This window comes from Macrotis lagotis, chromosome 1 (assembly GCF_037893015.1).
Source record: "Macrotis lagotis isolate mMagLag1 chromosome 1, bilby.v1.9.chrom.fasta, whole genome shotgun sequence".
NCBI lineage: Eukaryota > Metazoa > Chordata > Mammalia > Peramelemorphia > Peramelidae > Macrotis > Macrotis lagotis.
In genome coordinates this window covers 554,490,724-554,562,812 of record NC_133658.1, presented here as the reverse complement: position 1 = coordinate 554,562,812, position 72,089 = coordinate 554,490,724, and the positions used below count along the sequence as shown (strand labels likewise).

The window sequence follows — 72,089 nt, the reverse complement described above, 5'->3', positions numbered from 1 at the left end:
CAGAAAGAACATGTCTCCACTTGATCTTATCTCGGATAATCAAATTTCAACAATCTGGTAGAAAAATCACTGAACAAGTCAAGAGATCCAATTCTGTGTCTCTATTTCCTCTTCTATTATGAGGAAGATAGAAGACAGTAGTTGCAAAGATCTATGACACTTGGGATTTATTTAATATACCTCAGTTAATCTTCATTTTCAAAGAGAATAAATTGAACCTTCCTCTTTGATTTGGATAAATTATTATTCCTACCAGGGGTCACCTTTCCTCTTATGTACAGTATAGAAGTTGGACTAGATAAACCTCTTGTTAACATTCTGTCATGATACCTTGAAGAGTGGGGACGGGGCATTGTCTCCATCTTCTTTTCCAAACTCCTTCCCAGAAGGCAACCCCTCAAACTTTAAAGTAATGGATTTCTTGGAGTTCTAAATAACTGATCTTATTCAGTATCTACTTATTAAAATAGCTAATTGAAATAGGATTCTGTCTATAGAGAATGCATTTCTTCTTCCTGGTCCCATGGCCTCTACACAGTTGGGTTTCTTATCTTACTGATAATTTATTTGATGGAAGGGTCTTCTTCTAGTCTCTTAATCACAAAACTCCTTAATAGAGGTAGCCCTTCTCCTTATCAAGCCTAATTACTCTACTTGTATTTTACAGTTCCTCCACTCCTGTCTTCTCCAGCAGATTGCATATTCAATCAATTCATCCCTTCTATGCCTCAAATTTTCAAATATGGCCTCAAATCCTTACTAGCTGTGTGACCCTGGGCATGTCACTTAACCTTCATTACCTTAGTTTCCTCATCAGTAAAATGAACTGGAAAAGGAAATGGCAAATCACTCCAGTGTCTTTGCCAAGAAATGGAACTGCAGAGGGTTGGACAGGACTTAAACTAACTCAACAAAAAGGAAACCCTACCACCATCTCCTCAAGTTATTGGACTACATCTCTCTTTCCTGTCTTAGGAAGGCTGTTTACAATTCCTGTTTATCTTTCCTGTCCTCTCACTTATTCATTTCTTTACAATCTACCTTCAGAGTTTATTATTCAACTGAAACTTTCTCTCTGAAGTTACCAGAGATCTGTTAATTGTTAAATCTGATGGTTTTTTTTTTTATCAAAAACTCCTCTTCCCTGCTGGCATAGTATTGTATACTTCTTCTTTCTGTTTTTTCCTCTACTTGTATGATCTCTTTCCTTAGTCCACCTATCATCCTCATGATGCTTCCTAATTGTAACTGTCCCAGGGCAACTAGGTGGCACAAAGGTTAGACCACTAGCCCTGGAGTCTGGTGGACCTGAGTTCAAATTCAGCATCAGATACCTGATACGTGCTAGCTGTGTGGCCCTGGGCAACTCATTTCCTGATTGCCTCATCAAAAACAAAAATTGTGAAGGTCCCCAAGATTCAATCCTAGGTCTTCTTCTCTTCTATCACTTCATATTATCCTGAACTCATGTCATCTCTAAATCAAGTTCCACATATCCAGTTGCTTATTGGACACTTATACTTAAAACATCTCAAACTCCAAATCTAAAATTGAACTCATTATCTTTCCCCTCCTGTTCCAGACTTTACTGTGATTTCTTTTTTTTAATTATATAAATATTTTGTTTTCCAATTACATATAATGATAATTTCTACCAATCTTTTTTTACAAGGTTTTAAATTTTATAATTTTTTTCTCCCTCCTTCCCTTTCCCCTTCCCCTAATAGAAGGCACTCTAATATAGTCTTTACATTTGCTTCCATGATACACCTGGATCCAAATCGAATGTATTGAGAGAAGAAACAAATCCAACAGGAAGAAGGAAAACATTAGAGACAGCAAAATTACATAATACATATGACAACTTTCAAAAATTGAAGATAATATTCTTTGTTTTCATTTAAACTCCACAGTTCCTTCTTTGGATACAGATGGTATTCTCCATCACAGATCCCCTAAAATTGTCCCTGATTATTGCACTGATGGAGTGAGAAAAATACAATAGTGTTGATCATCACCTCATGTTTTATTAAGGTGTATAATATTCTTCTGGTTCTTCTCATCTCACTCAGCATCAATTCATGCAAGTCTTTCCAGGCTTTTCTGAAATCATGGCCCTCATGATTTCTTATAGCCATATATTATATCACAAAATTTTCAGCCAATCCCCAAATGTTGGACATCCCCTCAACTTCCAGTTCTTTGTCACTACAAAAGAGCTACTATGAATATTTTTGTACATGAGGAGTTTTTAACCCTTTTTCACAATCTCTTCAGGATACAGACCCAGTAGTAGAATTGCTGAATCAAAGGGTGTGCACATTTTTATTGATTTTGGGGCATAATTCCAAATTGCTCTCTAGAAAGATTGGATTAATTCACAACTCTACAAGCAATACATTAGTGTCTCAGATTTCCCACATCCCCTCCAACACTGATCATTATCCATTCTGGTCATATTGGCCAATCTGAGAGGTGTGAGATGGTACCCAGAGATGCTTTAATTTGCTCTAATCAATAATGAATTAGAGCAATTTTTCATATGACTTTCATATAACTTTGATTTCCTTGTCCAAGAATTGCCTTTGCATAGCCTTTGACCATTTGTCAGTTGGGGAAATGACTTTTTTTACAAATTTGTCTCAATTCCCTCTATATATTTTAGAAATGAATCCTTTGGCAGAAATACTAGTTGTAAAAAATTGTTTCCCAATTTACTACATTCCTTATAATCTTGGTTACAGTAGTTTTGTGTGTGCAAAAGCTTTTGAATTTAATGTAATCAAAAACATCCAGTTTGCTTTTTTATAATGTTCTCCATCTCTTCTTTGGTCATAAACTGCTTCCCTTTCCATAGATCAGACAGGTAAACTATTCTTTGTTCTCTTGATTTCCTTATAATATTTTCTATTATGTCTAAATCCTGAACACCATTTGACTTTATCCTGGTATCGGGGTATGTGAGATGTTGCTCTAAATTCTAGTTTCTGCCATACTAACTTCCAATTTTCCCAGCAGTTTTCATTGGAGTGAGTTCTAATCCCAGAAGCTGGACTTTTGGAGTTTATCAAACAGTAGATTACTATAATCATTTTCTGTTGTCTCTTTTGCATCTAATCTATTCCACTGATCCACCACTCTATTTTTTAGCCAGTACCATATGGTTTTTGATAACTAATGCTTTATAATTTTAGATCTGGTATGATTAAACTGACTTCTTTTGCATTTTTTTCATTAAATCCATTGATTTTTTTTAAGGTTTTTTTGCAAGGCAAAAGGGGTTAAGTGGCTTGCCCAAGGCCACACAGCTAGGTAATTAATTATTAAGTGTCTGAGGCGGGATTTGAACTCAGGTACTCCTGACTCCAAGGTCAGTACTCTATCCACTATACCACTAAGCTGCCTCCATCCCTTGATATTCTTGTCTTTTTGTTCATCCATATGCTTTAAGTTACTATTCTTTCTAGCTCACTAAAGTAATTTTTTGTAAGTTTGATTGGTAATGGCACTAAGTAAGTAGTTTAATTTAAGCAGAATTTTCATTATTAGCCAGACCTATCTATGAGCGGGTGATATTTGCCCAGTTATTTAGATCTGATTTTATTTGTGTGAAAAGTGTTTTATAGTTGTTTTCATACAGTTTCTGAGTCTGCCTTGGTAGTTAGACTCCCAAGTATTTTATGGTGCCTGAAGTTATTTTAAATGTGATTTCTCTTTCTCTCTTGCTCCTATATCTTGTTAGTAATATATAGAAATGCTGAGACTTATGTAGGTTAATTTTATATCCTGTGACTTTTGAAAATTAATTGTTTCCAGTAATTTTTTAAATGATTTTTTTGGGTTCTCTAAATATGCCATCATATTATCTACAGAGTGATAGTTTTGTTTCTTCATTTCCGATTCCAATTCCTTCAATTTCTTTTTCTTCTCTTATTACTAAAGCTAACATTTCTAATACAATATTGAATAATAGTTGTCATAATGGGCATCCTTGGTTCACCCCGATCTTATTGGGAATGCTTTTAACTTATCCCCATTGCATATAATGTTTGTTGATGGTTTCAGATAGATACCGCTTATCATTTTAAGGAATAATTCATTTATTTCTATGCTCTCTAGTGTTTTTAGTAGGAATGGGTGCTGTATTTTGTCAAAGGCTTTTTCAGCATTTATTGAGATAATCCTATGATTTTAGGTTTGTTATTCATATAGTCAATTATGCTGATAGTTTTTCTAATATTAAGCCAATCCTGCATTCCTGGAATAAATCCTACTTGGTCATAGTATAATATCCTATTAAAAACTTGCTGTAATCACTTTGCTAATATTTAAAATTTTTGAATCCATATTCATTATGGAAATTGGTCTATAATTTTCTTTCTGTTTTGATTCTTTCTGGTGTAGGTATCAGTGCCATATTGGTGTCATAGAAGGACTTAGGATAGGAATAGAATCCTGTCTTCACCTATTTTTTCAAATAGTTTATATAGAAATGGAACTAGTTGTTTCTTGAATGATTGATAAAATTCACTCCTGAATCCATCTGGTCCTGGAGGTTTTTTCCTAAGGTTTTTTTCCATTGATGGTTTGTTGAATTTCTTTTTCTAAGATAGGATTATTTAGATATTCAATTTCTTCTTTTAACTTGGGCAATTTATAATTTTGTAAATATTAATTTCACTTAGATTATCAAACTAATTGGCATATAGTTGGGCAAAATTTCCAAATTATTACTTCAATTTCCTCCTCATTGGTGATGACTTCACCTTTTTTTGATACTAGTATCATTTTTTGAGACAGTAATTTGACTTTCTTCTTTTTTATAAATCAGATTATCCAAAGGTTTATCTGTTTTATTGGCTTTTTCATAAAACCAACTCCTGGTTTTATTAGTTCAATAGTTCTCTTGCTTTTGATTTTATTAATTTCTGTTTTAATTTTCAGATTTTTAAATTTGGTATTAATTGGGGGGTTTTAATTTGTTCTTTCTCTAACATTTTTAGTTGTATGCTCAGTTCATTGATTTCCTCTTTCTCTATTTTAGTCTTATAAGCATTTAGAAATGTAATATATCCCTTAATAACTATTTTGACTGTACCCCATAAGTTTTGGTATGTTGTCTAGTTATTGTCATTGTCTTAGATGAAATTATCAATTCTATGATTTGTTGTTGATTCACTCATTCTTTAAAATAAGGTTATTTAGTTTTCAATTCATTTTAGCTATAACTTGCCATGGCCCTTTATTACATGTGATTTTTATTGCATCATGGTTAGAAAAGGATACATTCCATATTTCTGCCTTTCTGCATTTGATTATGAGTTTTTTATGCCATAGTACATGGTCAATTTTTGTGTAAATGCCATGTACTGCAGAAAAAAAGATACATTCTTTTCTATCCCCATTTAATTTTCTCCAAAGGTCTATCATGTCTAAGTTTTCTAACATTCTATTTACCTCCTTCACTTCCTTCTTGTTATTTTAAGGTTAGATTTATCTAATTGTGAGAGGAGGTTGAGGTCTCCTACCAGTAGAGTTTTGCTGCAGGTGTCTTCCTGTAACTCATTCAGCTTCTCCTCTAAGAATTTGGATACTATACCACTTGGTGCATACAAATTTGGTAGAGAAATTATTTCATTATCTATGGTACTTTTAATGAGATCTATTTTTGCATCTGCTTTATCTGAGATAAAGATTGCTACCCTTGCCTTTTTTACTTCAGCTGAAGTATAACATTCTGCTCCATCCTTTTATGTTTACTCTGGATGAATATCTCTGCTTGAAATGTGTTTCTTATAAGCAGTATATTGTAGGATTCTGGTTTTTAATTCACTCTGCCATCGGCTCCATTTGTGGGAGAGTTCATTCCATTCAAATTTAAAGTTATAAATACTAATTCTCTATTGTTATCTTCCATCTGTTTGTATTCCCCCCCTCCCCCGTTTTTAACCTTATCCTTATTTTCCAGTATTTTGCTTCTGAATACCACCTCCTTCTGTGTGTTTACACCCTCTTATCTAACTCCTCCCTTTTCTTTCCTCTTTCCCTTTCCCCCTATTTCCTTCCCTTCCTTCTGTAGGGCCTTTCTTCCCCCTCTCTTCTCTTAATAATTGAAAATTAAGATAAGTTGAGCCAAATCTGATGAGAGTAAGTTTCAGGTAGTTCTCTTCTTCTCCTCTATTGCAAGATGTCCTTCACAACTATTCATGTGATGTAATTTGTTCCATTTAATCTCCCCCTTCCTTCCTTCCTTCCTTCTTTCTCTTTTCTGGTCTACCCTTTTTAATGAGTTATTATTTATAAATCATTCCATCAAAGTGAGAGAAATGTCATGGATGCCCATTCCTTCTGGCTAAGTATATTCCCTCTAATAGAGTTAAAATTCTCAAGAGTTATGAGAATCTTCCTCCCATGAGGGGATAGAACCAGTTTAATCTTATTGGATAACAGTTTTTTTCCCACCCTTATTTATCTTTTCATTTATCTCTTGAGTCTCCTGTTTGAAGACCAAATTTTCTGTTTAGCTTCAGTCTTTTCATTAGGAAAAGTTGAGTCTCCTATTTTATTAAATGTCCATCTTTTCCCTTGGAAGAGAAGGCTCAGTTTTTCTGGATAGTGAATTCTTGGCTGAAATCCAAGCTCTCTTGCTCTACAGAATATACTATTCCAGGCCCTTCAAACCCTTAATGTGGATGCAGCCAGGTCCTGTGTAATCCTGACTATGGTACCATTGTATTTGAATTTTTTTTTTTCTTTCTAGTCACTTGTGGGATTTTCTCCTTGATCTGATAGCTCCGGAGTTTGGTCATAATATTCACTGGTGTTTTCATTTTGGGATTCCTCTCCGGGTGATCAGGTTCCTTTCAATGACTATTGTGCCCTCTGGTTCCAGGAGATCAGGGCAGTTTTCCTTCACTATATCCTGAAACATGGACTAGGCTTTTTTTCCAAAGTTTTCTGAAAGTTCTATGATTCTTAAATTGTTTCTCAATTTTCCAGGTCAGTTGTTTTGCCAATGAGGTATTTTACATTTTCTTCAACTTTTTTGTTTTTTTGATTTTGTTTCAGCAAATTCTTGATGCCTCATGAAGTCATTTGTTTCCACAGACTCCAATTTTTTTAGAGAAGAGTTTTTTCCTTTACCTTTTGCATCTCCTTTTTCAATAGATCAATTCTATTTTTGAAGGAATGTGTATCTTTTTCCATTTGCCCAGTTGTATTTTTAAAGGATTTGTTTTCTTGCAAGATGTTAATTTTTTCTTGCATAGTGTTCATTTTCTCTTGCATTTCTTTTTCTCAATTTTTCCATTTGGTGTTTAAACTCCATTTCATATTCTCCCCTGAACGAGTATCCCTTTCTTCAAGATAACATTCTATGGACCCTACTTTGCACTGGCCTTTCTTCATTTTGGGCCCTTTCCCTATGGTCTTGTGTTGGAGGAGGGCTGGTTTCCAGATCTTTGGTGTTGAGATCCCTAGAGGCCTTGCACACTTGGCTTAGGAATTCCTGGGTGGTTTAGCAAGTAGGGGATGCCAGAAGCTTTGTCTGGATTGTCTGGATTGTCTGTTAGTGGCCCACTCCCTAAACCTGGGGCAGGATCTGTGAAGTCCTCCCTCAGTCTTTAGGGGCTGGGCCCTCAGGCTAGAGAATTAATCAACTTAATCAGTAATCAGCTGGGAGAGATCTGCTGCCTATACTCAGGCCTAGGGTCAAGATCGGACACCTGGTCTGTTCCTGTGTTTGTTCTGGAAAAAGTCACATCCTCCCTCAGGAGCAGGGGTTGCTGGGCCTCTACTGGAAACACAGTGGCTCATCCCCAGGGGTCTTCCAGACCAGCTGAACTGATTGAGTAGGTGTCTGGCTGACTGGTCAGTTCCCTAGACTCAGCCCAGAGCCCCTGCACTGGCTCTCTGCTCTCACCCCCAGCAAGCCCAGGCTTCCCTTGCTGCAGGATGCTCTCCTAAGTTCTTCTGTGGATTCTGTGGATCAAAATTCTGTTAAGAGGCTTGAATCATGTTAGTTCTGAAGGAAAGCCAGGAAAGCTTAAGACAGTGCCTTGCTTCTCTCTACCATCTTGGCAGGAAATGGCCCAGATTTTACTAGTTCTGTGAATGACACCATCAAGTTTCTAGTTTCCAGGTCCATAACTTTAGCATTCCTAACCTTTGACTTCCTTATCTTGTATACTTAATAAGTTGCCAAATACTACTGTTTGTACCTCCTCCCAATTTGAGAAATTCTCTCTTCACACAGCCACCACTTTACTTCAAATCTTTATCACCTCTCACCTAGATTGCTTCTACAGCCTCCTAGGAAGTTTCTTATAACTCCAGTCTAAAATTGCATGCCACCAAAGTAATTTTCCTTAAATGTACATCTGACCACATGACTCTCTGCAATCAACTCTAGAGTGGCTTTCTTTTGTTTCCAGGATAAAATAAAAACTATTCTGTTTAGTTCTCAAAACACTACATAACCTGGTCCTTACCTAATTTTCCAACCTTATTGGAGGTTACTTTCCCCATCTTGCACTTGTATCCAACAAATTGTCCTTCTTTACATATAACATTCCATTCTCTACCCCCATATTTTGTACAGGATATTCCCCCCCAAATGGATTCTCTCCTCACTGCTCCTTTAGAATCTCACTCTTAAAGACTTGCTTCTCAAGCATTATCTTCCACATGGAGCCTTCCTTATCCCTAAAGCACTAGTACCATCTATTCCAAATGACGTTGTATTTATTTACTTTGCATTTATTTTTGTTCACTTTTTTTTTGTTTTTGCTAGGTAATGGGGTTAAAGTGGCTTGCCTAAGGCTACACAGCTAGGTAATTATTAAGTGTTGGGGGCCAGATTTGAACTCAGGTACTCCTGACTCCAGGGCCCGTGCTCTATCCACTGCACCACCTAGCCACCCCATGTTTGTTCACTTTATATTGATCTGGAATATATTTATATATGGAATCACTCTTTCTTTGATTAGAATAGAAGTCTCTTATGAGGAGAGATTTTTTTATTCTTTGCACTTACATACTTAGCATCAAGCCCATTGCCTGGTGAATAGTATATATTAAATTTTGATTGAATTTTTTGCAGAGGTTGGTGTTTTGACTTCTCTGTTTTCTCTTTTGGAGTTTTCTCCTTAGAATCCACACTTAAAGGCTCTTTTCCAGCCTTTGCCACTGGGACATCTCTGGTCCCAGCTTCACATATAATAATCCCTAAATATGACTCTGAGGATAAATACCTAAAAGCTATATAGATACAGAAACCAACTCTGTTCGATTAGGGAGACATCTTGTTTAGAGAGCCTCTTCATTCTAGATCCTTTCATTGAGTTAACCAACCCACCTCCAGCCTGTTTCTGCTCCAGGTCCTTCACTCTCACAAAGGTTTCTTTCTTTTTTTTTTTTTCCTGGTACCTGATGATTTTACTCCAGTTTTCTCAATACCCCTCAAGCCAGGACAGGAAACAGTAGCTCATTCAGATCCTTCAGTTCTTTCCTCAATATGGACAGAGTTTTGGTCTTGCTCTGATTTCAGCCACCCTCACTTTCAGAGGACTATTTGTCCATTCAGATGAACTAAAATTTCTGTCTCCATTAGATGCCTAGGAATCACATTTGTTCTATTATCCAAACTAAAATAGCCTGAAGCACCAGGGACTTTTCTTGCTTTACCCAATTACCATAGAAACATAGAATGTTAGAGTTGGATAGGACATTAGAGGTTATCTTATCCAAGCAACCTCCATTTTACAAATGAGGAAAGCTCCAAAGAGATTAAGAGACTTGCCTAAAGTCACAAAGGTAACTCTGCCACAGATATCTGGATTTCCAATTTATTCCTCTTTGCACTATGCTTAGCTGCATCCCTTTTAACAATTTACTCTAGTTAATGACTCCATAATTTCAAATAAATCAATTAATAAACATTTTTATGAAGTACTTAGCATGAGCCAGGCACTATTCTTAGGTGAAATGGAAATACAGAGGTAGTAAATAACATAATCTCTACACCTAAGGAGTTTATATCCTAACAGGAAAGACATGGAAATTTTTAAAAATGGCAGGTAGGTAGAGAAATAGAGATAGAGATTAAATATAAATAAAAGCAGACATAAAAGTATATGTCTATATTGATATATTATTATATACAGAATAAATATAAAGAAGAGATAAAAATAATTAATTTCAAGGAGGTTTGAGAGGAAAAACAACAGAGGAGGGGATTGAGACAGAGTTTTATACAAATTAGGTGTTTAAAAAATATTCATTGAATAAAAAACAGCCCATGTCTTCTTTATCTTGGCCATTTCTGAGTGTCTCGCACACAGTAGGTACTTTATTAAATCTCACAAATACACACACACAGATCATAGCCAAGTAATGATTAAAGGTAGGCTCAAACAATGGGGACAATTTGTCATAAAGAAGGATAACTCTGTTACTTCAGCCAGAGGAACAAAGGTGGTTAAAGAAAGGAGAAATAATTAGATCTAAATAAATAAAGGTAATTAGATTTAAATAAATAAAGACTTGCTGATAATTGGATTTCTGATTGAAGCCCTCTCACTGATTATATTTAAGGACAATTTCTGTTTGCATTAGGGCTTGGCAGGAATCTGCTGATTGCCAAGAGCTATAAATATGGGCTATAAATAAAGCCTTTATCAAGCCTCTAGAAATCCCAATAGGAGAGAAAACAGGGAGTTTGCCATAAGAGTTGGTCCTGACTGAAAGCAGAGCTTGCTAGGGATAATGCAACAATGGAGGACAAAGTGCATCTTACAGTATAGAATAGAGTGTCGCTGTTTATGTTTCTGCCAATGCTAATGACAGCTAAACATGCGCAATTCAGGTTAGCCTTGCTGTTAAGAGATTAAAGGAGAGAAGAAAAGACATACCAGTATTAAAGTTGTCAGTAATAATAAATGAAGTATTTTTTTGGAAAGTTGGAAGAAATTTCAAGAAAAAATATAGGAATAAACTCAATCTGAAAAGACAGAGAAACCACCCTAACCAATTCAGGAGATTGGAAAATAAAAGAATGTAACACCGAGTAAAAAGGCAAGACCCCCTTACAACATGTACTGTTAAATAAAAATGAATCTCTCCCCCTAAAACATGGAAACTGAACCTTCTGGGACCAAAGTAACTACTTGGTCCAAGGAATGAGGATGTCCACTTAGAGGTGTTATATGAAGAGAGGTTATCCAGCAACACTGAGAGGAAAGAGATGAATAGCAGTGCTAAATGAGATTCCTAGCTAAATGGTACTCTTCTGGCTATATTTATCATTGTGACAAATAATAGAGAGAGGTCTGCTGTCTTCCCAAGACTTAGGTCTGGAACATGACAGTAAGCCAGTAGGGACTTGTCAAATCTGACAACCACCATCTACTCCCATGTGGGTACAAATGATATTTACTACCAAAGGAAATCTAGAAAGCATTGTGAGGGATTATATAGTTTGGGCCAAGACTTTAGAGATGGCAGTGGAATTCCCATCATAGCAGATTGAAGGCAGTTCTAAGACGAGGCAGATTTGCAAAGGGAGCAAGTGGCTAAAAAATTATTTTCTGGAAGACAGGATTAGGATTCTTAGACCAAAGTTGAAAATGTTAAAATGATGGGTTCTTTGACAAGCATACTTAATGAGAGTTGATAAAATATATATTTGCCTGGAGTCTTGTGAATATGATCAAGAAAGTTTTTTAACAGAATAAGTTAGAGGGAAGGCATAAACTGCCCATGTATAACTGCCAAATTAGATACCATAGGGACTAGTAGGTGCAGAAAAGGAAGAGAAGTATCAGGAAAAATGAATAATAATTCACAGGAGACAGCATCCAAGAAAAGAACCATCATACAATCTATGCTTCAGCTATCTATACACGAAAGTACAAAAATGTTAGCAATAAAAAATGGAACTAGGTACTCTAATTGAAGAAGGCAAATCTGACCTCATAAGCATCACTGAGACTTGGAATTATTGAATTAATGAATGGAGGAATATAAAGGAATATGCCTCATTTAAAAGGCAAAAAAGAGAGCAACAGAGTGGTGGAATAGTAGCTTTGTATATTAAGAAGACACAAAGAAAATCCAGAAACAGAGGGTAAAGACATAAACGAAAGCATATTGTTTAGGAAGGATGCAAGGAGAAACAGAAGAATATTGTTATAGGAATATGCAAAACAAAACAACCCTGGAAAAAGGAGAAATAGACTAGAAGTTCATTAAACAGATTACCAAATGGGAATATGATAACATAGTAATAAAGGATTATAAATGTCTCCCTAGCATTTCTCCTTTTCTCTCTTGGTCTCTGTCTCTCTGTCCCTGTCTCTCTGACTCTCTCTTTTTCTGAAAAATAAAGCAGTTCACTTGCTCAGTAGAATATAAGTTCATTGAGAACTAGGAATACTTTCATTTTTTTGTCTTTGAATTAACTGAATCTGATCAAAAGTAATTGATATATAAGTTGAACTAATGACAATTTTATTCTCAAAAAGTTGAGGGGGATGTGCTAAGGGAAACTGTTATTTTAACCATTAAAGTGATACTGATAACCATTCTATCTTGGAATTCATGAGAGAAGAGAGGAAAGCCAAGCATGGTTTGTCATGTAACCTAGATTGTGGGAGAATACAATTGAGGGGTGAGACACTTCACATAATTCAAAGAAAGGATAAATAAGGTTTCATGTCAAAAAATTCAATAAGAGAAACAAGCCCAAAAGGGATGAGAAATTATTCAGGATGAAATTTTAACAAATGCAAATGGTTTTGAGGAGTAGGAAAGGCTTTTTTCAAAAGAAAGAATATTGACAAATATGAGAAGACAATGTTAAAATGTAACAGGATTAAGGTCAGGGTTTGAAGGAATAATGACCACACAAATATACTGTTGATGGAATTGTAAATGTTGAATCAACCATTCTGGATAATCTGTATTAATTCAAGAAAAGCAACTAAACTGCTTATATATTGGTCCAGTTAATTAAAAGAGAGAAGCAAAGTTTTGTTACCAATAATAATCGACAATAAATGGAGGGGAATGCCTGAACAAATTATAGCAGAGAGAAATTCAAAGAAACAGAATGATTTGTACAGATTGATGAAATAAGCAGAAGCAGAAAAACAGTGACTACAAAAATGTAAAGGAAATTAATACTAAAAGAAGCAAAACTGAATAAATAGAAAACCAATAATGGTCTGGAGATGATACAATGGCTTCCTTTATCCTGGATATATTCCATACCAAATATGACCCTCACAAGACCAGAATTTTGAATCTTAGTAATATATTTTTGCAGGTAGGTGACATAGTAGAGTGGAATCATCGTCCTGAGTTCAAATCCAGCCTCAGATACTTAGCAGTTATGTTGACCTTGTACAAATCACTTAACCCTGGTTGTCTCAGTTTCCTCATCTGTAAAATGAACTGGAGCTGGAAATGGTAAACTATTCTAGTACCTTTGCCAAGAAAACCCCTAATGGGATCATGTAGAGTTGGACATGACTGAAAATGACTGACAAAAAGCAATTGGTGTTTTATGACTAAAATAGCTTTAAGAAATTTGTATGTGGGGCATGTCACATTCTGACACATTGTACTTCTCTCTGTAGAAATACATAAGGACATTGGATAAATCTATATGGAAGTAGTTCTTGAAAGAGCAACCTTAGAAGTTGCCTATTATTACACTTGAATTGGATTTCCATCTACAACATAACTCAGAAGAAGTCATTATTTATTTCTTCTATTGAAGACTTCTAGGGTTTGGGATGATTATAGTGTCCATCATCTGCCTTGGTCAAACCAAATCTATGACATTTCCTTCAGTGCTTTGTGACATTTTGTTTAATTTACAAGGCAGTGGTGTTAAGTGACTTGCCCAAGGTCACACGGCTAAGTAATTATTATGTGTCTGAGATCGAATTTAAACTAAGGTACTCCTGACTCCAAGGCCAGTGCTCTATCCACTGCCCCACCTAGCTACTCCTTCTTTGTGACATTTTGTAGGAAAAGGATTAATCAGATGAAAAAAGATTTATGGAAATGGAAACAGGCTAATGAAGGGTCTCAGATTTGATATTAGAAAACTAGTTGAAGGAATTACAGATTTGTAAAGAAAGAAGTAGAAAGGAGAAGACTTGGTCATGACCAGGGATAATATCTGTGTTCAAGTATTTGAGGAACTATTTTGTGGAAGAAAAATAGAGTAATAACTGACTTCTTGGCCCAAAAGGAAAAAAATGAAGTTGACATGAATTTATTAAGCACTTATACCTAGTTCTGTAAGCTTGAGGTGGGGGTGGGGTATCTTGGAATCTCTTTCCGAAAAGGTGTCCATTCCTCTTATTATCCTTGTACTTTGGCATACTTGGTACCACTACTATTGCTATCACCATTGCTGCAGTGGCTTCTACCATTGCTTCCGCTGTCACCTCTAAGAGTCACAATTGTAATGATACCAGTCAGTCCAATGTCTGCAGTTCTCTACTTCTATCTAGGCCACCTTGGGCTATAAAAAATCATTCACTGGTTTTTCTGCACACAATTTGATTTGGTGTTTTCTATGGTTATTTTGCAGGAAAAGTTTGGGGGTCAGTTTGACAGTTGTGACCCTTTATTTCACCATCTTGACTCAGCCCTTAGAGGTAATGTCTTATATGAAGAACACCAAGGCCAGAGAGTCATTGCTTGTAGGTTGTATGAGACTGGAAAAATAATGGAAGTCTGGGTGTGACAGATTTTAAAAGTTAAACAGTGGATTTTATATTAGATACTGGAGGCAATAGGAAGCCATGGTAGTTTATTGAATAGGAGAATAACATGGTGCTATCTGTGCTTTAGAAAGATTATTTTAATAGCTATAGCCAAGTAAAAGAAGATGCAAAGAGAAAAAAATTAGTATTGAAGTAAACAAAAAGTTCCTTATGACTAGAGTTGTCCAAAAACTGAATGGGTAAGGGCAACTAGGAAGACCAGTAGATAGAGCATTGACCCTGGAGTCAGGAGGACCTGAGTTCAAATGCAGCCTCAGACACTTGATAATTGCCTGTGTTAGCTTTTATAAGTCACTCAACCCCATTGTCTTACAACAACAACAAAAACCCAACTCCCCCTCAAAAAACAACCCCAAAACAAATGGGAGACCTTGGAAAGGCATGGGTTCCTCCTTGCTTAAGGTTTTCAAGCCAAAACTGGATGACTACTTGTTTGACACATTATTGAGGAGATTCTCGTTCATTTATAGGACATTCAAGTTCTAAGTTTCTTTGGTGCCATTTCCTCAAAGGCTACTCATTACTGTTAGAATTATTAGCATTATTGTTAGAAAGTTTTCCCAACAGTAAAATCTATCTTCAACTTTTATCATTGCTACTAAATTTTCCCTTTATAAATAAGAATGAATCTAATTTATTTTTCCTAAAAGATAGCTTTTAAGTCCTTGAAGACAGCTGTCATTCTCCTCTACCTCAATCTTCTCTTCTCTAGTTAAAAATATCCCTAGTTCTTTCAAAAGATCCTTTCCTGTTCTATAATTCCTCTCGCTTTCCTCTGGACATTTTCCAACTTATCAACATTTTTCCTATACTAAATATAAAATTCTAACTGTGGTCTGACTAGGACAGAATATAAGAAGACTGACCCTTCTATTATTCTAGACATTATTCTTTTATTAATACAGTTTAATATTTCATTTACATTTTTTGGCTGCCATGTTACACTGCTTATTTATTAAGCAAATAAACTACAAAAATAAAATCAATCTTGTTGCTCCCATCCTTGATAGCTAGACTTGACCAAAACCTATAGAACTATATTATAAATTTTAGTCATAATAGTTATAATAATTCTCATATATTCTTTTGCTCAAAGTGCTCAGAATATATTCTATCTTAAAATGGTTCAATTCATTTTTACAAAGGCCCAGTGAATGAAGTGGCAGGCAGACTTATGAAATTCATTTTATAGTTGGAAAAAATCACAATAAAAAAGGGCTAATTCATTTTCTATCATTATCCTATTTAGAAATACCTTATCATTCACTTAATATTTTTGTGCAATTTGTTGCATAAAGAAGATGTTTAAATTATTTTGGTGTGAAGTGATTTAAATGATTTCTCCAAAGTTACAAAACTAACTAATCAAAGATAATTTGGCCACCCAGTTGAAATCCATCCAATGAAACTGCTAGATATCATGATATAGTAAATTGAGTACTGGAGTGGAAGTCAAGATGATCTAGGTTGAAAACTTGTTTCTGATTTATAAGAGTTATATAACTGGACAAATTAGTTAACCTCTCAATGCTCAAGGCATATATTACCAATAACCATAGGAACTACGTAGGTAAATGACTTACTTGCAGTCAGATTTTTTCAACTATAAAGTAAAATAGTTGAACCAGATCATTTCCAAATTTCTTTGCATTTATAATGATCAATGGCTTTATACAGCCATAGAGAGATAATTCATATATAAAATTTAAAATACTAGATACTTAAGTATTGGGCTATGAATACCTGGGAAAATAGAAAATATAATTTTTTTCCCTGTGAGCCAAAAGTGATGGAATTGTATATGTTATATGGGGGTAGAGACTCTGGGGGGAAGCATAGAAGTGGTAGAGAGTAGAGAAGGGGGAAATTCAACAAGAAAAAAGCAAGATTTCTTCAGAAACTTTCACTCTTTCTAGTCATAATAATAATCTTTCACATTTATGTATAATGGGGTTTTCCAATTATGGAGGCAGGGGACCACCATATTCTGTGATCTGAACATACTCTAAAGGAAAGTCCCCATTTCATATGAAATGCTACTTTATTTAGAGAGCACTCTGACCCATATTATCTCATTTAGCTCTTACAATTGTCCTGTGAGGTAGGTAGGGCAGTCTTCATTATTATCACTCCCATTTCATAATGGGAAAAACTATGACACCAGTAGATTAAATCACCTGCACTGGGTCACATGCCTAATAAGTAGCAATGTGTGACTAGAATCTCTAGGTTTTCAGCTGTGGCCCATTCTTCATGGCCTCATTTGGAGTTTTCTTGGCAGATATAATGGAATGGTTTGCCATTTCTTTTCTAGCTCATTTTACAAATGAGGGATTCAGGCAAACAGGTTAAATTGATATGCCCAGGGTCACACAGCTTGGAGGTGTCTAAGGTCAGATTTGAACTCAGGAAGATGAATCTTCATGACTTGAGCCCTGGCACTCTATCCACTGTGCCTCCTAATTTTCAATATTTCTAGCATAACACTCTCTTTCTACTCATGAAATCTGGCATCAAAGATTAGAGATCCAGTACTCATCAGAATGCTTAGAGTCTTTCAGATTAGAAAGACATTTAAATACTTGACAAATATGGCTTTGTTAATAAAGTCTACTATTCTAAATCAGTCACTCCTCAAAGATTTCACTTTAAATCTATCAAGATTCCTAAATTTAAAACTTTCTATGGTATTGGTTGAGCTCTGTCTCAATAAATAACTTCACAGCTCAATTTGGCATTTGAATTAAAATGAGGAAATGATTCACTTTAAAAAAAAAATAAACTGGCCTGTAACTTTGTTATATATCACCGAAGTTATTTATGGATCTTAGGACAGTGCTGAACATGCCCAGTCATTCTGTAAATATTACAAGAAAAGGAATGATGATCTTTTTAAAAAAGACATCTGAAGTCTCCTTAAGAATCCTGGCTCTGTAAATCTTTGTTCCTTTCCCCAAGTTTAGTGTGAGGTATTTTGGATTATGAGTAAAATAAATCAGGTTCTAGTCTTACCACTTTTCAGGCATGTTGCATGAACCTGGTAAGTAGAAAAAAGTCATGAAGGGACTCTCACAGCGGGGTCAGAAGTGTGGAAGTGTCAAGGAACATGCCAACTCCTCTTTACTCTATGTTCAGGTGAAAGAGTGCTTTCCAAAGGAAAATATGTGATAAAATGCTTTCAGGGAAGATTCAGGTTTTTATTAAAGCAAGAAAAGGGAAAGAATGTTGAGTGACATCTTTGAGCAAGAGTGTGTTGATAGTAGATATCATTCTCAACTCTTCACTCTCTCTCTCTCACACCCTTTATATCCAATCAGTTACAAGTCTTACTAATTTTACCTTCATAATATCTCTCATAACTTCCTCCTTCTCTCTTCTGACATCATCACCACTCTTGTACAGGTCTCTCATGCGAAGAATAACAATCCAAAATACTTTTTTATGGGTCAAGGACATATGGTGTCAGTTATGCGGTGTGATGGAGCTACATTTATTAGTGATAGGGACATGACCTAGAAAACGGGCTGAACACTTCCATAGTGTTCTTAACAGACCATCATCAATCAATACAGAAGTCATTTACCTCAAGTTGAAGTCAATCCGCCAATTAGACCCTTTCATGAGGCAAAACACCTGGTGCTGATTCTATTCCAGCTGAGATCCACTGTTCATCCAAAAGCTTATGAATATTCTAGCTTATATGGCATGAAGAGATTATCCCTCAGAAATTCAAGGATGTCTCCATTATTCATTTTTATAAAGGTAAAGGAAGATTCTTGACAGAGATCATTCTCAATAGACTGATTCTTCACCTGGAAGATGGTCACCTCCCTGAGTCACTATGGTGTTTGCTGCCTGACAACTCCAGGAGCAGAACAGAGGTCTGTATACAACATTGGTAGATCTGACCAAGGTCTTTGATATCATCAATCATGAGGGTTTATGGAAAATTGTCAAAATTTGGTTGCCCAGAGAACTTCACCATTATTGTATGTCAATTTCATGCTTACCTAGGTTCTGGATAGTGGATGCTGCTCTCGAAGTTTTCCAGTCACCAGTGGAGTAAAAAAGGCTGTGTCCTTGCTCCCATTCTTTTTAGCATGATATTTTCAGAAATGTTATTAAATGCCTTCACTGTGGATGAACGTGGCATCCAGGTCAATACAACACTGATGGCAAATTCTTCAATTTAAAAAGACTACAAGCCAAGACCAAAGTGGAGGGAATGTGGCTGCATGATCTTCTCTTTGGAGAGGATTGATTGTGCACTCAATGCAGCTCAACCTTGGATCTTGAAATATGTGTCGAAGCGCACTTAGTTTCTCATTTCACTATAGAGATCTAAGTCATCTTCTCCCTCCATTTTTCTACACTCCTTTTCATTGTATTGGTAATGGAAAATACAGTCTAGTAGTAGAATATATCTCATTATAATAGGGACTCCTTGAGGATAGGGGATATTTTTAAGTTTTGCATATTTCCTGATATATTAAGTACCCAATAAATCCTTAAGGACTGATATTGGAAATGACTTGAGCTATAATCCTAACTTTGTCACTAATAATCTACATAGTTTTGGACACATCATTTAACTCTCTTGTGACTTTATTGCCTCCTTTGTCAGATGAGGTGGTTGAACCAGATTACCTTTGAGAGAACTTTAGCATTCTTTCTATTATCTGTTTAGAATAGAAATTATTTGCATTTAAGAAAAGGAATAACTATTTTAGAAAGACTACAAGAAGAAAATAAAGAGGCAAAGTCCAATAATTTGCAGAAACAGATGTCCTCATAAACTAGGTTGAGAAATTATCATTTGAGTGGAAGAGGGGCACTGAAGGTTTTTGATCAGGGGAGTGACATGATGAAATTGATGTTTGAGAGATTAATAATGCTGCATAGACTATTCAGGATATAGTATATAGGAGAGAGTAAACAAAAGACTAGGAAGGAGACTATTGAAAATCTAAGAATGAAATGATAAGTCTCTGGCAGTACTTATCTTGGCAGTGCTACTGGAGGGAGAGGACAAAGACATGAAGAAAGAATCAATAAGACAAAGTTACTGATAGTATATAGGTGATAGATGAGGACAAGGGATGAAGTGAAAAGTAAGTATGATGTTTTGAGATGGAGAGATTGGGAGGAGAATTCTTGAATTCTTCAACTTCCTCAGCAAGGGAAAGGCAGTTCATCTGGTCCTATTCCTTCTGGGCCTCTTCCTTGATATGGAAGCAGCCACAAGGCAGGAGGTTGAGCTCTGTTTAGACACATCTAAAAAGCCTGGATGTAACTGGAAATAGTTTATTAACATTATAATGATGATGATATTAGTCCTTAATTCTCAAAGGAAACCATTGACATCAGGGAGGTGATACCATGACAAGCACATGAATTGGATTTGAGTGAGGAGGTTCTGTGCTAAGTCACCAGCCTCACTTTCTCCTCCAGAGCCAGTGGGCTCTGGGTCCAGTGGCCAGATATGAATCAGGAAAACTGGAGATGACTCTGAATGTGAGGTAGTCAGGGTTAAGTGACTTGTCCAAGGTCACACAGCTAGTAACTGTCAAATGTCTTAGTCCAGATTTGAACTTAGGTCCTCCTGACTCCAGGACTGATGTCTATCCTCAGCTGCCCATTGTAGCATTATAGAAGAGAGGCTGGATCTAAAGAGATTTATTTAAATTAACCAGCCTTGTTCATCTAGATAGTGAAAGCTTTTAGAATTAAGTCATTGGGGGACAAAAGGACTGAGAATTGGTCTGAGGATTCAGAATCAGGGAATGCCAACAGTAAAAGAGTTCCTTGAGGATAGCAAATCAGGAAATGAGATGGAGAAGGATCCTTCAGTCAAGAAAAGAGAGAACTAGAAAAGTAAATTATCATGGATGCTAAAGGGAAAGAAAGTTGAAGGCAGATTTAAACAGTGTGAAATGATATGGAGGGGAAAATGTCATAAGCTCTGATAATTATCTTTAATCATATTTGAAGTATAACTATTTGAGAATGGAACAGTGAATGCAGAATAGATTCCAAAGATTAAGAAGTGAATGAATTGTTAAGAAGTAGAGGCATTAGGAGTGAATGATGAATTTATTCAAGAACAGTTCCAGTGTAGGAACAAAAGAAATGGGCTGGTAGCAGCAGGTTTCTTCAATATAGTGAAATCATATGTATGCTTGAAGGTAGAGGAAAAGGGGCAATTAAATGTGCTTTTTTTTAGCTGTATCAAATTTTCAAATGCTGGAAAATGATAAGAGCTAGGTGATAATAGTCATATGGGGAAGGAAAGGGTAGAGGGATATTGGAGATTAAGAGGAGGGAATATAAGGTAAATGGTGGTGGCAAGGAAAAAATTTGGAGATGTAAGGATCACAGAAAAAAATTTCAAATGGTCAGTGTTGAAAGTGGGCTTCAAAAAATAAGAAAATATGCTTCAGAATGAACAAAGGAAAATTTAAAAAATTAGTAACTATCAAGAAACTCCCAAATGAAAGTGAAACATAATTTTGTGACAAAATATGTATGGCTTATCTCCTGTCAGTCAAGAATTATTTATTTATTTTTCTTCTATTTTTTATTATAAGAGAATGGGATTAAAAGTGATTTACCCAAGGTCACATAGCTAGGCAATTATTAAGTGTCTGAGGCTGGATCTGAACCCAGATCCTCCTTACTCCAGCTCAGTGCTCCATCCACTGTGCCACCTAGCTGCCCCCTAAGAAATATTTATTATAGTGACAGTTAGGTGGTGCAGTGGATGGAGCACTGGCCCTGGACTCAGGAGGACCTGAGTGAGACCTCAGACACTTAATTACCTAGCTGTCACTTAAACCTATTGCCTTGCAAAAACCAAAAAAAAAAAAAAAAGAGAAAAGAAATATTTATTAAACATTGACTACGTACTAAAGCATTGTGCTCAGATTTGAGGTGGTACAAAGAAAGGCAAAAATGTGGTTTCTACCCTTAAGGAGTACATACTCTAATGGAGGACAAAACATGTAAACAATTATGTGTTTGGGAGCTATTTTCAGAAAACAAAAACAAAAGCAAAAAAACTTTATTCAAGTATTTTCTATGTCTCAAGCCCTAGAGTGAAAAAAAAAAGGGAAGAAAAACAGACCGTGGGACTTTCGATATAAAGTTGGTAATTGGTACCACCGCTGATCAAATAACTGAGGGATTGTGAGACTGGTAAAGATAGGTTTGATGTAGCTGGCCATATAGAAAATCAGAGGTGTTATGAATTATGCTTTCAGTTAATGCATTTTTTTTAAAAAAGAAACAAATAATGCCCAGTCTAGAATTAGTTTACTTTCCAATAATAGAAGCATTGTAGGTTTATTTTCATTGTTGTGGTTATTTCTTATTATTAGATTTTAGTAAAAAAAATAATGTATTTGAATTCTAATGGGAAAAGTAACAATAGGGTTCCAATAGGGTTCTGGTAAATAAGGTGAAGTCTAACCCTACTCTGACCCCTGTAGCTCCTCCCAACCCATCAAACTTAGATTTGGCAAGGGAGGGAGTTGAACTTGTTTTGGCTTTTTGGCAAGGCAGAAATCTGACCAATTGCACCTGCTTCCTGTAGCTCTACTGCTCCCAGGAGCACTATGTTAGTTTAAATTAGGTGGGAACTAATGGGACATGAATTACACGTGGGATGGAAATATGTGGATGGGGAACTAAGGAAAGCCAATCAACCAACCAGGCATGGATCAACCCTGCCAAGCAATAAGGAAATTCTGGCAGGACAAGGTTAAGCACCAAATAGTAGCAAGGATGATGAATGTACTGGAGGAAAAGAAGCAGACAAGTTTATGGGCCTGGAAAAAACCTCCATCTGCCTTTTCAAGTGGTTCCAGCTTCTCATTCATATTAAAGATAATTTTGAACTGTGCTCCAGCAGCATTGCTAAAACAAATTGCTTCAGGGAGCAGGCATCCATTCTGCTAACCTCTGCTGATGACTTGCATTGCATAATGAGTGGTTTGTTACCCTCAGAAAAGCAGAATTTGGATTTCAGAATTAGAGGTATAAAAGAAATGAGTTTGAGAGTGAAGAACTTCTAAAACTTCCTTCTACTGCCCCAACCGGACTTAAAGCTTTAAATAACAATGACTGGAACAATCTAAATCCAATTATCTTTTGCTTTTCTTTATCCCTTTAGTTCATTTCTAAATATCTTATCCATTAGATTTAATTCTGTGAATACTTTATCATCCCACCAAAATACATTTCCTTAGTTCTGAGGTCATGTCAGCAACCTCATGATAATTTTGGTCTTGGCACTGAAATATTTGATCTTTTCTATGGAAGCAACAGGGGAAATGTGTAGGTATGTAGTTTGTATGTATTTTGATTTAAACCTGAGATTCCAATAGAATAGGAATTTAAACTTGTGATTCCAATAGAATAGGGAACTCCTGATAAGGACCTATCAACTTGTCTAAAACTGAAAATATTTACATATATGTGCATATGTATGTATAAGTGAATAAAAAGTATGTAACCTTTGATAAATTTCCACAAAGGAAAAAAAAGAGTAGTTAACATATGTAGAGTTATTTACTTTTTACAAAGACTTTTAAAATATATTATAAGGCAGTATGCTGGCAGTCAGCAATATATAAGCTTACATTACATTTCAGACTCTTTATTAGTTGCGTAACCTTGGACAGGTCATCTTTGTCTGTAAAATGATAATAATATTACTTATCTTACAAGGTTATTTTATTCATCAAATGAAGAAATGTAAATAAGGTACTTTGTAAACCTTCCCAGGCCACCTACACATAAGCTGTAGTCTTACTTGATCCCAATAACGATCTTATGAGGTAGCTAATACAGTTATTATTTTTAAAATAGTTCTATTGATTTGTTTGTAAAAATCATGATTTTAAAAATCATAGATTCTTCCTCTTGTCCCCCCTTCTGCTCCCAGAGAACCATCTCTTATAACAAATACTTTTTAAAAAGAAAAAAAATTAAAATTATAAGAAAATAAAATATTCAGCAAGCTAGATCAGTTTGTTGAAAAAAATCTTACATAATATAAAATGTTGAAAACCTGTACAGCTCACCTCCTCTGCAAAGAAGAGGAGGAAGTATATTTTCCTGCCTCTTCTTTTGTGGCAAAGTTTGATTTTTATAATTTTGTATCATTCTTTGTGGATTTTTTTTTTAAATCTACCATTCTGTATCCATTGGTCCATTGCTTTCTTGGGTTTCACTAGTCTACTTGCATTACTTCATGTACATCTTCCAGTTTTTTGCATTCATCATGTTCATTATTTCTTACAGCACAGTACTATTCCTTTATATTCACAATTCAGTTTGTATAGCTATTCCCCTAGTTGATGGGCATCCACTTTGTTTCCAGTTCTTTGCTATCACGCATGCATACACACACACACACACACACACCCCATAGTGCAATCATTGTTATATAAGGTTTGCGAAAGAAAATAGTTCTCAGAGAAGGTGTGATTTAGGATTATAGAATTTTAAATTTAGATTGAATTAAAAATATAGTTATGTAATCTAACCTCATAATTTTTCAGATAAGGAAACTGAGGCCCCAAAAGACTGATTTACCCAACTTCACATATATAGTAAGTAGCAGAGTTAAGATCTGAAACCAAGCTTTCTAAATATAAAGCAAGTGATTTTCTTCACTGTATTACATTGTCCTTGCCCAAAGTTGCCTGGATAGCTTATGGTAGAGCTGGAATTGTAAATGTATACCAGTCTTTCCATGACCTCATATTGCTTTTCACATAGTACAAGGGAAAAAACTGTAAAAGATGCTTACCCTGGAAATTAATCATGAAAACTAATGAAAAATAGAGGGTTGTGGCATTGATGACTTCCCCAAAATTTCAATCCCATAATGTCAATGTATGTAAGCACTTCATGACTGAACAAGTCATAGAAAGCTGCTGCCTGCGCCTCTCAGAGTGGTGTCTGAAAATTATTATTAATAAAAATGCCACTGAGACAGGGAAGGATGAACCTTTCAAATAAACTGAGGAGGGTTCATTATTGACAACCTTAATATCTCATGTTCCTTGACTGATTCTGCTGTCTTGTGGTTGTCAAGGAAGCATATGGAAGTCTAGAAAATATATAAACAGATTCTAAGAGGAGGAGCTCAGATTTAGCCAAGACTCAGAATTCTCCCCATTTTCAGGAGAATAAAAAATTCTATCATAAAACATTTATTTAATAAGTTATTTATAAATTTGGGTTCTGATCAAAATTGAATCTACCAGTGCATGAGAAATACTTTGAACTTGGTCAAGGAAAAATTGTCTTTTAAAAATAAATGTGAAGGACTGAGGTGGGATGTTGATGATTGTGTGTCCATCTTTCACATCATTTTATAGCATTTCCCATCTTCAGCCCTAAGAAAAGCTATTTGTCTGTCACCACTGTTTATTATAAAGCACAGTCAGGGAAACCAACTAAGAGGCACACAGTGGTTTTCTCAGCATGATTTTGAGATACATAGAATTTGGTGCTTCTATATGAGTTACTACATTTTGTCCATTGGGGGCAAAAACAGAAACTGTTAAAAGAAATGAGAATCACTAACAATTATTTTCTTCTGTCTTCATGTATCTTCTACCCATAAATCACTTTTCCCATCTTCACTTATAGCCTCTTTGAAATTCTGTGTTTATATACACTCAATTGGGCATAGAAATCTATCTTACCCTACAGGAAAGTAGGAGGGAAGGGGATAAAAGAAGGAAGTGTGCTGAAAGAAAGGAAGAAAGACTGGGGGAGGTAGTAGTCAAGAGCAAAATACTTTTGAGGAGAGACAAGATAATGGGAAAAGAGGAAACAATAAATACGGTAAAATAGGATGGAGAGATATTCAGTTAGCAATCATAACTGGAAAAATTTGAAGCACTTTTTACTATTAAAAGCTTAATTTCTCAAACATATAGAGAACTGAACAAAATTTATAAAAATTACTCATTCCCTAATTGATAAAAATGATCAAAAGATATGAATAGGCAGTTTTCAGATGATGTATTCAAAGCTGTGTAAAGTCATATAAAAATGCTCTAAATTGCTATTGATTGGAGTAATTTCAAAAACAATTCTGATGTACTATTTCATACCTATTGAATCGGCTAATAGGACAGAAAAAGGAAAATGTTGGAGCAGATGAGGGAAAATTGAGACACTATTGCAGTGTTGGTAGAGTTTTGAACTGATACAACTATTTTTGCAGAGCAATTTGGAATTATGCCCAAAGGACTTAAAAACCAATTTGATTCAGGAATACCACTACTAGGTCTATATCCCCATAAAAAGATAAAAGAAAAAGGACATATTTGTACAAGAACACTTACAGCATTTCTTTTCTTGTGGCAAAGAACTGGAAATCGAGAGGTTGTCCATCAATTAAGCAAAGACTGAACAATTTGTGTTATATGATTGTGATGAAATACTATAGTGCTATAGGAAGTCATGAGCAGTATGGTCTCAAAAAACCTGGAAAGACTTACATAAAGTGACGCACAGTGAAATAAATAGAATCAGAACATCGTTCACTGTGACAGCAATATTATAAGATATTCAACTGATAGTAACTTTAACGATTCTTGGAAACATAATGATCCAAGACTACTCTGAAGGACTTATCATGAAAAATGCAATTTATCCCCAGAGAGAAAACTGATGCTGTCTGAATATAGATTGAAGCATACTTTTAAAAAATTTTCTTATTGTTGGGCAAGCCACTTAACCCCATTGCCTTGAAAATAAAATAAAATGAAAAATTTTCTTGTTGGTATTTTTTGTTTATGTTTTCTTTTGCAACATGACTAATATGGAAATATACTTTGGTTGACTACACATGTATAACCTATATCAAATTATGAGAGAGAGAGAGAGAGAGAGAGAGAGAGAGAGAGAATTTGTAACTTAATATTTTAAACATGAACATTAAATTTTTTTTACATGTAATTTGAGGAAATATAAAATAACATTTTGTTTTTGTTTTTGTAAGGTGGTAGGATTAAGTTACTTGCCCAAGTTCACATAGCTAGGTAATTAATAAGTGTCTGAGGCTGGGTTTGAACTTCACTCATCCTGACTCCAGGGCCAGTGCTTTATCTACTTATTCAACTGCCTTAAATAAGTTTTTTTAAAAAAAATTTTATATAAGGAGATTTTCTTTCTTTTTTAAAAGATGATACATATATGATTCCTGCATTCACTGACTCATGAAATGGTAGTTTTTCATTTAAATCTGACTATAGATACTTACATATTTGTTCAATTAAAAAAAGTTCATTGTAAAAATACCATCTTTAAAAAAATATATAAACTCATTCTAACTGGGTCACTCTGGAGAAGCAAATAAAATTGTTTGATCCTCTCATGAATGTTTGAATTGACCTATGTGGGCTCCTTCCATCAATGTATTCTGTGTGACTTATCCCTGCATTACCACAAATTATCTATGTTATATTCACACAGAACACTGAAGGCAGCTAAGTGGCTCAGAGAATAGAGCATTGGACTTTGAGTCAGGAAAATATGATATCCTGTCTGGCCTCAGATACTAACTAGTTGTGTCTCTAGATATGTCACTTAACCTCTGCCTTAATCCACTAGAGAAGGGAATGACAAACCACTCCAGTATCTATGTTAAGAAAACCCCATTCTTAGCACTAGAATGTTATGGCCCATGGTCTTACAAAGAATTGAACAAGACTGTACAACACCACCACTCCCACACTGGAAAGGGAGGTCAAACTTTAGAGAATTAATTCTGAACTAGAAGCAATCATAGAACATCATCAGAAGACTTGCAGATAGAGAGAGAGGGAGATCTTTGCAATAGTTTGGGATCATTGAAATTGCTGCATAATTTACCGAACGCATATTGGTTTGATCTCTTATACAATTAACCTAATGCAATCCTGTGTCTGGCTCATTTTCTATCTGCAGTATCTGTTCAAAATATGTTTGTATGCATGTTATATGTAATTAATGGACTGACTTGATAGAATTGTGATGCCATCAAGCTATGTGTCAGTCTGGTAATACATAGATCTCATCCACTTTTACAATGAAGTAGAAAGTCTAAAAGTATATGTTGATAGCTTATAGCATCTTTTAGAGTTCTTCTTAGATTCTTCTCTCCTTCATTCTCTATAATACATGCTAGTGTATTTGTAGCAATTCATGTTGATCTATTGCCTTATGCTTATCAAGAACACTGTAAGATAACCAATTGACCCATTAATTATTGTTCTTTTTATCTTTGAACACTTGATAAAATCAGTTTCTATATTTGTTTCTCTTAGAAGAATTCTTGAGTTTACCATGCCTTTGTGTTTTCTGATTTCATTTATATTGACAGTGACATTACTGCTATAGATGGTCTATGGATGGTCACTGGAAAAAAAAGAAACTCATATTAACCATACTGATAGTTAAATGAATGTTTTGAGATAGCTAATAAACACTGTGATTCTTGGCTCACTCTATCCCTTTTTCCTCTCCCCACCCCATCATTTTGAGAGTAGATAGGGATTCACAAAGAAGGGAGAGGAATTTAATTTTTTTTATATATTTCATGGTTTGCTCTGGCCAAAAACGAGAGCAAGCTAGGCTAAATGCCTAGAGAAACAAGTGAAGTCAAAACAAACTGGCAAGATGCCCAAAAGTCCATCAGAAAGAATAGAAAGGAGGTGCTGAAAAATGCCAGTGATTCTTACCTAATCTTCATTGGACATTAGTGTATTCAGAATGTTCAGCATGTGCTAGGTCTTATACAATAGATTCTACTTGAATAGAAAACTCATTCTGAATCCTGAAAAACAAAAAACAAAAACCAAAAAACACAGATTTCAGTAAAGCCAAGTCTAAGGGAATATGGTAGTAGCTTAAGGTGGCAGCAGGACTCATATCAAATCCACTTAGACTTTTTTCTGTGTCCTTAGATAAATATAATTCATAACTCTTTATCTCAATTTTTCATTTGTACAATTTGGATCTCTATATTGTCTCAAGTAAATTTTATGAGCATTAATATGAGATTATATAATTTTTTTAGGTTTTTACAAGGCAATAAGGTTAAGTGACTTGCCCAAGGCCACACAGCTAGGTAATCATTAAGTGTCTGAGGCTGGAATTGAACTCAGGTCCTCCTGACTCCAGGGCTGGTGCTCTATCCACTGCACCACCTAGCTGCCCCAAGATCACATTTTTTTTTAAATTAAGATCCTTAAAAGAAAGGGGACTGATTCTTCATTTTCTTCATATCATGCCACACAGAGCGAAAAGTCCTAGGTCTAGAGTAAAAGAATCTGAGTTCAAATTCCACCTCTGATTCATATTCCTTGTATAATATTAAGCAAGACACAACCTTTCTGGGACTTTGTTGCTAATCTGTAAATTGAGAAAGTTGGACAAAGCTTCTAAAGTCCTTTGTAACTCTAAATCCACGATCCCATGAGAATGCATAAAGCTGTGTTAGAAATTGAATCTAGGGGCAGCTAAGGTGGTACAGTGGATAGAGCACCAGCCCTGGAGTCAGGAGGACCTGAGTTCAAATCTGACCTCAGACACTTAATGATTACCTAGTTGTGTGTGCAAGCCACTTAAACCCATTTGCCTTGCCAAAAAAAACCTAAAAAAAAAATAGAATCTATGTGTTGATGATACCTTACTTCTAATCAGTCTTATATAGAATTTTAATATGGAGGGAAAAAAGATCCTTAATTTTTTGTAAGATAAGAAGCAGAACAAAAGAATTATTCCTCTATCCCTGTTGATCCCATCATGAGCATGAAACTTTATCAAAAAATCATAATAACCCAGAGATATTCCAAAATAAAAGGCAATCCAACAACAGCAACAATAACAACTGCAAAACATACATGTATCTTGATCCTTTTTAAAACTGGAATTGCATACCATAAAAAGAATGGTGACAGAAATATCGATTTTGAGCTAGAAGAGATTTACAGACCACCTATTCAATCCCTTCATTTTACAGATGAGTAAACTGGAACAAACTTGCCCAAGGTCATATATCAAAAGTGAAGTTTGAATTGAGGTCCCCTGATACCAAAACAAGCTGTATAATATTATTTATCACATTAGTTTTCCTGACATTAATAGGTCTCAAATAAAGAGGTCTGGATGTGACTCACAAAACTCTTAAATGTTACCTGAATCAGATTAAAATATAATTTAGAAATATTTAATAAAAATATAATAAAATGTAGATAATGTTAATATGTGGTTTTCTAAGTCAGAAAGTACTTTCAAGGAATCCTTATGTATGGTTTAGTGGCCCCCATTTTTATTTAAATTTCATACCACTGATATAGAAAACCATTGGCAGTTATAAATAAGGTAACTGATCTTGAGGCATCATTTATTCCTAAAATTTTTAATCTGGGAGTCTGTTATTCAGTAGATGATGCAACAGAGGAGATTTCAGAATCTAAGCATTCTCTTAAGAGATGCTGTGAGATTAAGAATGATTGAGCATTATGGGATTGATTTACACATCTGCAACTATATTAACATTTCCCATAAGCAAATCCCAAACCCTTTTCCTGGGCTTGGTCCTTTTTTTTTAATGCAACCAATGAACTAGTAAATATATAAAAGCCTTCATTATTTAGAAAACAGAGCTTGTCATGAAACCTGCATTTGGCAAGCCTTCCCTATGGAGACTCACACTGATCAGGCCATGTCAGGTTGCATTATTCAGTCTTATTAAGACTGCCTCACAGACCCGATCACCACATTCCCACTGGAGCAGTGTGATGGGAGAGTTCTCCCTACATGTCTTCCTAAGAGGAGATTGGAGAAATGCCTTATTGAGAGTGGTGGAGAAGGCAATAGTAGCTTAATGAAGGATCACATCAGAGCATAATTAACTGAAACCCTAGCCCCATTACTATTTCCCTCTGCAGTTTCATCAATTTGTCACCTGTGAGGGTCTCTGCTAACCTCTATTTAACTAAAAACTCTGATCTTAGGAGATGTTATTAAAATAAAATGGAAGAGGCCACGATAGAGAGGGAATTTCAAAAACTGCTTTAATGAAAACATCTTTTATTCTCTTTACTTGAATGTGACCCAGCCCTTGATCTTGCCATTAGCTTAGCTAGATTCTGACTGGATCAAAAGAAACATGCTTCAGAGAACAGACAGCAGTGTCAGAAAAAAAGGGAAGAGATTGCCAAGAAACCCATTTAGCACCAATGGTGAATATTTATTTGGATTGTGGCAAGTGCTGTTAGAAACATATCAAGATGCAATATGCTTAATCTTTTTGTCACATCAAATACCCCATCCTTTGAAGGGGAGTGGAATATCATTTTGGTTATAACAAAGACTATGCAATTCATCCTTGAAATTCAATTGGATGGGATTGAAAGTCAGAATTGGTGGCAAATATGTTCTTTAAAAAGTTCTTTCCTATTCTTTCCTCTTTTACACTTTTCTTAATTGATTACTTGTAGAAAGAGTTAAAAATAAGTCATTTGACTCCTCATGCCTTCCTGTTTATGTGTGCCACTCCTTTTTGCGAAAGTAAGAACTCAGAACCATTTTTGAAGCTGTTTCATCGAGTACTGTGATGTCATTCAATTAATGAAGTGCTTATTATTTGTTTATCAAGGATGAGACTCAGATACAAAGACAGATGATAATATGGTACAGTGGAAAGATCTTGGTACTTTTGGAGGTAGAAAACCTTTCTTGAAGTTATACTCCTTATAAAATGTATTTTAAGCTCCTCAGTCCTCAGATAGGTCTACCTAAGACAAAAGGGAAAGATAAAGGTTTTGTCAAGATCATAGCAATGATCTTGTGACAAAAATCCATCACCATACAAATCCTTCTAGGTATTTGTATATATAGTACGTGTGTGTGTGTGTGTGTGTATAAATATATGTGTATATATACCTTTGTATAAATATATATACTTATTTTACCTGTATACATTTTTATACTATATTATGTTATATGCTTATACATTTATAGATGTCTAAATCTATGATTCCTTTGATTTAGGGAGAGCTTGATAAGGAACATTCCTCCATTGATGGATATCAGCAACTATTCTACAACTTGTCTTTTTATGTCAGTCCTCAATTTTATTTCTTTACATTGCTTATGAACTTTACTTTCAATTTTTATTTTTATCTTTTGAATGTTATTTTATCTTTTCAATTACATACAAAGATAGTTTTCAACATTTATCTTTTTGTAAATTTTTGAATTCTACATTTTCCTATCTCTTTTGCTTTCCTCACTCTTCTCCATGACAGTGAGTAATCTGATAAAAGTTATACATGTATAATCGTAATTATATTGTGAAAGAAGAATCAGAACTAAATAAAAAGGGAAAAAATATAAAGCAAGTTTTTAAAAGTAAAAATATTATGCCTTGGTCTTCATGGATGGCATTTTCTTTTAGAATTATCCTTGTCTTTTAGACAAGAATTAGACGAGACAAGAATTATCCAAGTCTTTTAGAATTATCCTTGATCACTGAACTTCAGAGAGGAGTTTAGTCCATTATAATTGATCATAATGTGTATGATATTCTACTGGTTCTATGCACTTCACTCAGCATCAGTTCATGCAAGTCTTTCCAGACTTTTTCTGAAGACCAGTTGCTCTTGATTTTTTTTAAAGTTTTTTCAAGGCAGTGGGGTTAAGTGACTTGCCCAAGATCACAGAGCTAGGTAATTATTAGATGTCTGAAGAGGGATTTGAACTCAGGTTCCTCCTGAGTCCAGGGCAGGTACTCTAACCACTGTGCAACCTAGCTGCCCCTTGCTCATGATTTCTTACAGAACAATTTTACTGCAGTGCATTCATATACCATAACTTGTTCACCTATTCCCCAGTTAATGGACATCCCCTCATTTTCCAATTCTTTGCTACTACATGTGGCATGTGGATCCTTTCCCCTTTTTTAAATGATATCTTTGGAATGCAGACTTAGTAGAAGTTTTGCTAAATCAAAGGGTATGCACAGTTTTATTGCTCTTTGGTCACAGTTCCAAATTATTCTCTAGAATGTATAATTTATAGTCTTAAAGAACTATTTTGAACACTGAGAAATTCAATGACTTTTAGTGATTCATATAACTAGCATGTGTCTGAGTCAAATCTTGAATCCACATCTTCCTAACTATATGAACATATTTTGTGCATCCCTTCCTCCCATCCCTTCTTCCTTCCTTCCTTCCTTCCTTCCTTCCTTCCTTCCTTCCTTCCTTCCTTCCTTCCTTCCTTCCTTCCTTCCTTCCTTCCCCCTTCCTGCCTGCCTAACTGCCTTCCCTCCTTTCTCCCTGCCTTCTTCCTCCCTCCATCCTTCCCTCTCTCCTTCCTTTCTCCCTTTCTCCATCCTTCCCTCTCTCATTCCTTTCTCCCTCCCTCCTTCCCTTCCTCCTTCCTTCCTTCCTTCCTTCCTTCCTTCCTTCCTTCCTCTTTCTCCCTTGCTTCCTCCTTTTCTTTATATGCATATATATAGCATATTATATATTTTAGAAATATTTTTATGTATATATAGAGACAGAGAGAGAGGGAAGAGGCAGTTAGATGACTCAGTGGATAGAATGCTAGACCTGGAGTTAGCAAGATCTAATTCAAGTGTAACTCAGGCAAATAACTGTGTAAATTAACTTCTGTTTTCTTTAATGCACTAGAGAAGGAAATGGCCAACCACTCCATGACAAGAAAATTCCATGGGCAGTATTGGCATGCCATGGTACATAGGGTCAGAGGGAATCAGACATGATAGATAGTGACAGATCCTCTTCCATTCTAATGTTTAGGGCTTTAATTTTTCTTAGATGGATTCATGTCTATATGTTTATTTCTCTTAAGTGGGTTCATCTCTAACAATCACATCTTACTTTTCTTTTTAATCATGTTGCTTTTCAAAGCATTCAAATAGACATAACTTCCAATAAAGTAGGTTTTCAGAAATGACAGTGAATTAGATGTTTGAGAGTTAGTAAAATAAATTCTCTGTTGGAAAAAGTAAATTAGAAACCTAGTTTAAAAAAAAATTTTTAAGATATAAGAGTCATATAAAAGACAAGACTGACAAGAAAACAAGATTCCAGGCCCAGTCTTGCTGAATGCTATCTTTCTGATCTTGGGCAATTGAATCATCATCAATAGACTTTCCTTTACTATAAAATGAGAATAGGTAAATTATATCTAGGTCTGTTTTATTTCTTTTATATGGAAACTATTATACAGAGTCCAGGGCATGACCAAAACTCTGTATTCACTCACACTGGTTCTCATCTGGAGGACCTGCCTGTGTGGTGAGGATTTCTCTCTTAGACTCATTTCACTCATCTCCTATTTTCCAGGAAAATCTATAAATATTGTTCATAGCTCAGGGTTTCTCCATATTGGTAATAGGATCATCATTCCTGCACAATCACTCAGTGCACATTGGTGCTTAGGATAGCCTTTATTGAATATTCACAAAAAAAGATAAAAGAAGCAAAGGACTCATTCAAACCCCTGAACAGTTATGGAAACATGAAAAGTACTTGAATAACCAATCTTACTCAAGGTAAAAAGTCAACATGCTTTTGGGAGCTATAGAGAAAGCAATCCTTTCCAATCATGCTCACACTGTCTGTACAATTTTTGGCAATAAATAGCAAAGACGAGGGCTAAATAAGAACTTGATGACCTCTTCCTTGTTCCCCTATGATAAAGTTCCTATATTCACACCTCAAAGTTCACATTAGCAATCTGCCTCCTTTTCAAAGAATTACACTATTAAAGAAAACTTTTCCATCTTAGAGAACTGTGCTTGAACACTCCTGGGGAATGCTTGACCTTGGAACCTCTTGAATTTGGGACCATCCAAGAGGTAAGTCTCAAGGCTAGAAAAGTTCTAAGGATGTCTCTTCTCAGGTTATTATGAATATATAGTATATTTATATGATTATATAGTGGAACTATAACAGTGTCCTGGTTTCTGTCATATGATGGACATGAAAAATTCATTCTCAGGATTTCTAATTTCTAACCTGTATTCTGAAAAGGAAAGAATAAAGGGAAAAAGGCAGCCAAGAACTTGAGATCCATGAATTACTCTATCAGGACACTTGAATAAGCAGGTGTAGTTAATCATGTTGTTCTTCTGCTAATCACTCCTAAAAGCTCCTGAGATAAAGAAGAGAAAATTTTCTTTCTCCATTCTCCTCCCATGCTACACTCTAGAAAAAGATACAAAAGAGAAAGGCATAATATTGTCAATATTTTGATGGGAAGAACTTAAATTGATCAGGGACTCCCAAATCAATTGCTTCATTACATCACTTTTATCTGTCATCCATTTTCCCCTTCTATTTCTCCTAGAGCATACCAGAGTAAGAAAAATGACCCTTAAGTGTCACATCAGAGTACTACAAGTGAATTTTAAAAGAATAATTATAAGATTTTTAAAAGAGGAAAATTATCATGCACTTGATTTCTTTCAGAAATGTAATTACAACTGAATTTGGTATTCTATTAGAAAATTCTTTCTTAACTGAATTTGTTTGATTCACTATGATACTCAAAAAGAATATGTTCAACCGAATCATCATCAAAAAGCATTTATTAAATACCTAATTGAATGTAGGGCTTAAATACTCTCCTTATCCTCAGACATGTGAAATTTAATCCCTTCATTTGAATATATCTTAGAGCTTATCAGAACAATCTGTTAAAAATATCTATCTTCTAACAAACTCTTACTTAAAGAGAAGGTTTGAAAGTAATTTCTCTATAAGGGGAAAAAAGTTCTGGTCATACAATTTGCATGTAGGATATGGTAATTAATTTCCAAGTTATCTCCATACATAATACCAAAAGACATGTATACACAAACCCAGGTGAGAAAACTTCTGTATGATGTCATCAAGTTAGGGATAAAAAAAACTTGTTGAGGGTATTGTTATAGAGTGGAAGGATAATAGGAGTAGCATATGGCAGCTGTGGAAACAGCAAAACTACTATATACAAACAGAACAGCTAACATGGGAATTCAAAATCTGTATTTGCCTTGGGATCAGTGATTATGCTTGCAGATACCAATATACTAAGGCTATTGGTTCTTCCCTTAGCCTTCCTTTATAGGGAAATAAGACTGAATTTCTCTGGGGGAAGGGAGAAGTCTTAGCAATGACACTCATTCAGACTTGATGATTCATTATTAATTCCTACTACATTCATATATATATATATATATATATATATATATATATATATATATATATATATATATATATATTCTAAGACTTTTCCAAAGTTTGTTTTTCTATTTTTATATAAAGAATGTTGGAGGGGCAGCTAGGTGGTACAGTAGATAGAGCACCAGCCCTGGAGTCAGAGGACCTGAGTTCAAATTTGGTCTCAGATACTTAATAATTACCTTAGCTATGTGTCCTTGGGCAAGTCACTTAACCCCCATTGCCTTGCAAAAAGAAAAAGAATGTTGGACTAGAAATGGTAATGCCAAAAAAAATGACAATTACAACATTTTTTAAATACACAGAAGAAAATAGTAGTTCTGAAGGAAATACAGTCAAGAGAACAATTTTGAAAGTAACTTGTTGAATCTGTAATGTATTTTTTTCAAAGCAAATAGGGTGAGAGTTTCACTGTTTCATATGTTACATTATTTTTATATTCTGCTTCATATATGTAAATGGTATTTTTTATGTTCAGAATATGAAATTGATTGATTTAAAGCTAAATTATAAATTAAGAGCATATTTTGAACACCTTTAAGTAGCTTTGAGTTGTTTTCAGAAATGAAATCTAATTCTCTTGAGGCAAGTTAAAATGAGACAAATTATGATCACTTTTCTCAATGAAAGAATCCACATGAGTGGGGACATAAGCCAAAGAAATAATTTATTGAAAATGATCTACATAAAACCTAGTCTAAGTGTTCAGAAAGTATGATTTAGGTATCCAACTCAACATCCAGAGTATATACACAAATTTCAATATGCAGACAGTTATATACCCTCATGTAGGAGGACACATAGTTGTATATGTCTACAAAGAGAGAGAGTCATAGCTATAAAAAGGGACTGGAATATATAGAGACTGGAATAATAAGGGAATATAGATAGATAAAGAAAACATAGGCTAGAAATAAGGTATGTCTTGGTGGGAGATAGAAAGAATACATAAGTAGATATGAATAGCTCACTACCAGGTTATTGTCATAGTTCAAGAATAAATTGATTTCTCTCCCTACTGTTTCCTGGCTTTCATCCTGTTCAACTGATTATTCCGTTTTAGGCACTTTTGCTATAATTATCATGAGCATGGGTTTCCTTGACTTCAAAGATCTTATACATCATAGGAAAGATACAGGTAAATCTAATAGAAGTAAAGGAAAGATAGAACAAAAAAGGGACTCTAGGAAGTTTTGAAAAGAGAGAGAGAGAGAGAGAGAGAGAGAGAGAGAGAGAGAGAGAGAGAGAGAGAGAGAGAGAGAGAGAGAGAGAGAGCACAACTACTAAGGAGAGGAAGGCATTCTTCATGTCAGTATTAGGAAATGAGGAAAGAGTAGATATCAGAAAACATGGGGGGACCATTCTTGCAAAGAGACAAGGTTATAAAACATAGAAAGAGAGTTGGAAATGACTTTAAAAATCAACTCTCCTCACTTTACAGCCAAGGAAACTGAGATCCAAGAAGATTAAAAACCTTAATCAAGGATATATAACATGTCCAGTTCTCAGTACAATCAATCTGATTTGACTGGAACTGAACAATCCAAGGAAAGTAATGCAATGTAAGAGCAGACTAGAAAGAAGGCAGCTTGGAGGCAGATCATTTCAATAAATTCCTTATGCCTATTTGTATCTTTCCTATGACTTATACATTCTTTGAGATCAAGGACTTTAATTTTTGTCTCTGTATCCCCAGTATCTTGGAAAGTGTGCTGCACGTGGTAGATCCTAATAAAAAAATTGTTGAATCTTTTCTAAATGACATCTCATGTTTTCTAATGAAATGTGTCATTTCTCCTTGGCTTTTTTGCTTTTTTATTCAAAAAAGATACTTGAATATCTTGATGAGGGTGACATTTTTTCACAGTAATGAAGTTTTTCCATTATTTTAATTAACATAAATATAAAAGACTATCATGAATAAGGATTATAAAGTAAAAACTAAAAAGATTATATATATATATATATATATACACAAAGATTGCAATATTTCAGAAATTATAAAACATACCATTCTCCCATAAGAAAGCTGACACTTTGTTATTTTCAATAGCATTTCTGATCAAAACCCACAAAAATGAAAAATCATCATCTGAAATCATGAAAAATAACAATGAGGAAACTTGAGCCAGTTAATTTATGTGTATGCATGTAAGCACATACATATATATCTAAATTATGATCATCCAGAAGGCGGGTTCCTGTTTGCTTCTTAATTACAGTACTCGTTTTTGTGCAAAATAGCTCTTAAAATATTTTTGCAGAGATTTATTCTCCTTTGTAATTCTATCTAGTGATTTTTATAATCCACTGAAGTTTCTCATTAAGCATTTGAAAAATAAATAAGGAGCTATGGTGAGTGAATGTGGATTGAGAAACTGAATGTTCATAAAACAAGCCTTACCACCACAAATAACTGAACAATTTCTAATTTGATTCAATCAGGTTTTTTTAAATACTAGAATTGAAATTTGAAGTTATTATTTTCCTCCTCTGCTGCCTTTAATTAAAACAAACCTGAAACAGCTTGCAATTTAGGGAAATTAGTTCTTAAAAAGCAAGATTATTTACCACATGGGTGTTCTCTAGGTTCCAGATTTTCAGTAGATACCACATCCACTGATCATACTGGGGAAGGGTGACATAGGTCTCAGAAAATAAGTGGAACCTGATGTTAGCAAAATCTGAAATGCACAGGCTCTTTATGATTTCAAAGAATAATCCATGAATTAAATATTAGAGTAAAATCCCTTTTCATTCCCTGTGACTAGAGGAAAATATATATAGAAATAGGCCAAATAAACCAGTCCTTTGATTTTTACTATTGCATTCTTTAAAAAGAAATTACATTCTAAGTCAAAGATCATTTATAATCTATTTCAATGGACAGAATTACCGCAGGCAGAACAAACTGAAAAAAATAAAAGATACTTCATATAGTTTTCTTTTTTTTATATACCAGTGAATGATCTGGAACAGGCCTAGGATTTGACTTGGCAGACAAGAAACAGATTGTCATTTTAAATAAAAAGGAATAACTTAGGCAAAAAAGGAGTATCCGAATTATTTCTGAAGGGAATAAGAAGACAGTTTTTGATTTGAGGAGAGAATTTATAGAGAGGGGAATGGAAAATTATTTCAGATAAGCTTGAATGAGGAGGGAAAGACCACTTGATGGAGGGACTAAAATGGCAGACTAAATTAAGAATTCATACTTGAGCCAGAAAGGGAAGAATTCATTGTAATAAGAAAGAAATATGATAATGAGAACTATTTTAGCTTGATTAAACTGACAGTGATAAGATTGGAAGGAGGAAAGAACAATTAGGCTGAAAGTCATTAAAGCTATATGGGAAGGAAACACCTAGACTAAGATGATGGTAGAGGTAAATCTGATAGAGTAAATGAAAAATTGCTAAGATTTCATGACTGGGTATGAGAACAAAGAAGAGGGAAGAGTTAAAGAATATTAATGCTACTGGCAGAAATTAAGAATTTTGCAAGAGGAGTTGGTTTGGGATCAAGTAAAGAGGTGCGTATGTGGGGTCTGTGTATGTGTTTGTGTGTGTGCAGCTTAAGTTGTCAGCAAGATATCCAAATGACTATAAGAACAGTTGGAAATATGTGAGTATATATAAAATGAGAGTTCTGAGATAGAGAAAGACATTTTGGTGCCATCACTATAGAAATTGGTATAATGGGAAAAGAGAAGAAAAGTGGAACACTGAGACTGGAGGGAAATTCATATGTATGAAGTGGGATGAGAAAGAAAAGACAAAAACAAGTAGTAAGAAATGGGAATTAAAAGTGAATCTTTTCAAGTTACAAAGAAGACAATAGAAAGGGGTTTTTTTTAGTATGTGGGTGGATAAACATAAATGAACTAGGGAGAAATAGGAAATTATGATGCTTTATCTATTCGCATTCTCCAAAGGGATTTTAATATAATAGTAAATCCTTGGGTGCAGGGGAATGGAGCACAAGGGTATGCTCTGTTCTTCCAAGCCTCTCACTTGGCCCATTGTTTTGTTTTACTATTTTGTTTTACAGATGAAATTTGATCAAAATAAGCATCAAGACAGAGAGAGCAAATGAAGTTGCCAAAAGCTACAAGAGATGCGTAGTGTGGTAGAATGTGGGATGAGCCATGAACTCTGTTGCTTGTTTTGCCTTGTTGATGGTGTACCCATTAAGGAGCTTTTACAGGTTGGAGCTACACTTAATAAGTCAATAAGCCTTTATTAGACACTTATTATATGAGAGGTATTGTGTTAAGCATTGGAAATATTAAGGAGAAATAGAGAGAATAGTTTGGTGAGAAATGAAGAGTTGGTTAGCTATGGTGCCTTTCTTAAATGGAGATTCTAGGGGGAAGCACTTTTCTCTCTGGTCAAGAGGAAGTGCCCCAGGAGTGAAGAGTACATCCAGGGTAAGAATTCCAGGGCTGAAGTGATTTTTTTCAGGAAAAAGAGGTATTCCTAAGTTTCAGAGAAGCTTGAATTGAAGAGCATCCTTATATGCATCGGCAACTATCTCAAGCTTTTCATTGCTCAGTCACTAGTAGCACAGGGACACACTCCCACCCCAAATGCTGGACTGTAATCAAAGACAAAACTAAAAATCTTTACACCTGGGCCAAACAGAACAAAAACAGTTGGGGAAAGGAACATAATACTCAATTCATTTCGGAGAGTGGTTATGCAGAGACCACAGAACATGGTAAAACCACATGTGAGAGTGAGAAACAAAGTGGATTGAGCCAGATAAAACTTCACCTAGAGTTCAGCTACTGAAGAATGGAACCTGCTGTTGGTAACCTCTTAATTTAGCTAATTATTCTTATGACTAGATGCTAAACGAGTTGATTTTGTGTTTCTAGGTCAAAGTGCTATTGCCCCTCTATTTGTTGATGTTCTGAGATAAAGCCTTGGTTATTCAATCCTCATTATATCTCAAATTGTTGAATCTATACTAACTTTAGAATAATTCTTAAACCATAATGTGGATCAAACTCAACTCTTACTACTTCCAGACAAAATCTGCTTCTGTATTAGCTGTCCCTATGTTCTGTTCTGTGTATGGTTCATCTCTTTTTACAATGACTCCTACCTTTAGAGAGTAACACACCACCTGTTAGGCAGGTTGCATACCTATCTCTAAACAGCTATTCCTTGGAGTGTCACAAAGAACCAGATGTTGCAGCATTGACATTTCTTGGCAGATGAAGGAAGCATAAGCGATTGGATGGTCAAAGCACTGGTGTAGCCACATGATGGAGTAGAAGAGGAGAGGACAAGAGGCAAAGTAAATTCCTTACAAAGAAGAAATTTATTCATAGTTCACAATGTTTTTGTTCAAATTCTACTTTCCTGGGACAAATTGTTTTGCTGTTGTTCTTATTCACTCTTCATTCTTTTTTTTTTTAGGTTTTTTTTTTCAAGGCAAATGGGGTTAAATGGCTTGCCCAAGGCCACACAGCTAGGTAATTATTAAGTGTCTGAGACTGGATTTGAACCTAGGTACTCCTGACTCCAAAGCCAGTGCTTTATCCACTGTACCACCTAGCCACCCCACTCTTCATTCTTGGAAAGAATCAATAACATGACAAGGGCTGCTGTCTAGATGTGCATGTGAATTGAAAATAAGTAAATATAAGTGACGTAGAGCTTACTTTCCTCCAGAGTCATTGAAGAACAGAAGCAAGACAAAAGTCAAAATGACCATTAATGACTTGATGTCATGAGTGATCTTGAGCTTTCAAATTAAGGTCTCTCCTAGGTTTTAATTTGTCTGAGGTCATGCCCATTCAGTGATTAAGATATGAATAAGAGCTGAGACAAAAGAAGACTCAATTACTGACATAGTTTGCACATAGTGTATGATTCATATGTTAATGATGATGTCAGTGATAGCTTGTATTGCATATGAGAACATGACATACTGACCTACTGAAACTCAAATTTTCAAGAGATTTTCAAATACAATGTGAAGTTTCTATTTTTCCATTGCTTAGCAGTGCCATGCTGTTTTTCTTCTCTTATTCCAGGAAGGGGAAAAAAAAAGTTCCATGAGTAGAGGTGTTTTCCATTAATTATAAGAAAGAAGCAATACTTTTTGATGAATGAGAGTATTTGTAAAAAATAAGGAGGAATCTAGCTCTTTTTAAAGCTAGCTTTGACTTGACTTGTTCATAAAGTCAAAACAAAATGTTTGACATTAAAGATAGACTGGGAACAAATCTTTGTGGTCCTAAGAGTAGAGACTCATCTATTATGAATGGAGATAAGGAAATATGTCCCTGGTTTTGATTTCAAACATCTCTCTGTTACTTTTGTAAAAAGTTTTGGCTTCCATAAAATAATGAATTTCCCTAAAATGTTTTTTATTGAATCCATTATATGTCAGAGTTTTTAAAGGCACTTAAATAAAAAGTAGTGGATTGCCTGTTGGTTTTTCTTTATTATATAAATGGAAACCTGTTTTATATGTATGATAATGAATTTAGGTTTAAAGTGATTCTGATTCCTTTTTGCAAGACTATCAAGGGAATTAAATAAAATAAAAATTGAGAGTCTGCTGTTTTGTCAGAAACAAACTGAAAGGCAAGGTCCCAAATACAGAATCAAGTTCTAAAATGATTTTTGATTAGATTCAATATTTGCCTAATTGAAGTTTTCCTTCAATCAACAAAAAGCTTCTTTTCCCCTCTGACTCCTTCAATGATGCATTTAAAAAGAATTTATTTTCTTTAATTCTCTGAAAACTAGTTCACACTATTCCTTGTAGCTACCACTCTGTTTTGGCTCTCTTGAGCACCAGAGTTCTTATAGCAGACTGAAGATTCTTCAGGACTACATTTAGTCTCACTTAGCACCATTCTTTGAACCCTAAAATTTGGTTTTCTATTTCAGATTCCATAGAAATAACTCTTTTACTATATTATAAATGCCATGCTGTATTTTTTCATGTTTTCCCTTAAGAATAGCATAGTATAGTGGTGCAGTGAATAGAGCACTGGCCCTGAGGTCCAGGAGTACCTGAGATCAAATCCAGCCTCAGACACTTAATAATTACCTAGCTATGTGGCCTTGGGCAAGCCACTTAACCCTACTGCCTTGCTAAAAACCTAAAAAAAAACAATAGAATAGTGTATTGTACATAATAGGTATTTCACAAATGTTTCCTGAACCACCCTTTCTCCCTTCCTTCATTGAAGAGGTGAGAGAATACAGGCATGAAAAACTGCATATCCTTGTCAGATGGGTTAGTTATGGCTGTTTTGGTAGTTCTCCTTCCTCCTCCTCCTGGTTCCCATCTTCCTCCTCCTTCTCCTTCCCCTCATCCTCCTCCTCTTCCTCTTCCTCCTCCTCCTCCTCCTCTTCCTCTTCCTCTTCCTCCCTCTCCTTCACCTTCATCTTCTCTTTTTCATTCATCTTCATTTTCATCATCCTCATCTTCTTCCTCTTCCTCCTCCTTCTTCTTCTTCCTTCATTTCTTTATGAATTTTCAACTTGTTATTTGAAACCAAGTACCAAATCACTTTTAAATCATTTCTAGATCATTCTGACTACATTCCAGCATCCTCTGTTTCCCAAACTCAACACTCTCTCCTCCTCTACTGGTTTGGACTTAGCCTGGGTTCCTGAATTCTGATAGGTGAGGTTTTGTCTTATTTTTCTTGTCACACTATATACCAGTCATTTCCATGTCATTATGCCATGAATCCTTTGTCCTCTTTCTAGTTCCTTTTTTGTGTTTCCTTCCCCATTAGACTACAAGTCCTTAAAGGTTGAAACTATTATGTTTACTTCTGCTTGGAAGCCCAAGACTTAGAACAGTATCTGGCAAATAGTAATTATTTAAAACATGTTTTATCATCCATTAAGTTTTTGTGAAAATGAAAGCTCTCTGAATAAAAAATAAATAAATAAAAGGGCTATATTCAGAAATGGTCATTTAAATATAAAATAAAGAAGAGGAAAGATAAACACAGAAGTTATTATTAAAATATAAGAATATTTCTTGACTTATATAGCATAATGCTAATGATATAATGGCATGCAAATACATATTTCTCATATTTTGTTCTATCTTTAACATTTAGTTTTTTAAATGACCAAACACTTCTCCCAGAAACTTGGAAAATAATCCAGAGTTTTCGACAAGGGATAATTTAACCTGGGTCAAAGACAGTTGCACTGGGGAAGGAAGCACAGTTTGGAAACACTTTGATTTTGGGACCTGGAAAGTGGGAAGTAGTAGTAATGCAGAGGGTAAGAGAGGTTGAGTCTCAGGTGAATGCTGCTAAAAACTGTGAGATACTCCCGTTCCTAGTACAGCCACAACTGTGGTCATACTGATCTCTGGGATGGCCTCTGTATTAATGGGACTGGGGAAGTGGTATGCCAGTGATTGTTTAATAATCAACTCTCCATGAGAAAAATGTATACATAACACACTTTAAAAAATTATTTTATTTTTCCCCAATTATGTGTAAAAACAAACTTTAACATTAGGATTTTTTTTTAGGTTTTTGCAAGACAAATGGGATTAAGTGGCTTGCCCAAGGCCACACAGCTAGGTAATTATTAAGTGTCTGAGACAGGATTTGAACCCAGGTACTCCTGACTCCAAGACCAGTGCTCTATCCACTGTGCCACCTGTAATTCATCCTACATCAAGACTACTACCATCAAGACAGTAGGCATTGAGGACTTTAAAAGTGGTCAACCTTTGGGAAAAGGAAAGTTTGGAAATGTTTACTTAGCACAAGAGAAGCAAAGTGTTCTTTTAGGACCGAGTGAGAAAGCAGGAGTTGAAAATCAACTGAAGTGAGAAGTAGAAATATAGACACATCTTAGGCATCCTAATATTCTGAGATTATATGGTTATTTTCATGATACTGTAAAAGTATATCTAATTCTAGAATTTGTACCTCATGGAGAAGTCTATAGTGAGCTTAAAAACTTTCTAAGTTTGATGAACAAATAACAGCTATGTGTATCACCAAACTGGCAGATATCTTATCATACTGTCACTCAGAAAAGGTGATTCATTAAGATATTAAGCCAGAGAACTAACTACTTGGATCAGATGGAGAGCCAAAGATTGTAGATTTTGCCCCATTATCTACGAGGACAACTCTTTGTTTCAAGCTTCATTAACTACCTCCTGAGATGATTGAAAGAAGGATGCATGATTAAAAGATGAACCTATAGAGTCTTAGAGTTCTGTGTTAAGAATTTGTGGTTGAGAAACCTCCTTTAGAGGCAGAAGTATATCAAGAAACTTATAGAAGCAATTCAAAAGTTGAATGTAAATTCCCTGACTATGTAATGAAGGGGCTAAAAATCTCAGTTCAAGACTTTTGAAGCACAATTCATATTGAAGCTGACACTAATGGAGCTCCTTGACCATTCTTGGATCATAGAAAATTCTTCAAAATCACCAGGCAGCTGAAAAAGCAAAGAGTCAAGTAGTGTAAAATCTTAAGATTCTTGCCTTCTAGGAAATTTGAGTCAATGTTACTATTGTTACCATACAGGAAATGCTACTGAAGTGGGATGTATTTGTCAGAAAGTGCCTTCTATCTGATTTCTTGAAGGGGAAAAAATAACTTGAATGGCCAATACCTTAACTTGTACTAGCTGTAATCTTGAATTCCATTAGTTAAATGAGAAAACCTAACTACACTTAAATGTTATTCAGAAATAAGATAGTTGAAGGAATAAAAGCAAAATGTAAATTCCTGTTACTTATTGACTCAGTCTTCTGAGGCAAGTAGATGCAAAGGAACTGCCAAAGAGCTTATGCTAAGTTGCCCTGGACACAATATTGATTTTACTGAGAAAGTTGGACTACTAACCCTGTGTTGTTTTTTAATTAATTGGGCAAATTTGAGGCTTTTGTCATGTGAACTGATCTGAACTAAATGGTAATTCTCTATGAACACTGATTTTCTTTTCTATACTGTTTGAATTTTGACTCTCCTACCAATTTATTAAAGACTTGTTTAAAAGCAAAAAAAGTAGACTTTTTGAAAATATGCATGCATTTGGTATTCAAGTAACACGGTCAACCCATCTAAGTTGTGTTCTCTGTACCAGCATTTGAAAGCTAGGCAATTCACCTTGAAAAGGGACCTCAGAGTCTGGTGCCTTATCTTGTAATATAATCTTCAAAATTTTTTAAGGCAATCCAAATGGAAGCAATTTAATTTCTTGATATGGAAGGTTTCATAAGCATACAATAATGAAGGCAGGGCAATGACTCTGTATACTTCCAGTTTGGTAGTCAGCCTAAATACCTTTTCTCTTATACACTTCCTTTCAGAACCTCCCAAACATTGTTGGCTCTGGAATTTGTGTGTCAATCTTATGAATTATGTGGACATTCTTAGAAAGTATATTTTCAAGGTGAGCAAACATCTACAGCATTCAAAATCTCTCCATTTGCTTTAACCAGTAGATGCCTGATGGTAGAGTCTTGGCTGAAGGAGAACCTCATTTTTCTTGGTGTTAATTGTCAGACCAAAAGAATCACAGATAGCAGAGAATCAATCCACATTCTGTGGCATCTCTGCCTTGGAGGTTACATTGAAAGCATAGTCACAATCATCTGTGAGCCGAGCCAAACATTATACAACTTTCCCTCCACTTCAGTTTTGACTTGTATCCTTTTCAAGGTAAAAATTATACCATTAGGAGGTAGCTGTTCTTGATGCCATTTTTATCCTTGTTACAGAATAAAATTACTAAAAAAATGATACTAAAAATCAGTGGATAAATCCATAGCCCTGCATCATTCCATTGGGGTCTGGGCAAGCAAGAGAGCATTGTCCATTATTCAGAAACCATGCAAACATGCCTTATGGTGTATAATATTGATGAACTTCAAATTTTGCCATGATCTTCCATAAACCTTCATGACTCACAGTGTCAAAGGACTTGGTCAGATTGATGAACATTGTGTACAGACATCTGTTTTGCTCCTGGCATTTCTCCTGGAATTGTTGGGCAGCAAACACCAAAGTGACAATTCCTCAGTACTTTCTGATTCCACATTGGTTTTTGGACAGATAACTATCTTCCAGATGAAAGACAAGCCTATTAAGGAAGTGTCTAACTGGCAGTTTTAAAAGAGAGATCCCCTTGTGATTCATACAGTACAACCCATTTCTTTTTCCTTTATAGAGATGGACAATGAAGGAATCCTTGAACTCCTGGGGGTTCACCTCCTCTTGCCATATAACCCAAAAAATTTTAGTCAGTTTTTGTATGTGTGCCACCTGCTTTGTAAATCTAAGCAGAATCCACAGCAAGTATTTTGCAACACAAGAAGAGCCTAATAGCATTCAAAAACCTCTTTTTCAGTTAGAAGTTTGACTAGAAAAGGATTGATTTCAACCTGAGATATTTGATCAATGTCTTCAGCATTGAATAATGACAGTCTGCTGAAAATACTATGGAAGTGTTCACCTCTCCAGGATCATATACTTATCTCTAATAAATATGACTCCATCAACAATGAGTAATCGAGATGCATCATAGGTCTTCAAGATGATTGAAAATGGCCCTGGATGTGAGTCAGTCAGGGTTAAATCAAATTTGAACTCAGGTCCTCCTGATTCCAGGGATGGTGCTCTTTCCACTGCACATAAACTATTAAATGCCAGTGCTTGTTGTTAGGGTACATCCATGAAACTATTGCATTTAGGTAAACTAAAAACAGTGTGAGTGATGAGATGGTCACGAGATGCATGAGTCTTCAGTAGTAAGTGCTTGTTGCTATTGCTCTTGCCAATTCCATTCCTCCCAAGGATTCTCTGCCATGTGTGATAGTCTATTCTGACTCTGGCATTAAAATCACTCAGAATCACAAGCATATTGTTGATGAGGGTCTCCAGGTCTTTATAAAATTATTCTTTTACCTCATCAGGGTTGTCATGGTGGGAGCAAATGCAATGATGATAGTGGCATGACATGTTCCTGAAAGTGATAATCAAATTGTAATGAACCTGCTAGTCACTCCTTTTGGGAGGCATACAAACTTGACTAGATCATTTTCATTGTATAATCTATGCCCTCTGTATGATGCTTTCCATCACTGTGGTCACTCCAGAAAAGTATGTATCCAGTTCCAATTTTGGAACCTGGTCTCTGATTGTCAACCTTATTTAATTCAAGGTTGTTGTTTAGACGAGCTACCTGCTGAATTCTTTCACAACAAAAGCTCTTTGTCTTTCAGGTCAACTAGATTTCATGTTGTCTAAAAGCACACTCACATTCCATGTACCAATGGTGAGTGGAATTGTCTTAACAAAAATTTTTGTACATATTTTTGTGTTTTGACTTCCAGGTAGGATCCCCACTTACTGTGATAAGTAAGTTAGTATTAGGTTGGCTGAAACAGATCATTTTAGAGTAGCTTATTTAGATCCTTCCTTATACCAGTGGGTAAGCAGTGAGATTCTTAAAAAATGCTTCTCAGATACTGAGAAGGCTGACAAATCTCACTGTGGCTTCAGTTCATTGATAAGATGACCCTATACTTTGGACTGCCTATGTGTAGAGTATGCTGCTTTATTTTGAGTAGGAGTGAAATAATTAAATAATGAAGTAGTCAATAGTAAAATTAAAAAATAGTGAAATTGTATGGGTTAATGTCTTTCGACCTGCATTGTGTGAAGTTGTCAACTTCACTCTTCCAGAGTCATTGAAATCCAGTTGCAAGACAAAAATCAAGATGACTGGTGATGGCTAATCAAGGGATACTTTGGAATCTTTGATGTCTAAACTCTAAAGCATTCCACAGTACTGTTTCTGCTTCCTTCATGGCCTTTTGGAACAAATTATTTACATTTACCTATTTCACTGAAGAAGTCTTTATATACTTGGGGTAGAGAGACCCAAAGGGTTAAGTGATCACACTGTTGGTTGAGTTAGAACTAGAACTAAGTTCTTCAGACTTCTAGTCCTTTCATTCTCATGGTCTGCTGATTGCCCTCAACCTGGATTAGCCTATCTACTGAGATGGTTTTACTTCAGTGTGATCACTGTGCTCACTATAGATTCTTGGAGCCACAGGTGAAAGTTGATAAGCAGCCCTAAAAAGAACTAAGCAGCTCTCAACCAGAGGAGCTAGTCCTCCCTGAACACTTTGTACCCATGAACAAGTGATAATTCAGTAAATGTTGTTGTTGAATTTTCCTCCCAGTAAATATAACTGATCAGAGAGTGAGGTAATGAAATCTAATTAGGAGAAGAGTCACGTGTAATAAGAGGAAAGCTAAGTTCTTCAAGGCCATGAGCACAAGTAAATTTTAGTGATGGTGCCAAAAGTACCATTGTTTTGTCATAAGACTGTATACATCAGCTAGGTTTTGAATCCAAATAAAATTTTAGTCTAACTGAATAGTCCACAGAATATCTCATAGCAAATTCACTGGTGGAGTTTCTTATTTTTTTAGTGTATTGGGAAGAAATCCTTAGAAGTAGAATCTTACTGAGTCTTTTAAATTTACCCAATCCAATTTCAGTGTAACCCTTCTCCCACCCCAACTATACCTTGATTTACTTTCCTATAAGTGAATTTTTTAAAATAGCTTCTATTTGAAATTCAGGTAAGCTCGGTTGTACTGATATTAATTCTTGAACTAGTCCTTCTTCCTCTCTTTGTTGAATATTTCATGTATTATTCATGCTCTGAATTAACCAAACAGAGCTGGTGCTTACACTTAAGTTATACAAGGCAAACAAGTATTTGAACCTATCTCTTCCAAGTTCATCACTGTCCAGTGTGGGGATAGTGGCTGCACACCACAGCCTTATATACTCTGATCTTTTAGGTTATATAGTCATTAATTAATATCATATATTTGATATTATTTGATATTAGAACATATCTTTCTCCTCATCTTACCATTAGGAGATAAGTAAATATAGAATGCCATATCAATACAACATACCTGATGAACTTTTAAATACCTTAGCTGGAAATCTTACTACATTATTCCCTTCATGCTCTTATATTTACTGAAACTCACATTTAAAAACAAGCAATGTACTGCTAAGTAGAAAAGTAATAACTGAAACTATGGAGAACTTTTCTGGAGGGGTATGATTTGGTATGGAAAGCATTTGTATGTATTCAAATTATTTTAAAAATCAACTATTCTTAATATTTAAGTACACAAAATATGCTAGTGTATAAAAGTTATATAATCATATAAAAGTTCTATCAATTGACAGACTTTGAATGTCCACAAGCTCACTGAAAAGCAACAAACAAACTTTGGTGGACTAAGTTGAGATGAGAAATAATATTCACTCTCATAATTACAACTCCAAAAAGCATAAATAGGTTATCCATTTAAAGTTGTCTTGGACTGATCATGAATCCATTGTCAGACTGGAAACTCATAAGAGTTGTTATTTATCATTTCAACTTTTGACTTCTATCCCTGGAAGACAATATTAAAATGATGCCCAGATTCAACCAGGTGGGATTCCTTGGCTCTGGAGATGCTGGCTCCAAACACACCTCCTCCTCCTTTAACCCTACACCCTCAGTCTTCATTGTCTTTGTGTCATTGTGTCTGCCTGTCCTTTATACTCTGTCACTTTATTTTGAGGATGATGATGACTTGACTCTCAGGCATCTTTAGTGATATTCCATTGTGCTGACTATATAATGGAAATGAACAATGTTCTTTCTTATCCCATGGTCAAAATGAAAAATCTAACAATTCAAATTTTTCCTGTTGAATGAAAATAAAATTCAAGTTATTCATTACTTTTTGTTTTGATTAAATTATTTTCAGTAGTAACTTATCAGGACACTATTTGGGGTTTTTGTGGCAGAGATACTGAAGTGGTTTGATGTTTCCTTCCCCAGCTCATTTCTTTTTTCCTCAGCTCATTTTACAGATGAGGAAATTGAGGCAAATAGAACCCAAGCTAATAAGTATCTGAGAACATTTGAACTCAGATTTTCTTGACTTTATCCACTGTACCACCTAGCTGCTCTATTTGTTACCTACATTTTTTTAAGTTCAAATAAAAGAATCATTAATTGTTCATCTTGATATTGGGACAATAAAGACAGAGTGTTTATTTCTTTTCTACATTCAGCGAAGTGGTCCTTAACTAAATTAGCCAGTGGAAAGAACACTGCATTTGAAGTTGCAAAAATCACAGTTGCCTTCTAATAGAGTATATTTAAAATGTATAGTGCATTAATATTAATAATATTGCAGCCTACAAAGTGCATTCACATATATATTAATTGATCTTCATGGGACTCCTGAGAAATACATCCTGATTTAATATCATTGTTCAGATGAGAAAATAGAGGCCCAAAGGGGTTAAGTGCTGTGATGGATTTCATCTGGTTCTTACTGGTTTGGCAGAACCAATACCTAATTTTATGTTGAGTTCAGTGAACTGGTTTTTAATTTATTTGAATCCTACCACTGATTAAGTGGTCGTGCAATTGTTTGAATATTAGATTTCTGGTTAGTTCTTTCAATTTTCATGATGTCTAATTCCAACACAACCTGATTCAACCAGTCTTCACTTTTATCTGTGTGGCCCTGGACAAGTTACTTAATTCTGATTGCCTTAAAAAAATTTTAAAAAGCAAAATAACCCTCCTATTATTCCTACTCAGTAGTTCATGTTTGTATTTTATACCTTTTATCAATGTAGATTTAGGCTATTGGCTATCATGCAAAGATAGCCCTTTCTGGAAATGAAGGAAGCAGAGTGCTCAGTTTAGAAGTCTTTTTATAGAGTGACAGGACTCTACTTACATGAAAGAGATTCCTAGTCATATTTTTTCTCCTAATTACAATACCTCATGAATTTTTAAAAGTGTTCTGCAGATATAATCAATTTGAATTTTTATAGGTACAATTTTAAAGGCCTAGTCAGATCTAAAAGTTTTAAGCCCCCAGTCCTTCCCCTTCATTTGTTGAACTTCATACTGACAACCATGGGGATTTTATTTGATTATTTGTTTTAGTTTCATTTTGTTTTTGTCAAGTGACCAAACTATTCCAATTCCTGAAAGGTACATGAGTAGAACTTTATATAGCCATGATTGGATCTCACTCAAAGAACTTTAGCTGAAGTCAAGACTAAAACTTGGTAAGAGTGATCATGACTTTGCCCCCTATATCACAACAGCTGCAACTTCTTAGACTCCTGGGGCTATCGCATTCTTGTTCTAGGAACAACACTTCCTTTTTGTGCTACCTTTCCTGGAGACTGAAGTTATTGGGACAGTGCAGGGCAGAATCAGGGTTCAAGGGATCAGTGATTAAGATGACATGTTAGAAACACCCTGCCCTTCCCCTCTTAATAAGCCTTTTGAAGGGGGGACTCTGTCTTATACCTCTCTGCTGATCACGTGAGCACAGTTTGCTACAGGTAAATTCTTAATATTAGCTTGTGGATGATTTTTAAAAATTGCTGTGTTTTCTGTCAAGATAATAATCATACTCCCTTCCTACCTTCCGTCACTGCCTACTGTAATGAACTGGGGGAGGGGACTACACCTCAAAATTAGTCAATTCAGTCCATGAGCATTAAGTGCCCACTATATTCCACCCACTGTGGTTGATATGAAAAAATGAGAAAAAAATAGTCTCTGACCTTGAGGAGTTCATAGTCTAATAGAGCAGGGAGACCGTATATAAATGGCTGTATATGCAAGCTGGGATGTATGGAGTACCCAAGCAGGACCAGTATCTCTAGTGTGAGGGTTTGATGAGCCCTTTTCAGAGTTGCTTATTCAACTGTCTTGTTTACTTAGCATGCAACTCTCACCTGTGGCTCCAAGAAGCTGTAGCCTACTTAGTGGCCACACCCTGATAAACCCATCTTGGGAGGGGGGGCCAAAAAAAGTTGATTGCAACTTATAAACCTCAAACTTGAGGGAGGTTGTCTACCCTGACAATATGAAGACTTCCACCAGGAAAATGGACAAATGAGAACAATCTGTTTCAATGGCCATGAAGATGGTTGAAGCAGGTATTGTGGAGCTCTTAGAGTCTGGTCAGAGATCAAAGATGCCAAAATCATCAGTTGCATTCCAGGTCATCATCAATCATCATGACTTTTGTCTTGCTATTGGGCTTCAATGACTTTGGGAGAGAAAGTGAGGTTGACAACATTTTGCAACTCTGCTTCACATAAATCCAATTGACACATCTAGTGAAGACACCATCCTTGATGTCTTTGGTTCTCTTCAAAAGCTAAGCTAGATAGGAGACTTGGTTGTGTCCTCCAGATTGTGTAATGGGGAGGGGGACTGGACCTGGTCAGATATGGAGCAGTTAAAAACTTCCATCTACACTAAAGAGAAGAGGGGGGGAGAGAGAGAGAGAGAGAGAGAGAGAGAGAGAGAGAGAGAGAGAGAGAGAGAGAGAGAGAGAGAGAGAGAGAGAGAGATCCATTATTTAGGGTCCCCAAAATACAAGGGCATATAGAAATAAAATAAATTTTGGGTAGGTTGGGTAGAACGAGGGTTTTACCAACTGGAACCCAGGTGTCTTTATATAAAACAGTGCTTTCAATATAAATTCATGTCCAAAGGAAACAGCTGCAATCTTTTAGCTTTTTTTTTGCTAATCCTCTCTATGTGAGCATGCCTTGAGTTTTCTATTCTACTCTAACAAAAGTAGATAAAAATGGCATACTTAAAGTTGTTGAATGGTACACCTTTAGATTCAAAAATCAGTGCTATAGATAGAACACTAATTCTAGAGTCAGATAACTGTATTGAAATCATTTTTTTCTGAGATTTACTACCTTTAGAATTTGAGCAAGTTATTTAACCTCCCTGGGACTCACTACCTTCATCTGCAAAATGAAGCATTTAATTTGTTGATCTTTGAAATTCTATTCAATCCTTAGATCAACAAATTCTTAAAGTGTAGTTTGTGGACCTCTGGGGATCCCCCAAGACCCTTTCAAAGGGTCCATGAGATCAAAACTATTTTCATAATGATACTAAGATATTATTTCCCTATTTAAAAATTCTTCCCTTTTCCATCTACCTGTCTTTTTCTTTTGTTTCTATACTTAAACTAAATTTTCTTTCTGTACTTCTACTAAAACAATTTATCACAACAAATTGAATACAAAAACATGAAATTAGATGTGTCTTCTAGTATGCTAGGCATTAAAGAGATTTGTAAAAATATGTAAAACAATGCCACTTTTTCAGTAATTTTTTAAAATAGTAATTTTTCACAAAAATAAAGTAATTATATAAACAAGTAATGAGTTTATTATTTTTATTTTTAGTCAATATATATTTTAAAATTTGTGATTTAATTTCTAATATGGTAAATTTTGATCATTATCCCCTACATAGGCAACAATTCTTTGGGATCCTTAAAATTTTTTTCTTTTCTCAAAATTCTTAAGAGTACAAATTGGTCCCAAGACCAAAAATTTTGAGAAACACTGGTCTAGATCTGTGACCCTGACTTAGTCTTCCTTCTCTTCTATATGCATGATGAATTTCTTTATTAACAACTGTCAAAACAAAGGCAAAAAATGAACAGAATTGGATTGGATCTGAGACTTTGTGACAGCCTTTTTCACTTGTTTAGATTAGATTAGGCATTGAAGCCAAACCATCAGGGCTTTGGTAGGTTCATTGAGAAGAGTCATTTGCTGTAAACCTTTCTCTTTGTAAGTGGAGGAAGATGAAGACTGTGTCTTATTTGGCAACTTTGGTAGAATAAGACAGAAGGATATTAACTAGGAGGACACTTAGCCCAGTAGTGTCTAGTAAGTGAGTCAAAAAAAAAATGACAAAGTATTTCCCCTCTAGAAACAGGAGAGAAGTTTATCCCTTAGAACAAAAGCAAATTCAGGTCAAAACCACAGCATTCTTCATCAGCTGCATCTTAGAGATAAACACAGAGGGTTTCTCCTGGCAACAACCTTACTCTAGGCTCTCCATTATTTTTCTGTATGTGCTGTTTCCTGATGATAATGCTGTTTTCATTGTTTGCTATTTAATGTTAATTAATTTTAGACTTCAGAATTACCCATGATACACTTTCGAAATCAGTGAGAATAACATTAGGGTCTTCTTAAGCAGGAACCCCTATTCCAACTTGGCCCTGTTATCACAACATTGAGAGCCAGATGCAAAACAGACTTAGTTAAATGATTCCTTCCTCCTTAGGAGGTAAGATTTTTTTTTTTGAAGGAGAGGAAGAGATTACTCAAGAACCCTTTAATTGCCCTTCAGTATACTAAGTATACTCAGATAAAAAATTCTAAAATCCAGGGGTTCGTGTGTGTGTGTGTGTGTGTGTGTGTGTGTGTGTGTGTGTGTATGATGGAACATCTTGACAAACTGGTGAAAATCTATGGGCCTCCTCTCAGAAAGGTAATTTTAAATGAGAAAAGGAATTGCTAAATTTCATTTAGATGTTAGTAAAAATAAAGATTTTCTTTTTCCTCAGCCAAGCTTAAGGATCTCTTGAAGTTTATCCATGGAAGGATTAAGAACTGCTGAGCTGGTCTAATAAGGACATCTATAGTTTATGGTCTAATTCAGGAAAAAACTATAAAACAACATAAAATAAACATCAATAAATCGATATTTTGCCAGGGAGGGATAAACCAGAGATTGTTTGTGTTGAAAAATGAATTGTTCAATTGGGGGGAATTTTTCTGTTGGCATTTTCCTAGAATGAGTATGTCAAATCAGTTAAGAAAAAGCCATGTGTTCTGAATGATAAAGTGGCATAGTTAAAAAAAAGAAATTAAAAAAGAAAGAAAAATGATTGACTTTAGCCTCATAAAATCTTAAGTTTGGGTCTCAGTTCTCTACCATTTGAAGCTTTGAGCAAGTTACTCAGATTCTTTCTAGTCTCAAATATCCTCACTGGTAAAATAAGGGAGTTAGGCAAGAACTTCTCTGGTCACTTTAAGTTAAAAAAAAATCTGTTATTTTCTGAATAGGGAAGAGATTTTTATATACTGAAGAAAATGAATAAATTTGAGTGGTGAGGCAAGAAGGAAACGGATTTGCCAATTGACTGCATAAAAAGAATCAGTATTACAGGTTGGAAAAATGTGTTTTTTTTTTCCTCTAAAGTAGACAATTTACTGTCATTCTCATGAATTAAATACTTTTTATGAACTTTCAGAGACAATAAAAGAACTCCTCTGCCCTTTTCAAATATGACAAGATATGAAAGTGTTTTTTCTCACCTTTTTACTCATCTCTCATCATCAATATTACAAACCTTTGATGGCATATCTTTATATCAGTTTTCTCAAATTTCTCTATGCATGGAAGATTTTTGAGGAGTTCAAAATGTCACTTCTGATCCCACACTATAACTGGTCATACACTCTCAGAAATGCTTTTTCATATAAATGAAATGTTCCTTTTATTTTACCTAATTTAACACAGATCTCTCCTTTGCTATTTGACACAGTCTAACCAGAGTGGGGCAAACAAAGTCCATCAGTAGTATCTTTTTCTGGTGAACTTTTCATGTATGCCAATGAATGTATTTCATTAATTTAGCTATGTAATGCCTTTGCCTTATTTTCTTATAAGTAAGATTTCTAGTACTTTCCCCCCTTTTATTTGTGTTTTTTTTTTCCTCTTTCAAATGTTGAGTACAATTCTAAGAATTGTTTTAGCTAGAAAACTTAGGCTTTAAAAAAATGTTGATACTTTTTGTTTTTACCTACATTATTTCTAGGATACCCTTCTCCTCTCAGTGAGCCCTTCCTTGAAGCAATATCATTTGAGCAAATCTAATTAGCATGGTGCCCATATATGCAAAAATTTCCACCCACCCACAGTCTTCCCCCTCCCCCCCCATTCCAAAGGAAGAAGGGACATCCTCAACTTTTTTCTGGAACCAAGATGGAGCATGACAAAAACTCAATTTACTACAATTAATGAACATGATTATTCAGTGTATATTTTTGAAATAGTCTGTCATTGTCTGTGAAGAAAGGAAGGAAGGGGCATGGCAATGGGAAAGATGCAAAATTTGGAGTCAGAAAATCTGGATTCAAACCTTGGCTCTCTCATTTACTTCTCTTCCAACTTCATTCACTCTAGAGACTGTTCACATATTGACATCAGTCTTGACCTTTCAAGATGCCTCTGCCCCAGGGCTTGTTTACTGATTGGTGAGACCTTGACCTGAATGCCATGCTCAACTAGACTACTCCAAATCCTCCCATCACCCTACTTCCACACTGGAGCCTCCTCCCCCATTTCTCTTTCCTTTTCCCTTCTTTCTTCTCCCTACTTTCAATCTTCCCTTTATTGTTTATCTTCCCTCTTCTAAGCAAGTTTCTTGATGGCAGGAACTATCTTGTTGATATACATTTACATATGCATTTCTTAGTATGGTATTAACAATAAATGTTTTATCTTTCCATCTACTTCCTTTGTGATCTTTGACAAACCCTTTAACCTCTATTGACTTCAGTTCCCTCATCTATAAAACACAGGATTGCCTGTGTTTTTTCTCAGATCCCCTTGAGGTCTAAATCTATAACCCTAAAGAGAAATATTTTTCTGCTGACGATAAGTTAATTCACACATGCACAACCTTTCTTTATTGTTGATCAGTTGTGTCCAACTCTTCCCATTTGGAATTTTCATGGCAAAGATAATGGAGTAGTTTGTCATTTCGTTCTTCAGCTCATTTTACAGCTGAGGGGACTGAAGTAAAAGGGTTAAGTAACTTGCTCAGGTTCACACAGCTAGTAAGTGTCTGAAGCTGGATTTGAACTCAGAAGAATTTTATAAAGAAAAATCAATTTGGTCATGAACTCATTGGGAGGAAGTTCTCTGTTATATTTAATTTTTATTTTCCTCAGTACCTAGCATTTAGTAGATACTATAAAAATGTTTTCTATTTTTTTCAATTTATTGAAATCTATTGGATAAAAATTTAAATGTTTACCCTGAATCTACCTTAAGAAAGGGAACCAAAAAAATTGGGAATTAAATGAATGTCCTTCAATTGGGGAATGGCTTAACAAACTGTGGTATATGTATGTCATGGAACACTATTATTCTATTAGAAACCAAGAGGGATGGGAATTCAGGAAAGCCTGGAAGGATTTGCATGAACTGATGCTGAGTGAGATGAGCAGAACCAGAAAAACATTGTACACCCTAACAGCAACATGGGGGTGATGATCAACCTTAATGGACTTGCAACAACCAGGGACAATTTTGGGCTCTCTGCATCTAGAGAAAGAATTATGGACTTTGAACAAAGACCAAAGACTATTACCTTCAAATTAGAACCAAAAATCATTTTCTTATTATGTAATTTTATTATCTCATGCTTTATTTTTCTTCTTTAAGGATATGATTTCTCTGTTATCACATTCAGTTGAAATCAATGTAAAGACTAACAGAATGTCTTCTGTAGGGGGTGGGGGAGAGAAGCAAGAATGGGGGAAATTGTAAAACAAAATAAATAAAATCTTTCAAAAAAATTCATAACTATTTCAATATAATTATTTTCCATTGCAAAAAATAAAGAAAGGGAGTCAACTACTGGCATACAAATATCCAGTCATACTTCTGAGAGTCAAGGTCTTTGTCATTTATTAAATGCTGACCCAAACTTTTTCTCAAATCTTTTAGCAAAGGGTTTCTGATTTGATCCCAACTAAAGAATTTCCCAATTCTATCTTTCTGTTTTATGTTAGTTGTAAAACAGTGCTCATATAGTTTTTTAATTTTCAAAGTAAAATTAAAAGAGATTTTTGCTTCTTTGATAACTGTCACAGAAGAGATCAGCTTTTCTATGCTTCTCTAATAAATCATGGTGACAACTTGAATGATCAAAAGTACATTCAGATGAAAGATTAGGTTAGTAGCACTCATTAAGAGATGTTCCTTTGATCAGTGTGATTGTTCATGCATATAGGTATGCCTTCCTTTATACATGAAATGTGTTTATCAAAAAGTTTTATGTAAATTAAAATTTTTCAAACCAAAGAGGATTTTACATACACTAGGGAAGAAGGCTATTTAAACAAATTGTACTCAATCTTTTGGTAAGGGTCTTTAATTCATTGGGTTTTTAAGTTTTCATTTGCTGAGTTTTCCTCAGAGCAAAAGTACATGCAGAGCCTATTTGATGATGAATTGCATCCAGAAATCTGACATTTGTCTGTTGGTTGACAAATGCTTTTGCTTCAAAGGTCTTATGTTCTTATCTTTGGTGCCAATCACAGCTCACCACTTTTCTTCAATCCTGCATAATACTTGTCTTTGTAAACCATAAGAAGGATTCATCGCAAATCCTGAAATTTCATGTGGTTCTTTAGCAATTTCATGGGCATTATTGTCCATTCATTATCCTTCATTCTAATTAAACAGCCCCTACATCATTTTCCTAGTCATTCATGTCAATGATGTTATCATACTATACACTTTTTGCATCATTGATATCTTCACTCTACTTGTACCCACAGCAATCTCTTTGATCCTTCTGCAATTTTATTACTCTGATGATTGTGGTTTCCACGGTTCACAGTCATATACCTTCCTCAAAAGAATATCAGGGTTAATAAGGTAGACTTTTGAGGCAGTAAATAGCTTGGAATCATTGAATGGGCTCAAATATTTGCCAAGTGCACTTCAGTCCAGTCTTCTCTTTCTATTCAGGTCTGAGTAAAGCTATTTGTATGTATGCTATGCCCATCTGAAATTATATGCCCATATATATATATAGTTTAAAAATAACAGAAATGATAAAAGCTTTCTTTAGTACTTTTTGGTTGACAGTGCATTATACATATAGTATCTGATTTGATGTTATAATAATAATAATAATAATAATAATAATAATAATAAGCTTTTATATTGTATGCTATGTTCTAGACACTTTAAACATATCATGTCATTTGATCTTCAGATCACTGAGAAGCAGGTGTTGTTATTGTTCCCTTTAACAATTGAGGAAACTGAGGCAAAAACTTAAGTGACTTGCCCAAGGTCACACAGCAAGAAAGAGTCTAAGGTCAGGTCTTCCTGATCCCAGGCTTAGTACTGTATCCACCACACCTACTAGCTTTTCAGTGATCCTTTGAAAAGGGTACTTTAAAAATTGTTATCAAATTTATCAAATAAGTATGTGAGGCTTAGAGAGATATTATGACTTGTCTAGAATTATCCCAGAACAGGATTTTTAGCCAGGTCTTTTCTGACTCCAACTAACAGTATGAATTAACTTCCTATGTAGCATCCTCTGCCAATCTCACTTGCTTTAAAAAAATTAAATTTAATAGCTGGTAATAAAAAAACAAATATCTTTTTTTTAAAGTATACCTTTAACAAAATATTACCCCAAAACTGTTTCTGTTTGATTCAATTGGGTTTTCAAATATTTATTATGTACCTATTATATGCCAGATAGTTTGCTTGGTATTGAGAATATAAAGAAAAAAGATTAACAAGGAGCTTACATTCTACTGACAACACATAGACAGTAGAATCTAATACAAAGTAGAGAGTGACAGGGAAAATACTTGTGAAAGGACTCTCAGAATAATTTTTTCCCATTAGTTCCCTAAATCTGAATCCTTTTCCCATTAGACTTTATATATATATATACATATATATACATATATATATATATATATATATATATATATATATATATATAGATATAGAATATAGATATAGATATAGATATAGATATAGATATAGATATAGATATAGATATAGATATATTTGTTACTGAATGTGTCACAGACTTTTGTGGGGAATGTTTTGTATTTTGTTAAGTCTGATTGGTTAATCAATAGCTGTAAATCACTAATGGAAGCATGCTGATGGGAACCCATAGGCTTTTGTACTAGAAAATCACTCACTAGTTCCTAAGAATCCCTGATAACCATTGAGGAGATAAGAAGCCAGATGTACTCTGTGAAACCTACCTACTAGTGAAAGGGATGCTTTGGGAGCTCCAAAAATTGTTTCCATAAAATAACCAGTACTGAACTCAGTGGGAGGACATTTATGGTTCTTTTTGTGTACCCTTCTGATCTCTTTATTTTCTGTATATTATTCATTTGTTCCTATTATAATTGTTATTTGTAGGTTGTCATAATGTATATATATATATATTGGGATCCTATTGTAATTTCTTCATTCTGCTTTATTTTGTATTTGTCATGTTTTACTATATGAGGCTTTTTTTGAGAAATTTAGTCTCATTAAAAGGTCATATAATTTATAGTCAGCATGCTTTTCTCCACAAACAGGAATAACATAGAATGTCTTCATCACTAGGGAATCCCTATTCTATTTAGCGTTTGACTAAGACCACCAACATGGCACTGGCAAAGACTTTGGGTGAGCATATGCATCCCTGTTTAATATCTTTCTTAATGCTGATACTCAGTGGATCACAGAATAAAGTTATCTCTCTGTAATCAAATATTGTATGATTCTTAAAATATACATGTATAATATACATGCAAGACTCTGTTTGGGGAAAGTTCTAGAACATGAATTTTGCCTAACAAACTTTGTGGAAACAAGACACAATACAATCTTATTATATCTTATTCATGCATCAATCAAATATGTGGCTATGAAAATAGGTTTTGGAAAAAAGATCAGAAAAAATCTGCCTTTTCCCCTTCTAATATTTTCATTAAATATACTTTCAATTTGACTATTTTGCATCACTTAAGCTTATTTACATTTTACATTTATCCATTTCTGGTTTTTTGAGTCCATGGTTTGTTTATACAGTTTTTAAGCATCTGGTTAACAAGATGGTAGCTGAGAATAGATTTTGGGTTTCTAGACCATGACTTAGACTGTAGGAGATATAATGGAAGGCTAAAACAGAAGGGTTATCTTTGAAAAGAGGGAGAAGCCTTTTTCATCTTACAATAAAGATAAGTAAGAAAGAATAGATGTGGATATAGAGCAATTTTGAGGTGATTATGGTGGAACTTGAACATAATGTTAGTTGGATTAGATTTTCACAGTAAAGTAAGGGAACAAGCACATTTACTGAGAGTTGGGTGGCTAGAACAGAGCTGAGATCTAAAGAAACATGTAAGTAATTTAAATAGCATGAATTTGCAGCTCAATACATAAACCTGTTTTCATGATTTTCTCTTTCAATGATTAAATTCACTGAACTCAAAACAGAAAAATTCAACACTTGGACCATTTCTCTTGGTGTAGATCCACAAGCACCAGAATATTACACTAGATTTGAGGAAATCAACATCTACTCAAAACCATAACTCACAAGCCCCTACCAACAAATTTACTTTTACTAAACAAACCAGAATGGATACATTAATTCAAATCAAACAAACATTCCATATTAAACAAAAAAAAAGAACTTCCATCAAATATACTTTCCTACATGCTATTATTTCACCAGTGAAATGTTTCACACACATACACTCACAAATGCCCATGTACACACACATGTGTCCAGTGAATATATATGGAGGACACATATTCAGGGAACATGTCTGCCCGGTGGACATTCATGAAAGAACACACAAGCAAGGTATTCATATGTATGGCCTGGAAAACTAGCACCTATAACATTGAAGAAAAATTGACATCCTCAACAAAAGTCTACATGCTATTGTCTATTGTGTCCATGTAACTTCTTCCTGGTGTCTTGAAGTGATTGAACTGCTCTTTTTCATTCATATCAAATAGGCTGGTGACCTCATTGATTGGAGTATTTCCTTCAATGACATAAATCATAGCCTGTCCTTGTTCCATCAATCTGTAGCACTCTCATTCTTGTCTCCTCATGATTTTTCCTCAGAGTATCCCCCCCCACCCCCACCCCAGTATGCTAGCAGGCGCCTTCACTTTGTCTGAAAGTTGCACATTTGCTGACAGAGCACACATTATTTGTTAGCTAGTCCTCATTGTTATCATTTGAACAACTTATCTTCTTTTTTCTATCACAAATTTCCTATTAACATCCTCTTCATTGTTTATCATTTGTTGCAGCCCTTTCATTCCTGCCATTATCCTCTCTATTGTGCTTTCAGTGAATCTCTACTTTATTTCTTCAAAGACTCTAATGCCTTTGATTCACAGACAAAATACCATCACCTAAAATATTTTGGCATTAAAAATAGAACTTTATTTCAGATTAATACTTTAGAATTATGAGAAGAGCTCTGCATTTTCCCAAAGGCAATCAAGTCATTTAAGTGATTGAGTTTGATATAACTATCTACCCAGGAAAAACTAAGTGGATGAAGAATGATTTTTTGTTCAAGACAGCTGGATCTATAAGAGCCCATTCATCTTAGATGAACAGTAAATAGACCTATATATGAAAGACAAAGGAGATCTAGCTGAATATTTTTGGGAAGGGAATATTACTATAAAGTACTTAACAAATTTATCCTCCCTTGGAAGAGTTTCAAAGACAACAGTAAAGTAGAAGTTTTTAGGTATTAGTTTGGCAGGTTCACAAATATCTTCTGAGAAGGGCAGCCAAAGAGCTTTTAATTCTCTTATCAGTATTTTACTTCAACACATCAGCCTTGTTTTGTCAATAAGAATAATTCCACTGAGCTTTGAAAAAGTACAAACCCAGACTTGTATATCTCCACAGAGACAATCCTCATAGCACCTTGTGACAGCCTTCAAAAGGTAACATAGCCGCTTTCTATGTATACTGCCATTTCTCCCCCCTGCAGCTAGTCATCTTCAATTAGAATGTCATAGAAAGAATGGTAAAATCACCAACTAAAAGACTAAAGTAAAATTTCTCTAACTTAGCTTTTGTGTTTTGTTGTTCTCCCTGTACCTAAGAGAATCATCAGAAAAAGAGAGTAAATCTTTAAACTTTTACTCAATTGCAAACAGCATCAACATCCCTTTTGAAGACTGCCACACACCAAGGGAAATAATAATTGATGGGAAAGTCAGAAGTAAGTTCTAAGGTCTTAGTTTCTTTTATTATCTGGATAGTACAGACTTTATAGGGAGAATGGGCTAATCATTTCTTTTCTGTTTTTTTATTTCCATTTCTGCTTTTCTTTAAAATTGCTACACTCTTATTAGCCCAGACTGAGTCTCCAAAGGTTTGAGAAGGTTCTCTTTTAATAATCACTGAGTTAATGTGTCAAATTCCCTTCCTGTCACCCAAGTTTTCCACTGAGGACTTCTGGCATGGCAGACTGAATTTCACTAGTTACAGGCAAAGCTCAGGCTGTGGTTGACAGTCAGTCTGGGGGAGCATTGTTTGAATACATGCAAAAGGTTCAAGTCAAAGCTTATTAGTCTGAAAATGTTCATGCCTCAAAAGAGAGAGAAAGATCCAAAAGTTGGAAAGTATGCAAGAATTCCACAGTGAAGGACAGGCATTTTGGAAGGTACATCTGAGCCTGGAAAATGGACATAATGTTTGGACTGGTGTTATCTTTAGGACTTCAGGACAAAGAGCCAGAATAAAGATTCATAACTTTTTTCCCCCACTACTAAAAGCCTTGAATGTCTACTGTGATTCAGTCAAAGACTGCATTCTCTCTGGGTCCAGGATTTTAATGCAATGAGTGATGACCAGAAGGAAACTGAGTTGTCTGACTATAATAACTGGTGTGCATTTGGTTATGTTCTGGCCACTGAAGCTTTTTATTAACCTTGCTAATAAGTATTATTTCAAAATCGGTGATTCAGATCACTGCTTGTCCTTTCTACCACAGGAATTTTCTTTTCTTTTAGGACTCAATAGATTTACTGTTGTCCCATATTTGATAGAAGGGATAGATAGAATTAATAAATAATTTAGATAGAGGATTGACCATCTGGATTCCTACAACATATTATGTCCAAGTAGCATAATAGAAGCGAACGTGTGTATAATGCTTTTAGGTTTGTAAAACTCTGATTTATTTATTTATTTGTTTTTTGCAAGGCAATGGGGTTAAGTGACTTGCCCAAGGTCACACAGCTAGGTAATTATTAAGTGTCTGAGGCTGGATTTGAATTCAAATCCTCCTGACTCCAGGGTTGGTACTCTAATCACAGTGCCACCTAGCTGCCCCAGGACTATAAAACGCTGGACATACATTTTTCTCATTTAACTCTCATCCTTGTGAGGTAGGTCAGTAAGTCAATCCCTCAGCAAGAATTTATTAAATAGGTAGTATGGACCAGGCATTGTTCTTTGATAGAAATATAAGCAAAAGAGCCATTCTCGTTTTCAAGGAGCTTAGCATCAGCAGGAGAAGGAGCTCTGCAGGGGCCATGGTTATGCCTATTTTATAAATATTTTACAAATATTGACAGCAAGGTGCTTTAGTAGATGGAACATTGGATTTGGAGTCAGGAAGATGTAATTTGAATCCTGCCTCAAAATGTTTAGTATCTGTATGACTGAACAAATCACATTTTGAGCCTCATTTTCTTGAATTGAGAGGGATTAGACTTGATGGCTTCTAAGTCTTCCAGCTCAAAGTCTAGGATCTAATGAAGTTAAAGTTCAAAGCCATTAAGTGAGCATCTCAGATTAAGTAACTAATTCAGGATTTGAACTCGGATCTTCCTGACTGCAATTAGTAATGACCCTGAGTGGTCTCTCTAACTCTAAGCCTAACATACCATATTCCACACATCACGTACTTGTCTACTAGATCAGTGCATATAATGTGGCAATTGGCTTGGCTGGTGCCCAGATTCCACAGCAACTGAGAGGTTTCACAAAGACTTGAACAAAGAAGGAATGCCTGAAGCAGTAGATCTTTACTGCATGTGCTTCATTTCTAAAACAGAGCTTAGATAGATGGATCACTCCAGACAGAACTATGAGAGGAAATAGAAGAGGGAGTTAGTGTTAAGGATACAAACATGTTCATCACAAGAAAGTTAGTCCCTTGGACCTAAGGGGTGTTGGATTTTAAGTTGCAGCAGGAAAAAGAATAGGGATCCCTGATGGCATCACCAGAGAGACTGTGTCTAGACTTACTCAGAGATTTAAATTCTGACTCTTTTCTCATTGATTTCTAGGATACCTGCATCCTTACTTTTCATCATAAAAGAACAGCACACTATTCCACAGTATTTTTAAAAGAATTTAAGCACCAAATCTTTTTATTTTTATTTTTTAAATTTTATTTTCCCAATTACATTATGAAAGTTTTCCAACATTCATCCACTTAACATATTTATAAGTTGCATATTTTTCTACCACCCTCCCTTCCTTCCCCCTTCTCTCAGCAGCACCAGTCTAGTAAAAGTTGTACATATAAATTTGTGTTTAACATGTTTGCATATTAGTCATTTTCTGTATGAGGAAAAGAAAGAAAACTATGGAATAGGAAGGAAAAAAACAGAAATTTTTTAAAAAAGTGAATAAAGTTTCCTTTCAGATGCTATGGTTTTTTGTTTTCCTCTGGATGAGGATGGTGTTGTCCATAAGTCTCCTAGATCTCTGAACTGCTGAGAGGAGCTGCATCTATCAAGATTGATCAATTCACAATGTTATTGTTAATATGTACAATGTCCTCTTGGATCTGCTCCCTTCACTCAGCATTAGTTCATGTAATTCTTTCCATGCTTCTCTAAAGTCCAACAATTCATGGCTTCTTACACAGCAATAGTACTCCATAGCATTCATTTATCACAACCTGTTCAGCCATTCCCCAATTGATGGGCATTCCCTCATTTTCCAATTCTTTGCCATTACAAATAGAGCTGCTATAAATATGTTTGAATACTGGGAGCTTTTCTCCTTTTTTAAAAGTTCTTTTGGATATTGGCCTAGTAATGGTATCCCTGGACCAGTTTTATTGCTTTTTTGGGTGTAGTTCTATATTGTTCTCCAGAATGGTTGAATTGGTTCACAACTTCACCAACAGTGCATTAATGTACCAATTTTCCCACAAACTCTCCCACCCTGATCATTTTCCCTTTAAGTCGTGTTAGCCAATCTGATAGGTGTGAGATTGAACCTCATAATTGTTTTTAATTTGCATTAATTAATTATTTGGAGCACTATTAATTTGATTTTAAATATATATATATATGTGTGTGTGTGAATATATATATATATATCTTTAATTTCTTCATTTAAAAATTTCCTTTTCATAGCCTTTGACCATTTTTCAATTAAGAAATGACTCATAATCTTATGAATTTGATTAAATCTCTATATATTTTAGAAATGAGACCTTTATCAGAAGTCCTAACTGGGAAAATTATTTCCTAGCTTTCTCTTTCCCTTCCAATCTGGGATTCATTGGTTTTATTAGTGTACTCTAATGTAATATAATCAAAATCATCCATTTTGCTTTTTCATAATATACTTTATTTCTTATTTGGTCATAAATTCATAAATTCAACAGATAGAGCATTTCTTGATCTATTAATTGGTCTATGGTATCACCCTTTATGTCTAAATCCTGTACAGATTTTGACCTTATTTTTGTATAAAGAGTGAGACAGAATGGTCTATACTTAGTTTCTAACCACACTATTTTCTAGTTTTTCCAGCAGTTTTGTCAAACAGTGAGATCTTATCTCATCCCAGAAGTTAATAGCTTTGGATTTACCAAACAGTAGGCAAGTATACTCATTTTCTATTGTTTCTTTTGTATCTATCCTAATCACTGGCTCATTACTCTAGTTCTTTTTTTTTTAGGTTTTTTTTTTTAGCTTAGTTTTTTTTTTTTTGCAAGGCAATGGGGTTAAGTGGCTTGCCCAAGGCCACACAGCTAGGTAATTATCAAGTGTCTGAGGTCAAATTTGAACTCAGGTACTCCTGAATTCAGGGTCTGTTCTCTATCCACTGTACCACTTAGCCACCCCTCATTACTCTATTTCTTAACCAAAATCAGCCACTTTTGATGACTGCCACTGTATAGTTATAGTTTTATATCTGGAACAGCATTAGATCACTTTCCTTTGTATTTTTTCATCACTTCCTTTGATATTTTGACCTTTTGTTGCTCCAGATAAATTTTGTTAGTTTTTTTTCCTAGTTGAGCACCAAATCCTAATTATTTATGCCATTCCCTTATCCTTTTTTCATGCTATTCCCTTATTTCACACTGTTTTTCCCCCTAGCTTACATTTTCCACATCCATATGGAAAACTCAGAGCCCTAAAAATGGTACATCCTCAACTTTGCAAACCTAAAAGGATCTCTCTCCCCTTTATTATTATTCCCCTCCCTGCCTTCCTCCCTCCCTCATCTACCCTTCCCTTATTTCCAGGAACCCAGAGACCATCCAGGGATGTTTGACTGCTCACACAGCTAGGATGATGATTGTGGTGGTGGTGGTGGAAGTGATGGAGAAGGAGAAGAAAGAAAAAGCAAAGAAGAATAGAAACAGGAAGAGGAGGAAGAGGAAGAATAAGAATAAAAAGAAAGAGTAAGAGGATTTGTTATCCCCCCAAAAAATAGTGTATCTTTCCTTGAAAGAAAGGCTATCTCATTTTTTTTACATCTACAACACCTAGTTGACTGTCATTAATAAATGCTCTTTTCATTCATTCATTTTTATGTCATAACTGAGAAAATAAAGCCAGGGTTCAGTAAGTAACCAATATTTGTTTCTAATTTCATAACCAGGGAATAATTTTTATCAGGCAAATATATATTGTTGATTTCAGTGATTACAAAAGTACCAGGTTTACAATGCATTTTAAACAAGACTAGTGAGAATGAGGAAAGTTATAAAGAGAAGCAGAAATAGATAGGAGACCTAAATATTAGAACGCAACTGCAAAATTACCCCCAAAGTAATACAGATACCTTGTTCTAACAGAGGTGCTAAAGATGTAGAATGTGCAATAAAGAAAACCAGGCAGCATTTAACATGACCTGAAATGAATTTCTATATCTTAACCACTCCACTGCCAACTCTTATTAAGTAAATACCATGAGCAATGCATTATATTAGGTTCTGGAAATACAAAACTCCCATTATCTTTCCCAACATCTTCCTGATATGTGAAATTCTATAAGAGCTCAAATTCATGTATCAATTTAAATACATAACATGTGAATTCAGATCTTCCTGATTCTGAATCCTGCATTCTATCCACTATTCCACAATTAATACATTTTACATGATTTATTATGCATAATTCATATACCTACTTATATATACATCTATGTATACATGTATACATACACATTTATATATTATTATATATTTTTTAAACATAACTATTTAAAAATGTTGAAAAATTCTTATGAGTCAATCAGATTTTTCTGTCACCATAATTTTCTCACCCCTGGGATCATTGTAGTGGATTACAGTACTGAAGTTGGAGTCAGAAGAACCAGGATTTAGGTTTTCCCTCTCATACAGACTACCTTTTGGCCCCTAGACAATTCACTTAGACTCTTTGAATCTTAGTTTGCCCATCTGTAAAATGAGGTTAATCAGCATAGGGTACAGACTTTACCAGGTTGTTGGGAGGCTCAGATGTGATGATCCAGGTAAAGCACTTTGCAGACCTTGAAGTCAGATATATGAATGTCAGGGATTACTAGTATAATACCAGTTGGGGAAACTGAAACTTAAAGAGCCTAGTTGATTTGCTCAAGGTCACATTGCGAGAATAAGATACTGTCAAACTTTGAACCTAAGGTCTATGACTCCAAATCAAATGCTATTGCCAGGTATTTTGTTCCCTTAACTTGAGTTGGTTACAAACTCAGCCTAAGAAAAAAGGAGAAAGTGTGCCTTCCTTCCTTCATTGAGAAGGTAAAAGACTCTGGCTATGGAACAGGGCATAAATTGAGGGGAGTACAGTGGAAAGAGCATTGACTCCAGGGTCAAAAAACTCGGGTTCATACCCCACCTTTGATATTTGCTACCTGTATGATTTTGGAAAAGTCATTAAATTCTCTGAGATTTGCTTTTTTTCACATCTGCAAAATAAGGAAGGGTTAGATTGGATGGAATCCTAGATCCCCCTCTGGCTCTTAGTAAATGGTTCTATTATTATCAAAGTCCAGTGATTTATTTTGCTGAGCTGCTTCCTACTTCCTCATGTTTTCAAAATTGTTTTTCTTTGTTTTATTCTTTGTTACATGATATGGCTTAAAGATGATGCAAAACTAAAGCTATCAATAGTTTTTATTGGCTTACAAAATGCAAAAATGCTAAGAAAGGATGACACTCTCTAAGAAGACCTCATGTATTTATACTTTAGGGCTGGGGTGGGGAACTTTTTTTTTTCTGCTAAGGACCACTTGGATATTTAGAACATCATTTGCAGTCATCCCAGATTATCAACTTAAAAAATTAACCTTCTATATTTGGTCAAATATTTAATGAATTAACTTCTAAAAATCTCCTAGATTTATTAAATTTTGAATCCTGCCTATGATTGCCTTGGCAGCACTAGAACTAATAATTTCATGTGCCCTATGTCTGCAGGTGGGATGTTCCCCACCTTGCTTTAGGGTAATAAGTTTCAGAGCCTTCACGGAGGGTGGGTTTTGTTATGGTGAAGCTACCGACATGGACACATCATGTTAGAAAGTAGGTCTTTACAGAGGGATCATCTGCTGCCAACTTAGAGTCATAGAATCTTTCATGTGAAAGGAAACATTTCAGCAGTGGGAACCTGATTTGAAGCATACCATTACAGGATAATAGTACCCTCAACTGCCTCTTGCAGGGTCTTTCTTTTCTCACCATTCATTCACTCAATAAGCATCTAAATGTCAACTATGTACAATTTTTAGGCTATTGAAAGGAATTTGTGCTGCCTGTGTACATTATGTATGTCCACCTGGGCTATATAAAGAAGGCTCATAGGGAGGCATAGATAAATATCTCAGATAAATATCCTCTCCAAGAGAGTCTGTGATTTTTGCCATGAATGAAGCTGAAGGGACCATGAGGCCAATCACCCTCTTCTCTTTTAAGAGACAAAACTATTGCATTAGAATTATATCAATCCACCTCTCTAACTATCATTGATCTAGTTTTTAAAGCTACTAGCTTCCTTGGTTATTAGCCCTTAAAGCTTTGAGGTTTACATTACCTTTTAGCTTATGCCTGCCATTTTGACTCACTTCCTAATAAGTACTTGTTGTACAAAAGACTATCATGAATAGTAAATACTCAGCAAACCCATTTATCAAAGCAGATTTAAAAAAAATTCCCAAATCATCAAAGTTCTCTAAATAAAAATATGCCAGAAAATACATGACTTGATTAGGGTCCTTATATGGCAGATGACATCTCAACTCAACAGAGAGATCCTGATCAAATGATCTATAAGGAATTTCCCCAATTTTCGAGAGACAAACTATAAGTCACGGATATGCTGAAGAGCTGGTTTTTTCCTATATGTTTGCTACTTCTGACAAACTGCTGCCTTTTTTTCCAGTAACTTGGAATCAGTCCCCAGGGAACCTAAAAAGACATAAGTATCCTTTCTCAAAGCAGGAATAGAGTCTCTAAGCTCTTACACCAATCTTGACCCTCAGAGTCACATCAGAACTTTCACCACCAATTTGGAATCACATTTCATAGCTGCTTTCCCCCCCACCCAACTTGTTACACTATTTTATCATGATTGACTGCTTGGCAATTAAAATGCTTAAAGTGACTGATTTATTTCCATTCTCTGCCCAAATCCTTCCACCCCTGAATTTTAAGCAAATACTTTTAAAAATTGTTTCTTATATAATTTTTTCTGCTCAACACCTCCTACCATAACTTTATTGGTAACCTCTATAATTGGGACTCCCTCAAGGTCTAGTAAAAGTATTTAAAGAAGTAAAAATCAAACTTAATTGAAATTTGTTCCCTAAAATAAATATCATCTCTGTTTAACCTGTGATGTTATGCTATATAGGGTTTGTATTGTTTGAGCCTAAGAATGATTATAATTTATATTTTAATAATTAAAATCTTTTTAATTGAATATAGCTATGACATGTATAATGGCAGTTTCAAAATATATAAGGAAGAGTAGATAGACTTCTGGGCTGCTCCAAAGAAAAGAAAGG

General features: G+C 35.0%; 1 pseudogene; it reads left to right on the top strand.

Annotated features, from left to right (window-relative positions):
* The first annotated feature begins 40,186 nt into the window (after positions 1-40,186).
* On the top strand, positions 40,187-45,562 carry LOC141507638 (aurora kinase A-like; annotated as a pseudogene).
* The last annotated feature ends 26,527 nt before the right edge of the window (positions 45,563-72,089 follow it).